We start from the raw sequence: 72,089 nt of genomic DNA, 5'->3' as shown, positions 1-72,089 counted from the left end.
CGGAGCCAAGGACTTCGACTGAGATATGACACCGCCGCCCTCAACGCACTCAACACCGGACTACCACCCGCCTGCTACCAAGCCACCCGAAGCGAACACATGGACCCTTCACCTGTCAAGCCTGCAAATTCACCTGCCTCCGAACCTGCAGACCACTCCCCGGACCTAACATAAAAAAAAACCACCTAAAGTGCATCCTCCTCAACACACGCTCCGTCCACAAGCACGCCGTCGAACTCTGGGACCTCCTCAACACAACAGCACCAGACGTCACCTTCCTCACGGAAACCTGGATGAATGCTTCCTCGGCCCCCAACATCGCCATAGCCATCCCGGACGGCTACAAGATCACCCGGAAGGACCGCATCAATCAAACCGGAGGAGGAATCGCCATCATCTACAAAAACACCATCAACATCACAACCGACGTCGAAGACACACTCCCCGCTGCCGAACACCTACACTTCCAGATTCACACTGACCCCAAGACCACCCTCAGAGGAACGCTCATCTGCAGACCCCACGCACACAATTCAGCGAAACCATCGCCGACTTTGTCACCCCGCACGCCCTAGCCTCACCAGAATACATCCTCCTAGGGGACCTGAACTTCCACCTGGAGAAAAACAACGACAACAACACGACCACCCTGCTCGACAACCTTGCCAACCTCGGACTCATCCAACTGGTGAACACCCCCACCCACCTCGCTGGCCACACGCTTGACCCCATCTTCTCCGCCAGCGACCACGTCTCCTTCAGCCACTCCACCGGACTACACTGGACCGACCACAGGTGCATCCACTTCACCTTCAAAAAGACTACATCCCACCACCGCACGCAACAAATCCCCTGCCGATGCTGGAGCAAAATACCCACAGACCAGCTCCTCACATCACTGAGCCAGAACCCGCCAACCGACACTGCTGACATCAACGACGCTGCCCACAACCTCGCACCGTGGATCACCAAATGCACCAACGACCTCGCTCCACTGAAGAACCACCCAGGCAAGACCGGCAACAGGAAAACCCAATGGTTCACAAATTCCCTCAAAGACTCAAAGAAATCCTGCCGCACCCTCGAAATAACCTGGCACCAAGAACGGACAACAGAAAACATGACAGCCCTCAAGAACACCACTCGCGAACACCACCAGCTGATCCGCACCACCAAAAGGACATCGTTCAATGAGCGGCTGGACAACAACACCCACAACAGCAAGGAACTCTTCAACATCGTCAAAGAGCTCTCCAACCCCAGCGCCAGCAACAATGACATCACACCGTCACAAGACCTCTGCAACTCCCTCGCAACGTTCTTCCACTGAAAGATCGTAGATATACATGACAGCTTCGGACCCCAGACTCCGCCTCCAGTCACCGAACCAACAACCCCCACCAACACCCTCAGCGCCTGGACCCCCACCAGCACCGAAGACACCACCAACGTCATGAACTCCATCCACTCCGGCTCCCCCTCTGACCCATGCCCCCACCATATCTTCAACAAAGCCAACACCATCATCGCACCCCATCTCCGGAAAGTCATAAACAACTCCTTCACATCAGCCACCTTCCCTGAGAGCTGGAAGCATGCAGAAATCAACGCCCTCCTAAAGAAACCAACAGCGGACCCCAAAGACCTCAAGAACTTCCGCCCCATCTCTCTTCTTCCCTTCCCGGCTAAAGTCATCGAGAAGACCGTCAACAAACAGCTGACTGCTTTCCTCGAGGCAAACAACTTGCTCGACCCATCCCAGTCCGGATTTTGAGCCAACCACAGCACCGAGACCACCCTCATCGCAGCCACAGACGACATCAGGACCCTGATGGACAACGGAGAAACAACCGCTCTCATCCTCCTAGACCTCTCTGCAGCCTTCGACACCGTTTGCCATCGCACCCTAATAACCCGCCTCTTCCACACCGGGATCCAAGGAAAGGCCCTAGACTGGATTACCTCATTCCTCTCTGACAGAACCCAGAGAATCCGCCTCCCTCGCTTCCGCTCAGAAGCCACCAAGATCATCTGCGGCGTGCCCCAAGGCTCCTTGCTCAGCCCAACCCTCTTCAATATCTACATGAGCCCCCTCGCCGCCATCGCACGCAAACACAACATCAACATCATCTCCTATGCCGACGACACCCAACTGATACTCTCCCTCACCAAAGACCCAGCCACAGCCAAAACCAACCTCCAGGAAGGCATGAAAGATGTCGCAAAATGGATGAAGCTCAGTCGCCTGAAGCTGAACTCAGACAAGACGGAGGTCCTCATCCTCGGACAATCCCCATCGGCCTGGGACGACACCTGGTGGCCCACAGCGCTGGGCACCGCACCTACACCCACGGACCACGCACGCAACCTGGGATTCATCCTGGACTCCTCCCTCACGATGAACAAGCAAGTCAACGCCATCTGATCTTCTTGCTTCAACACCCTGCGCATGCTCTGAAAAATCTTCCGGTGGATCCCCATCGAAACCAGAAAGACCGTCACCCAAGCCCTCGTCACCAGCCGACTGGACTACGGAAACGCCCTATACGCAGGAACCACAGCCAAACTTCAGAAACGACTACAGCGCATACAGAATGCCTCTGCATGACTCATGCTCGACATCCCCCGCCACAGCCACATATCTGCCCACCTGACAAACCTGCACTGGCTCCCTGTCAACAAGAGGATCACGTTCAGGCTCCTCACCCACGCACACAAAGCGCTCCACGACAAAGGCCCCGAATACCTCAACAGCCGCCTCTCGTTCTACACCCCCACCCGCCAGCTCCGCTCCGCCAACCTCGCCCTCGCCACAGTTCCACAAATCCGCAGAACCACCACCGGAGGAAGATCATTCTCCTACCTGGCAGCCAAAACATGGAACTCCCTCCCCGCACACCTACGACTGACCCAGGACCATCTCACCTTCAGGAGACACCTCCAGACCTGGCTATTCGAGCAGTAGCTACACCCCTCCTCCCCTCAGCGCCTTGAGACCCTCACGGGTGAGTAGCGCGCTCTATAAATGGTTTGATTGATTGATTTGCATATGGCTGGCTAGGCCCATATCTCTGTACTGGGGTGAATGTATGACATTGTTCTGCATTCAAACCATCAATTGTTGTTTTTGCATTTGTCAGCCCGAGTGGGACGGGTCAAGACTGATTTGCATATGGCTGGGTTCAAACTAGAATGGCATGATGAGCAAAAAAACGATGGATTTAGACCCAGATCTCTGTACTGGGATGAATGTATGACATTGTTCTGTTTTCTGTCCATCAATTGTTGTGTTTGCATTATATCACTTTACCATAAGAAATCCATCACAGGCACTCAGAATATAAATATCTAGGAGTGGTTATCAATAAAGGCGGCCACTTCACTGCGCAAAGGGACTCAATCAGGAGGAAGGGCACTGCCCTGGCAGTTTCAATAAGAAATCTCAACTCTACACTGAGTGGCCCATCACTCCTCCCATTAGCCAAATTCATGCGGGCAAAACTCTTACCAACAATAGCCTTTGGCAGCAAGGCACAAAGGGGCAGGGACTCTAAACTATTGGACAGCATGGTTGTAACAGCGTATCGAATAATCTTTGGCTTGCCCAAATACACCTCTCCTGCACAGATCAGGCTTGAGTTTGGTGTCCAAATGCAGACCCTGGCTAGACAAGGAGCAAATGTTATTTTTTGGAACAAGGTGCTACAATCTAGACCAGGAACTCTCAATTGGCACCTGTGGTTAGAGTTATGACAGCCACCATCATCACCAGAAGCAAAATATCGACAAACAAGTACAATCAGATCACCCTGGGCCTAACCAAGCTCTGGGAAACACATACCAATCACTGCCTTGTCAAAAAATTTGTATGGAAAACAGTAAAATCTTTATCATGGATCGAAGATAAAGCATCCCTATCAAAAAGGTCACACGGCTGGATGACTCTGAGCACCTATTCAACTCCCGCCACTCCAAAATATTTAGCCCTGGGGTATGCTAGATCTACCAAAACCCAATTCTTAAAGTATCGATTAGGTCTGCTACCCTGCACAAAGCACTTTCTACATTGGCTGAAGGCCCAAACTGACTCCACCTGCCGTTTATGTGGCACTGCACAGGAGGACATGTTGCACCTATAAAGAACTTAATGCTGAACGAAAACAACTTTTAAAATCCTTTTTTAACCAAAGAGGCATTTGCTCACGGAGACAAGCTGTGCTGGCCTGCTTTGCACCTGAGGACCCACATGTGATTTGCCGCTTGAGGAAGTTTTTGAGTCAGGTGGGGAAGAAAACGCTATAATTACCCATACGCCAGCACCAACATCACCCCCTGCAGAGCTACATCCCCACCCAAATAAATGGCAGCTAACGGTCATTCAGTAAACAAACCGCTTATTATGAACTGCAATGGAAGCGAACGTGTAACTGTTTTAACCAAACTCTTTTTAGTTTTTTCTTATAATATAACTTATAAAGAAACTTTTTATCGATACATTTTGTAGCAATGGTTTTAAGTACGCTAATAAAAAAAACTTGGAACATACGAGGCACTCCTTTCTCAGAACAAGTTGCCAAGATCTGGAACTTGCCACCAGCTGAGATTCAAAGCATCCAGGAACAATTTCACTTCAGAATACAGTTAAAAACATGCCTATTTCCAAGATAAGTACACCATCCCACAACCCTGGCATTAAATCATACCTTCAAGTTCAGTCTACACTTTACAGCACACAGATATGGAACAACCTAACCAGTACATTGCTTTCTATATCCAGGTGAGCTAAGAAGGGCTGACCTATCCAATACATACCTGCATTGTGTGAATGCCGAAAGTCTTAAAGTGAGGATTTTTCTCAGTTTAGGAGTAGTAAAGTTAGGACTCCTAACTTTAGGACTCCTAAATGCCTTCTGAGAAAAATCCTAACTTTAAAACATTCGGTATTCACAGAAGGCATTTAGGAGTCTTAAAGTTAGGAGTTCTAACTTTACTACTCCTAAACTGAGAAAAATCCTAACTTTAAGACTTTTGGTATTCACAGAAGGCATTTAGGAGTCCTAAAGTTAGGACTCCTAACTTCTGTGAATACCGAAATGAGTAAGTGCCTTCTGTGAATACCAAAATGAGTAAGTGTCTTTTGTGAATACCAAAATGGTAGTAAGTTTAGGATTTTGTCTTAAGTTAGTTCTGTGAATCGGGCCCATTAAGAACCAGGGGGCATATCAACAAGGGCTTTATCTCTGCTTTATTGGCTTTAAAGGCCAAAAAAGCAGAGATAAAACTAGCGCCCTATCAACAACAGGGTGCTAACACGCAAATTTGCATGTTAGCACCCTTTTACTCTACGCTTCCCCTTGCATCTCTAATGAGATGCAAAGGGGGCGTTCCAGAGTAAAATAATAGGAGAAATGTCGCTAAGCGACATTTCTCCTATTATCAAGAATGTCGCTAACACTGTTAGAGACAAAAAAAGCAGCGCTAACCGCGGTTAATGCTGCTTTTTTACGTCTGCTAATTTTCAGACTTAGCCATGATATCCTATGGAAGGAGGATATCATGGCTAAATTTGCCTGTCCCTATCAACAAGGTAACGTGTGATTATCGCTGGGTTTCCAGCGATAATCTCACGTTAGCCTGTTAGCATGTAGATTTTTATCGCTATTGAGATAAGCGTTGCTAATAGCACGCTATCTCAGCGATAAAAATTCACACTAGCCGGCGATAATTATCCTCACGCTAAGAGCGCTGAGCGATAATTATCGCCGGTTGTTGTTGATATGCCCCAAAGTTAGGAGAGATAAAATTAACTACCATACAAATACAATCATGAAATGAACAAATAAAACTAGGAAAATATTTAGCATTGGGAAAGACCTCGTAAATCTAGAATGTACAAAACAAATTGGAATACACTCGCAAAAACTGTGCGACAACCTTGCAGAGTATTTGAGCAAAATAATTGGATTAATCCTTGAGTAAATAAACATTGGCAGAGAATCTACTCACAAGTGTGGGTAATCCTAGCAGTTCCCAAGTAGGTGTGACTAGCACAAGTTTAGGAAATATAGGAACTATGGAACAGGAGGAGTTTAATGCACTGGCCCTGACTATTTTGTCATGTTCCCTACTTGGCCCAAATTCACCAAAGATGTGGAAGGAAAGGGCAAATTAACTATATTCAACCTGATCAAAGATCTGCAATCAATCCCTGTCAACGGAAGAAGTACCACATGTCTGGAAGAAAGCTCTAATCACCCCACTACTTAAGAAGCCAACAGCTGACCTAAATGACCCCAGTAACTGCTGACCAATTTTCCAACTTCCCTATCCAGTTAAAATCTTAGTGAAATTTGTGAGCAAGAAATTGCAAGTTATTTGGAGGATCATAATATCCTAGAAAATGAACAAACAGGCTTCATACCAGCCAAAGGGAGAGAATAAGTTTTGAATCTTGCCTTGGATGAGATAAGGATGATGGTTGACAGAGGTAAGACAGATTTTACTAGATATATAAGCAACGATTGACACTGTCAACCATCAAATATTGATTGGGAGACTGCAAGAAATTGAGGTGAGAGGACTATTACTGGAGTGGATTAAATCTTAGTTGTCAGACAGGACCCAGGCTATCTCTCTCCCACTTTCTGATAAAAAAGTTCATGAAATCAGAGCAAGGGGTACCTCATGGGTCAGCTCTGAGCCCAATACTCTTTAATATTTATTTACGACCATTCTTGACCATCATCAGATCTCATGAGATTTCTTTTGTCAACCATGCATATGACACACAGCTTATCATGAAATTGGATAAAAACAGTCAGATTGCTGTAGAGGAACTCCATACCTGTCTAAAAGAAATGACCTGGTGGTTGAAATCAAACTTTCTAAAGTTCAATGGTGGGAAAACGGAATTTCTGTGTTGCTCTCCTACAAAAGAGACGTTTCCACTACCAGTGGACCTCAGGAGATGGTCCAGCACAGATATCCTTAAGGTATCACCGGATGAGGAAAATCTGGGAGTATTCGCAAATGAGAAGCTCTCCATGGAACCCCACAGTAATAAATTGGCAGCCACATGATTTGGATTAATATTGAATCTTTAAAATTTGTCCCTTTGCTCCCACAGTTACCTAAAAAGCTAGTGGTCCAAAGGACTGTGTTTAGCAGAAATGACCCTACGCCATCCTCTGCCAATCTGATCTGTGTTTTGAAATTTAAGAAATGACGGTCAAGTGATAGGACTTTTCAAGTCAGAGCAGAACATATGTGGAATAAGCTTCCTGCCTCTCTTAAGGCCAGTACAAATTAACCTGTTTTAGGAAAAACTTAAAGATATGGCTTTTTCCTGAAAAGGACTAATCTAGTCTTGGGCCTAGGAAGCTGTTGCAGAAGCAGGCAGATCCTTTGTATTTTGGCTTCCTTACCGGTATAGGACAGAACAAAGATACCTGTCAGGTGAAATGTGTGCTTAATAAGTGTATATTATTATTATTATTATTTCATTTACCCTCTGTGATGGGTTGGTATGAATACCACGGTTTAATAGGAATCATTCTGCAGCCTTCTATAGACTCATCTTTTAAGACTACATCTGTCTCATTATATTTCTTATGTAAATATATGTTGGGGCTTCACCACCCTCTCTTCTTATACTAATCTGACCCCTATTTACCTCTATTCCTCACCCCAGCTCTCCTACCACTCCTCCTCTCCCCACTTTATTTATTTCTGTATTTTTCATTCCTTACTACCAACCTTTTACCATTTCTCACGCACCTCCCTCTATCTTGACTTTTCCCTACCACCTCATTTACCTTACACTCCTCAAACTTGCCTCTCATACCTGATTGTAAACCTTGGATTTATGCCTACATTCTTCAGTTCATACCTGGGGATCCCTTAAAGTTTCCTTTCCCTTTCCCATCTCCATTCTCCTGGCTACCTCTGCATCTCTTACCTTTACTTATTGCTGTGCTTTCCCTACCTTCTCACTGATCTCATACAATTTCTTCAACATTCTCCTTCTTGATTCTATCTTTCTGCACCTTCACCTTTTTTCCTCCCACCACTTGCCTCTCTTATACTGGTAGAAAATGCATAAGTGTAAGAGACAGCTTGAGAATAAATTTAGGAAGAAGGTGTTCGAGAAATGCACTATGTGCCATGATGGGATGGGAGGTGATAGGTATGGGTTGGAACTGGCAGCCCACCACTTGCACCCATTAACTTTTATGGCTGAGAAGCAGAGACAGAGCCATTGTTAGGTAGCTAGCTAAAATAGGGTTGAGGACTGGGACTAAGATTAATGAAGGAATGCAGGAGATATCACTGAAAAAGCAACTAGGCCTGGGCAAACCTTTAATGACACCAGTGTAATTCGTGCAATTTGAAGAATTTCTCATTACACAAAATTCCAGATGCCATTACATAATGTTGCCTAATTACGCATCATTGACAATACAAATTTACAACAGAATTCGTGCTGCTTTTTTTGTGGTCCTTTTGTACTTTACACTATTTTTAACACAAAATGAGGCATATTTTCAAGGAGCTATCGCAGAGTTAATGGCACTTTATCGCAGCCAAAGTTGCGATTAATGTATCGCCCCAGTCACAAGCTGGTGGTTACAGCACATAACACCAGTTTACCCGTGATAGCAGCCGCAAAAAACATCACCACAGATGACCTCAGCAACAATTGCTAATGAGATGCAGAGAAGGCGTTTCGTTGCCAAAAGCCGTGACAACACCACTCCACAACATTCTCAATGACCAGCCAGATCGAATAAATGACCACGAAACATGCGATAAGGCATGTTAGCAGAAGGAATTTAACACCTGCTTTGACCTGGTGTAAAGTCGGACGGCACCCTGTACCACAAAAGGGAGGCCAGCCCAGACCCACACCTGAAGAACAACAGATGCCATGAAGCCACTGAACATGCGGGACGGACACCCAAGAGGGCAACATCACCACCACCCCCAGGACCACCCCCACCTCCCCGGACACCCACCGCCCCCGGACCAACACTGAGGTAGCACAGACAAAGACAGCGACCCTCCAAAAATGCACCAACCTCACAGACCCAACACCAAAGAATGTCATTGCCCACTACATGCTCAAAGGGACATCCCTCCTCCACCTCCTGACCACAACGAACAACCAACATCCCACCTCAGACAAACTTGCTGGTCATGCTGCACATGTTGGCCTCTGGTACCCTCCAACCAACATCTGCCTGATACGGAGGAGTCACACAGCCAGGCCAATCCAAGTCCCTCACAACGGTCATGGATGACACCATCAGCTTGGTACCCCACTAGTTATACTTCCCACACACTGCGCTGAACAGCTGGAGACCAAGCAAGGCATGTAAACCACAGCTGGCTTCCCGCACGTGTCAGGGGACAATTGACAGCACACATGTCCACTGCATACAATAAGCGCAACAGAAAGCGCACGTATCCCACCAATGTGCAGGCAATAGTGGACCACCGGGGAATCTCCGTCAACGCTGCCGCAAACCACCCTGACAGTGTGCATGATTCCTACACCTTCTGACAGTCCATCATCAACCTGCGCCACCAGGATGGCACCTACGGAAATGCACTGCTCGTTGGCCAATACCAAATGCACACACCACACACCTCAACTCTACAATCATGCAACACACAACACAGGAAATGCACACGTCACAAGCTCACATACAACAGGCACACCCACATGACACAACAGCACAACTCACTGTGAGAACCTGGGCCAGCCATGTACATTAGCCATCAACGGCATGGCACCTCAGCCACACAATAGCAGAATGTCGGAAGAGGTGGGGACCAGGCATGTGCAAAGGAGGCAAGTGACCGATGAATGAGACTGTACACAATGCCAAGTGTGCCGTGGATGTGCTGGCCAGACTGCAGTATGTGGACCACACACATATCCATGTCGACAAACACCGCTGGTGTTTGGAGTGTAGTGGACAATGGACGCAACCATGTCACCCCGGCCAGTGCGGAAGATTGCAGAAATGTAGCTTGTTACGTCCTCCCCGTAAGCGTGAGAGGAGTGGGCTGGCCCAGCATATGCCAGGCCAGCGTAGGGGTGTGAATAAAAGGCATGTAACTCTGGGCCTGGTCCTCTTACGGAATGCCCAACGTCTCTGCCAGGGCTGTGCTTCTCACCCCGCCACAAGGCCGAAGCCAGGAGCGGTGTTGCCAACGATCCTGCGTACCTGCTGCACCCCAGGACGCTGGTCTCCGAACCAGTCCTGCCTGCCCCTGCTCGCCCAGGCCTCAATGCCCACCTGCTGACACCGGCTCGTGTCGAAGAGGACCCACCACATGCCGTCGCAATCTCCAAACCCAAGGCCTGTGACCTTGGCAGCCACCTCAGACCATCACGGCCTCCGCAACACAGGCCCACAGTACTCCTTTCTCATTGACGTACTCCACCGGCATGCACAGCGGACAAGTAGGTCACACATTTGGAACTGAGTCTTGATTAGACCATGGCAAAGCACATTAATTATGGCTGAGTGTATGTCACTATACACCCTTCAATGTGATGCCACCAGATCTTAGTAGTACAGAACAACCGCAAGATTCTGTGGGCCCACGTGGACTACTGCTCTCAGGCCTACACTGCGCTCGAGTAGGTTACAGAATTGGAACTGAACATCGATTATTCAAAGGCAGAGTACATATCATTGCACGCAAGGAGAGGCGTAAGAGGATGACGAGTTGCATTTAGGAGGAAAAAAGGATCATCGTTACGGAGGTGATCGAACACTACCGACAACTGCCCTGGTGTCACTAACTCTGTGCATCATGAGCCTACGACACGTGGCTGTGGCCCACTGCTGACCGCTGCCTCCGGCCTACACTGCGGTCCAGTAGGTCACAGAGTCTTGATTTGGCAATGCCGGAGTTCATATCAGTGTACTGGCATCATAGCAGACTGCATTCCCTCTCAGCCCCAGTACCACTAAGTCTGTTCCCCGACATTCATGGGCACTCTCTGGTCATACATTGGTGGCATATGAGTCTATGGACTAGGGGGTAGTTTTCATCCTCATGAAGCTGATACTGAATTGGTGGTGGCAACGTGGCTGTCACTTTCCAATCCTCCATTTGCTGCTTCTGGATAGCTTCTGCCCTCTGCATCATGCCCTGGAGGACACCTTCCACTGTCCCCCGCAACTCTCCGCCACATTCACCTTCGACATCGACGAGGACCCACTCAGTCTGCGTAGCCCTACCTCAGTGGACCGCAAGTTACCCTCCCATGGCGCAGTGCCTGTGCCGGCTGCTGTGCATCCGGGGCCACTAACTCTGTGCAGCTCAAGTCAGGGACCCTGTCTGCATGAATATTGGATGACCTCTGTGACGGTGGTCTTGGGTTCATTGACGCCATGTGCATGTGGCCCTGCGCTGTCCGCTGCCTCCATCCTCAACTGCGGACCACCAGGGCTCACACATCAAATCGAGTCCTGACCAGCCCGGACGTTGCATCACCGCAGGAGGCACACGCCACCATCACCAGGGCCAACTCCAACCATCATCTACAAGAGTCAAAACATTGATACTGGCAGACTAACAGAGTTGCTCAGACCTGTTGTGGATGCCATCATATGCCTGATCCCTGCTCCGCACTCCAGGTGCCACTGATTCAGTGCACCACAGCCCATGCACCATTAGTGATTGAGTTTTGTGCTGTGGAGAGGTTGCACAGCAATGTCACCTTAGGCAGTGTGGGAGACATGGGACGTTGATGAGGAAGTTGATGCAGGTCTAACACACCCCACTGCATCTGCATCAGGAATAACGCGAAGGAACACAATCCTAGACATTTTCTTCACATGAGCGCGCTCAGCTCTAGTGCCCCAACCTCAGTGCACTGCAACTCACGGACACTTCTGTTCATATGTTGGGTGACCTCTGTACTTGCTCCAGCCCCCTCCATGTTGCTCTGCAGTTGATTCTGTTATACGGGTGTTTTCTGTTTCCATTGCACTGGGGTCCACTGTTCAAGTTGTTGCCAGCACCAAGCACTCCGCGCGGGCTGCCTTATACTCACCCCACACACATCCAGCACAGGCATCACTGTACATGTGGCCCTGCCAATAAAGGGGCCGGGCGCCCATGCCCGTAGCCAGTTCAACATAATATCTGCGAGTGTCCCTGTGGTCTTGTTGTATGCATGAGGGCCCTGGGCCCTACGAAATTACAATGTGCTGTGTACAGCGGACGCAAACATGTCACCGCAGGCAGCGGGTTAGAGCTTGAACATGTAGTTTTGTCATCACTCACTCAATTTGTAAGGGGAGTGGACTGGGCTTTCGTAGGCAGAGCCAACGTGGGTGTGTGACTGATATGCGTGTGCCCCTGGGCATGGTTCTGTACTGGGAATTTGCATCTGCATTTGTCTCTATTGCAGTGTGGGTCTCCTTTGTGGCATGTGGGTGGTCCCTGAAGTGTAATGGACACCAACGTATGTGATCTAGTTCGCCTTCCATGGGTTCGGACCACACCTATGCCTGTTCGGCCACCTCCTTTTGGCGTGCTGACACATGGCAACGGGGTGCCATGTGTGGGTGGGTGAAGTGTCGTGAGCCAGCTGTGCTTGCGGGTGCTTCCTGCTGTGTGGTCTGGTGTAGGCTCTGTGTTCTCCTCTGAGTAGCTTGGCTGCCTGGGTCCTGGTGGTGGGTTGCGTGGGATGTCCATGGTCTGTTGTAGGGCGTCATTTTTGAAGGTGTGGTGGTCCTCTCCGGCATCACAGATGTGTTGTCTTCTGTGCTCTGCTGGAGGTGTTGTGTGCCCCTCTGCAGTGTGAAGGGGAGATGCATGTTGACTTTGTGTTGACATGTATGTTTGCACATTGTTCTGGTCTCCATGCAGACTGTATGACAATGTACATTGTGACTGTTTGTGAGGTGCTGAATTCTGCTGTGGGACAGTGTACATTTGGACTACATGACGATGTGAGGTCGTACGTGTACATTTCCATTTCACAGTTTCCTGCTCTGTCAGATGTAGTAGGCATGTTTCTGTGCGTGTGCAGAGCCAGTTGTGTCCTCTGTTATGCAGTGTTGGCAATGCCCATTGTACTATGTTGTTGTCAATGTGGGTGTGCTGTTCTTGCTATGTGTGTGTGCTGCAGTCTGCCAAGGGGATTAGGAACATGATCCTGGGTAATTGTGGATGTGCAGTGTGCTATGCCTCGTTGTGCATGTGTTACATTGTGGCCATCTCCTCCCGTCCCCCCAGTCCCTGTTGGTTACTCTACCTGTTGATGTTGTGTCAGGTCCTCTCGAGCTGTGTCCGCACTCCCTACTCCTTTCACCGTCTCCAAACTGATTACTGTGGCCTCGGTTTCCTCCAGGTCCTCCTGTGGCGCAGGACTCCCACCTCCTGTCGCCGTTGCTGCCTTCCTGTTGGCAGTGGGTTTGTGCCTGGTTTAGGTTCTCACGTCATGCGGCGCCTCTTGGCCTCCTGGATTGGCCTCCTCGGCACTCCAACTGCATTCCAGGTGGTTTGCTTGTGGGTCAGTTGCTGGTAGTGTTCTGTCACCTCCGTGACGCTGGTCTTGTTTTCATGCGGTCTGCACCCCGTCTTCCTCTCCTTCTTCTCCTTGGCCTTCCCCCAACCCCGGTGTTCCTTGCTGGCCGTCTGTGGGGTTGTGAGGTTCGCGTTGGTCTCTGCGCTGGATCAGGGTGCATCCATGTTGCTACGTGCTTTGGCTTTTTCTGATGTGTTGTTTCTGTGGGTTTTATGGTGCATTTTCCCACCAGACGTGTGGTATTTGCAGGCCTGTGGTTGGTGTTCGCTACTTTTTGTACCGCGATTGGCCTCATCGCATATTTTTTTGCGTTTGCGCTTCGTATTTTTGCAGCGTGGCGTTGGATTTAGTGCGGCCATTTTTGACGCCTTATCTGGTGACTATCGCATGCTACTGTCGCGTTGTAAATACTTGGTTGGCACGGTGTAATTTTCCCGTGATGGGCTGCGATGTTGAGAGTTGCTTTAGGCTACTCTTGCGGTAGTTATCACACGTTCTTGAGAATATACCCCTTGGTGTATCCAGTAGAAGAGTAGCTAAGAAACCATCAGATTATTACATGGTATTGGACGCATTTGGCCCCCTCAGTTCGACTGAGCTTTCAATCTTTTTTAAACGATACAGGCTCCAACAAAAATTAGGTCCCACTTGGATCTGAACAACAACTCTTTTCCTCAAATTTCTACATGTGTTCACAACTTACTGCTAATGGAAGGTGATGCACTTTTACACATGTGTAATTTAATATTTTTTCTGTGCCTCACTATTACTACTTAACTTCTTTTAATGAGCACTACAGTGTTTTGCGGCAACTGTATATAAGAAAAATCTTTACAGAAATGTGATAACAATTACTAAATCTTAAACAGCTCATCGACTGAAGCTGTGTTTCCTGCATCTTTAAGTTTCAGCTTTTTCTTTAAGGTCAATGAAGTATTTTCATTGCACGCTAGTTTTTATTTTGCTGTGCCTGGTAAAATTGATGTTCCACTGCCTTTGCGCCAGACATCACAACCACTCTGACATGTTGCTGCTTCACACTCCTCAAACATCCCACACAGATAGGAGTGGGGAGGCTGCCGCCTCCAGCCCGCCACCCCAGCCCCCCTCTGGCTCAAATGAAGCATTCCCATAGAAGCCCATGTTCTGGTGTGAACATGGGCTTCTATTGGAATTCTCTGCGGCATATTATCAAGCCCATTATAGCCGCTTTAGCGGCAGTTTTCTGCCGCTAAAGCGGCGATAATTTTAACGCCGTCCTTGATAATATGCCCCTTGGTTTGCAATGTTCAAGAATACTGAATAAGCTCATATTTGGAAAATAAAATGCATAAAGAATAAGCTTGTGTAAGGTTTTTCAAATGTTACACCTGTAGCCGCAGCTTGTATATATATTGTATTATTCTTATTAGATTTGAAGCATTTATTTACAGTGTATTTCTAAAATAAACGGCTCATACCGTTTTTATTTGTTAGGCATTCAGTGATTAATTAAAATTAATTAATAATGAAATGTGAGTAATTAGTGTCAAAGACATTTACATCACTTACCTGTGTTCTGCTCATTTAGATGCAACCTTATTCGCTGAGATAATGCGCCATTTGTTTAGCACATTAATTAGTAGGTATGTCAAGTCAAATTTAGTTACTGCATGACACCTTTGTGATACTTGTGAATTGCGCACAGTGTCATCAGATGTGCTTTTGCACATCCATATGCATGGATCCTGGAGCCTGAAAGGAGATTAGCTACAAAAATGTTCTGATATGGTTGCTTTCAATTGAACCAAGGGGCATATTTATGAAATGGTCACACAGTACAGCGCAGCAAGTCACTTTACTGTTCTGCACTGGATTACTAGGAAAGGGCATGAATGCACCGTATTTAAGGCTAATGGCGCATTCATGACTTTTCCTTCTGCGCTGGTGCACAACGGGTTACATAGAGCTAACATTGGTGCAAGGGTACCTGCATTTCACGCATGATTTTTTTGTGCGGCAAGGGACAACTTCCTGCACAAAACAAATCCTGAGAGTCATTTTTCTCTTTGAATGTGTTCAATGAGGAAGTAACAACGAGGAGAAATAAAGATATTTCTCCTCATTACACTTCTCCTGGTGAGGCATATCTTGAATGCGCACTCTAAGGTCTACTTGGGGTCAGATGTACGACCCTAAATTGCATGTGCAAACGGGTTTGCGACCCAATTGCACATGCAAAATGGCCCAGAGCCATGTACAATTCCTAAATAGCGAGTCGCAATTTATTTGCGACCCACTATTTAGGAATTCCGCAAACTGCGAGAGGCTCATTATTATTTTTTGTGACTCGCAATTTGCAACCCCATTGGAAATCGCAAACAGTGTTAAACACACTGTTGTAGATGGCAAATTGCACCTTGCAAATTGCGACTCTCAAATGAGTCGCAATTTGCGAGGCATAATTTTGCTGGTCGTACAATTGGCTCAAGGTATTGTAAGTTTTGGAATGCACCCAAAACCATGGGAGTTGCATGGGAACATCCACGCAACACCCATGGAAGGTCTACTATGGACAGAGTAAAGCAACAAAGTGATATGCGCTGCTCTGCATTACTCCAGATTTTTGGAGCTACTCAAAGCCAAGCATAGTGGCTATGTGTGAATTAAAAAATCTGAGTTTAGGTTTGCATTGCTCTTGCACCATATTGTGTAGTGCAAGACCGACGCAAACTAGGCACCTCTTACATCAGTACAACTGAAAATAATGGGGGGGCTGTTTATGACATTTGTGGTGCAGGGAAGCACGGTAAGTCACCATGCTGTGCTGCCCTATGTCACAAGGAAAGGGCACATGCTGTATTCATCTGATACAGTACATTTCTGTCCTTTTCCCTTGCTCTGGTGCCATGTTGGCAGCCTAGCACCACTGCAGGCACCATGTTGCAAGTGTGTCTGTGTTGCAGGCAGAATGTTTTTTGTGCAGGAAGGGGGAACTTCATGCACAAAAACAATGCAGCACACATAGAAAATCCTCTTTCTATGTGTGCTGCAGAAACCAGCACACATAGAAAGAGGAAAAAACATGTGTATCTTTTAGGAGCATTCCCAGAGGTATCTGTTCTAGTAAATCTGGGAATACGCCAAAATCCATGTATGTTGCATGAGAATACCAAAGCAAGGCCCATGGAATGCCTCCCTAGTGCAGCGTACATCAATGCAGTGATTTCAGCTGTGTCACAATACTCGAGATTTATGAAGCCATGCTGTGCTACACAAAGTGGCTGTGCATAGCATCATGATTCTCATTTTTTACACCACGTTGCACCAAGAGCGACACAAAGGTGCTCATAAATATGCCCCAGTGTTGTTGAAAGGAAAGCTTAAGCTTGAAAACTTGCTGTTGTTCTGCCAAAATTGAAAGATCTCTTGCAGTCCTTTTAATCGTTATAAAATTGCATGTAGCCCAAAACATCGGATCTATAACAATCAAGTGACTGTCTACTATCTTGTCACTTGCAATTGTATATTTCATGTAAGTATCCTATTTTTAAAGCCCACCCATTAACAAAAATAATTGCACAAGTTAAGTACACAGACAATTAAAGGAAAAATGCATTTTCTTGTAACCTATGGTGTTGGGCGCATGATAGGCACAACTGCTTGCTATTGATGAATGTTTGTGATGCAGGGTAGTACATCAAGTCACCTTGCTGTTGTCGTTTTGGATGCGTAGTGGCAACGCAGGCACCATTACACCATGGTGCAAGGGTGCCTGTGTTATCGCCAGGATTGTTTTTGTGCACAAAAACAATCCTGAGAGGCTTTTTCCTCTTTCTATATGTCCTGCAGAAGGAGTACAGAATGAGAGGAAATAAGATATTTCTCCTTATTAAGCTTCTCCTGGGGAGGAATATCTTTTTGGCACATTCTCAGGTTTGTAACCCTGGAAATGTGTCAAAGATATGGGAATGTGTCAAGAACCATGGGATTAGCATGGGAACAACCACTCAATGCCGATGAAACTGTTCATATTGATGTACGCAATGATAAGTGTATGTACAAAAACAAAATTGAATCACTGTTATCAAAATCCCTAGCTATGACCTCTCCATAAACCCGAGTCAGAAATATTAGGTAAGGCAGGCCTCATGCCCTAGGCCCGAGGCTACTTATTGACAGATCAAAGGTGGGTGGCATGTAACCAGGAGGACAAACTTGCAAACAAGTAGGCAGCAACATGACAAGAGACCGAGGAGATTGGCAATAAGGGCATGTATTCCCAAAACACTATAAAGCTAAATGCCACTCAGCCAATCAGGACACAGCACACACTACTCATGGGGTGATCAAGTGCTCACCATGTCGGACATCTGGACAGGTTACCCACATGTAATATGTCCAAGCAAGGTCAAGGCTCACCTGAATTTCTGATCAGGTGGGAATAACTTATGGCTACATGAAAACACCCACATTCCACTCCGGAAACAGGATCTATGAATTGTTTTATACTGCTCCAAGAAATGTACAAAAAAGACATTCAAATTGATGTATTTTAAGTCGGTCCTCAAACCTGTTTCTATATGCTTCACTCCCGGCCGTAGTGTTTGATTGAACTAACTGTTCCTGTTTTGCTAACATCTCTTGTCTTTATTTTCAACAGCTAAATTCATATTAAAGCTAAATTTTGGTGAAGAAATACCCTTTTTTCTCAATGTGCCCAGTTGTGGATTTTAGACCCCAACTCTGCTGGCACCTAAGGAAACCTAGCAACCCTATACATTTTTTTAAACTAGACATCCAGGGGATTTCAGGATGAGGTGACTTGTGTGGCTCTCACCTGGTTCTGTTACCCAGAAACTCTTGCAAACCTCAAACTTTGTAAAAAAGAAAACATAGTTTCCTCACATTTCTGTGATGGTAAGTTCTGGAATCTGCAGGGAGCCACAAACTTCCTGCCACATTGCATTCCCCCAAGTCTCTCGATAAAAATGGTACCTCACTTGTGTGGTTAGGTCTAGTGCCCACGACAGGAAATGTCCCAGAGCGCACTGTGGATACATCACATTTTTCCTGTGAAAACTGACCCTTACTTTGCAATGTTCCTAGCTGTGGATTTCGGACCCTACCTCAGCCGGCACCAAGGGAAACCTATCAAACATATACACTTTTAAAATCTAGACACCCAGGGGAATCTAGGATGGGGTGACTTGTGTGGCTCTCACAAGGTTCTGTTACCCAGAATCCCTTGAAAACCTCAAACTCTGTCAAAAAACAAATTTTTTCTCACATTTCTGTGATAGAAAGTTCTGGAATCTGTGGGGAGCCTCAAACCTGCACCCACCCTGCATTTCCCTAAGTCTCCCAATAAAATTTGTACCTCACTTTGTTGTGTAGTTGCTTAAAATACATAAGATCTGTGTGTTTGTTGGACAACATAAACTAAGGGATTGGTGTCAGGAATGATGCCAGACATCCCCACAGGATATTTCTGCCTATAGACCAGCTAGCTCATAGTGTCACCATAAGCCCCCTAACCTTAACATGGAGCGCATAGTTTTTGGCAACCATCGAACATGACAACCTTTGACCTTTCTCTCAGTCAATCGCGCTCACTTATTCTCAGAGAGATACACAGAATAAACATTGGGAATATTTTTCAATAAGCATTTATTTAACCGGAGCAATTCTAGTATAAAGCATATGTGCTGCAATAATCAGTAGACAGAAGCAAACTCAAGAGGTTACATGCACCAAAAGAGTGAGCAGTAGATACTTTTCCACCATGGTGCTAAAGCAAGGAATATATGCAGGATATATAAAAACAGTAATCTTTGTGTACTCCCACGAGTATACCTAAATGAACCTGGCATGTATGTGGGTGCGATGCCAATAATCCCTTAGGAAAGAGCCAACCCCATTACCTGTTGGGAGAGAATGAAGGACCCTGTTTTGGTCACGAGTTGGACACCCCATAAGGGATGTCTGACCACTGCGTGTTGAAGCTTCAGCATGCAGGGACATCCGTGTTAGTGTCAGCGTAGAAGAGTATCCTCTAGTTACCTAGTGAAGGCATGGTTCTTTTATACCAAAAAGGTAGCCTCATGGGTTCTACCCCAATTCATATGTTGTGTGTACAATTATGTAGATGAACCTAAATCAATTATTGCAATTATGCTAAATAACCCTGTCACACAAGGATGAAGATGGAGATGGCTGTTGTACAGAGTATGTTAATCCTTTATGTATGTCATGTGCAGGGGATATAAGATATGATGATAAGAATCCTCATGCAGTATAAATGAGGCTAGTTTCAAAGAAACCAATTGATATTTATTCAATTCATAACTGGGTAAAAGGTTGTTGCTGGGACCACTATGCCAAGCAAGGTAGGACAAATGTTGGTAAAAGGTTGCTTTGCTACTTAGGCCCAGGTTAGGAAACATAACACCCACTCCTCTGAAGATCAACAATGTCAATTAATGCTAATATAAGCCTGCTAAAAGACATAAAAACATTGTCATAAAACCAGTGTCTAAAAACATCTAAAAAGATGTTATATCTATAAAAAGGAAAAAAGATGCTATTAAACTTTAAAAACTCTACAAGTCCACTAAAGACTCAATATATGATTAGACTGACTGAGCACATCGAAAGCCATGGTGCCCCAGTGACAGCAGAAGAAAAATAAAACAAAACAATGTTTCTGATTCCAATTTGGCTTGTGGGAAAAGGCAGAATTGTTCCTATCACATGGAGAGCCAACTCTTTATGTTTCCTGTGTGGGAGATGAAACATCACTGTCTCTCGCATTTACATGTGACGGTCCCTGTAACACTTCTTTGTATCAGGTCAATGGAGCAAAGGTGACCTTCTCCAGTTCCCACAGCAGCCGCTGAGGAAGTATTCGACACCTGTTGTAGAGCCTTTGTCTGTCCTGCCTGGAGCTGAAGCATCCCGTGGAGGCTTCAAGAATGCTGTCATCAATCATCATTTGGATATGCTGAGGAAACCGATACACATGAGCCTTTAGGGGTCCAGTAGTACATCTATGTCCAGTAGTGCAACCGATGGAAGGGTCAGACACAAGCCCAACACGCATTTGTATCTGCAGAATAGGCAGCGAACACAGGCAAGATGCCGTCAAACTAGGCTGGTCTGAATGATAGCTTCCAATGCTCGCCTAGCTCACGAAGCCGTGGTGTGCCTAAATGGAGCACCATGCACTCACGACAATGTCGCACCAGCAGTGCTTTTTCCATCTCTTGATGGACTGGGATGTCCATTGCGTAGCTGGGAAACTAAAACCAGGATGCCCACTACAAGTAGTAGGACCAGCGGAAGCCCTCCAAAAACGCTTCCCAATGCGGGAATGAAGTGTATGAATGCTGGAATGACTACAAAGATTGTCTGAAAGGTGCTCAACAGTTCAGAACCTATATGTTAAAATAGGTGCATGATCCCCCTCATATCAGCCATGTTAAAGATACAGTGAACCATTTCTCTGATTTGGAGTGGGAAGTTTGTACGGACTAGTGTCTGTATCTCTGATGAAGACCTTGCAGCCTGGTGATCAAATGTCTCTAGGGCTGAGGTTAAGGCCAAATCTTTCTGAAAAAGCATGGCTTTCAGTCTGCTCAGAGTGTCAAATCGTATAAAGGAAACATTCAATGGAGGCCATAGAGTTGCCTCCCTAACTGTGTGGGCTGATGGAAACAATACTTGCCTACAACAATTAACCCTTGAACTTACTGTGACCAGATATGCAATGTCTGGTACCATCCCACAACAGTCTTGATCATTCAGCCTTAAATAGCACCCATTCGAGAGCAGCTCGAACACCGGATGAATCATGGCAGCTGGGGAACCCCTCATAACAGGACAAGTTTGCAACCAAAGCAATACAGGCCCCATGAAGTGCAATGTCCGTGCAAACTAAGGACCGATTTAAAGCACTTTCACAGTTTGAACTGCTGAGAAAACCTTCAGTGTCCCTATTAATGAGTTTAAACCTGTACGGTAATTCCCAGTACTTGTGTATGTACCCTTCCCCTAGTGCTTCATATCTGCCTACCTGATGGTATTTGAGACATTATTGAAATTGGAATTTCGTGACTGGCAGTGTAGTATAGCTATGGATTAACCATTCTGTGGAAGGTGACTCAGCCACGGGGAAAGGTAATTGGTCCGAGTTTTTCAATGCGCAACATGGTATATTTTGCATCTGTGTTTCCATCAAATTGTATACACAGTACAGAGTAGTGCTGTTGATGTAACACCAGGGCACATGGCAAAAACGCAATGATTGTAGCCTTCAGCTTAATAATATAATGGACTGCGATTGTGATTATCCATGTAGTAGAATAGACAAATCCTGTTCCATTATATCTATTGCAGAAGACACAATGTTGCCCAGTGAATAAATTCTGGATGACATTGTGGTCATACCATTGTTGACCACAGCCAAAGCATTTTCAGTGTTAAACCTATCTAATTCACGTAGTCACTTAGCAGCCTCCTATTGGGAGATTTTCTAAAGTTTGTAAATAGCATGAAAGAAGAACTTTTTATCTGGCTTCTGGGGACCTAACAAAAAATCTCTAAGATCCATGTCATCTGACAGAAGGAACAAGTGCTGTTTCACTTGGGACAGTGTTGAGGTCTTTAGCAACTCCAGACATAGCTTCCCAATACTGTAAGATGTCACAATCCACAAGTGTTCTGATTGTACAAAGTGCTGATCAGGCCTTTGGATACTAAAGCCTTCAGTGGTACCCTGGAATCTTGACTTACACCCATTTGTGTCACTAGGCCAAACCAACTATCCCTTCCAATTGGGGTCTGATGAATTGTAAGAACGATTGTATAGCATGGCATCTAATGTATCCTCACTGTGTACAGTATAGTTTTGCCAACCCTCAAAGTGTGTAAGTGAGGGAATCTGAGGTGTGTTCAAATCCTTGCTCTTGGCTAGCCCAACACAAGAAATCTGTTGCACAGTCCTGTTTAGGAACATCATTTGATGTGGTATAAGGCATGCTATAAATCGGGCCACAATTCCCTGAACCTGTCAATTGTTAGTCCTCCCGACAGATTTTATGTCTAGAGTGTCCCTTCAAAAGTAAAGACAGTTGGGAAATCAAGGAAAGAGAGTGCATCAGCTTAGCGTTAGTAAGCATATTCTTCTTTTCAGACTGTGTAGAAGTGTGGCTCAATGGTTGGAGCGGCAGACCCTGATGCAGAGATCTGACCTGGGACCAGGGTTCAATTCCCGCCTCTGCGGGTCTTGGGCTCAATTTCCTCGGACCTGATAATTCTCACCTCGGTGCCTACTCTAATCATGGGTCCCACTCTGCAACTCTGGGCAATAGCTTGCTTAATCTCCACATTTCCCAACAGTGCTGGGGATGCTTGGCTTCACCTTGGGGGTGCCCAGGAGTGGACATTTCACAGGGAAAGCCAGGAAGGGTTCCACAGCGGTATGAGTACAAGTGCCAGGACGCCCCGTCGCTGGGGCAGCAGTGCGCTATACAAGTACAAAATTTCATTTCATTTCATTAGGTGCAAGCCTATAGTAGTAAGATGCCGGGTCTGAAGTGTTAAACCCAAAAAAATATGCAAACGGTGTTGAACTATCTTTTGGGGGCAATGTTCCCATTTATGTTAAGTAAAAACATTATGTGGGATACTTGCTTTATGCAAAAAATGGTGACCATAGTGTTGGTAACAAAACATGTCCCCAAAACTAGATGTACCATCATACAAGTCATCATTTTAAAATGCAGCAGATTGTTCAAAATCAAACAGCATAGTAAGCACAGTTTCAATGTCCCAATCATTAACCCCTTCGACGCGCATGACGGAACGGTTCCGTCATGCACGTCGGTTGCGCTGTGCGCATGACGGAACCGTTCCGTCATGGCCCCGCCCGCGCACGGAACCTTCAGCGTGGCGCGGAAATCCGCGCCGCGCTGAAGGGGTTAAAGAGTACTAGAGGTGATGATATCACTAAGAGAAATGTTGAATAAATGAGGTATTCTTAAAAGTTCAGTGGGACCAAACACATCATAGGAAACTCTGTCCCAAACTATTCCTTCAGGAACTGGAACTGCTGTAATGTTCACTAAGGACAGGGCCCTCTGTTCACGGTGTGATGATGCATGCGGTTTCAGGACCAAGTTCACATGTTCTATTGCAGTGCGTTCTGGGAGGTAATGTCCATTCAGGAGCAAGAAAAAGACAGTCACTATACCAATCCACAGGACTAGGAACAGTAGACCAATTGCATTCCAGAGCTGTAGTCAGGGAATTACAAAGTGAGTCATTTTCAGCCAAAGGTAGAAATGATACATTTGTTGTTTGTGGGGAACAGGTGGTGGTGATAACTTGGGTTCAATTGGATCCAATGAGAAATCATCAAAATCAATGAAGTAACCAGAGAATGAAGTAATCAAATGTGTTATTTATCACGCTACCTGGTCCCAACGATGTACACCCTCAGCTGCATACAATTTCCGTTTTAGCAACGAGTGCTTTATTATACCCGGTGGGTCCCTGCTACGCAGATCTTTGATTTGTCTGTTATGTAGTCCTATTTACCCTTTTCTTTTGTGTTTATTTGCTTTCTATATCATAGGACACTATAAATTTTGGGGATGTCCAGTGCAATGATCTGCAAATTTTACTGCTGCTCTCTTTTAAGTATGTCCTGCACACGTTTGCTCACTATCGATGCATGTCACGGTTACATTGACATTACCACTTGTCTTCAGCAACCCTGATATCTCGTATTGTCATTATTGTAATGCTACCTTTGATTGCAAAACTTTTAATCTTTTTCTTTTTTCGCAGGTTGTGTTATTTAACTTCTGGTACCACACATTTTTAGGGTGCTGTACGTGTGGCCACCATTGGTACCTCTTAGAGGTTATGACCACCACCAAAAAAGTGTAGGTAGCCTTACCTTTGGTCCTGAAGAATTGCCAATTAATAAATTACCAGGCAAGAAACATGTTGACCCTTTGAGCACATTGATTCACATACCTAATGGTGATATATATGCGTTTCACTTTGGTTTTAATCAGGATGGTGACCATGCTTTATTAAAACAGGTTGAAGTGGATCACCTATCCCTGTTTTAGTTCACTCACTTCACAATTCACATGCACCACACCAGTTAGTAGAAGTAACCCCTTACACACCTCATTCATCAGCATTGGAAATAAAGATCTCCGGTAGGAAGGCCCCATTTGGGTGCCTGATCGGGCATTGCACCGCCGGCCCGATAAGGAGCAGGACCTGATGATGAAGCAAGACACCCGCTTGTTGGGTGTGTGTAGGTCTTCTTTTCCAGAAGGAGTGATCTTCTCTCCTGCGTCCATCAGCACCCTCACATTGTCACTTTGGCACCTTTGAGTTATACTACTACACCCTGCGTCACTTCTAGGAACTGCATACCTCTTTGTTTTCACTGCTTGTTGGGCACGTATGCTGGACCTATATGAATAATAATAAAGATTATTATTTATAAACCCTCTATCCCTCTTTTTGTTTGAGATTTTGTTAAGTGCCCTCTGGACCCCATGTAGGTGAATGACCCAACTGCCACCCAAGCTTAATACCCTAGCTTTTAAGGATTGTTTTAAGTCCTGGTTTCTCCTCTCGATGAGTGAATTTCCCTCAGGTTGATATGGGTAGGAGTACTGCAATGCTTATTTGTGAGCTTGTGAGCTAAACACAGAGCAACGGCCGGAATGTAATGAGAAAATTGTGTATGTCCCTAGGAAGACTCACAAATCCTTTATAACAGTTCGGGCCTCAGGCGAGGGCTGAGGCCAAACCCACAGGAATATAGAGCATGAATCCACTGCCACCAAGATGTACTTGTAAGCCCTGTCAGATTGTAAGGTCCAAATAGACACATATGAGAGGCCTCTCTAATATCTGTAGTGATGTTTGAGGTGGAACCTTTTATCTGCTGACAGATGTCACACTTGAGGACAAAACCCTTGTTCTGTTTAGCAAGACCTAGCCACCAATAATGCTGCTTTAGTTGTGAAACAGTCACAGCGATACCTGCGTGTGCTGAACACTGACACTAATGTACAGCTAGAATTATTTATAATCTTTGTTCAATGTTTGGTATTATTCTATCCCCCACTCCTGGAATTTGAGCATATGGAGTGTTTTGTGTATCTATCTTACAGGAGTACTTGAGTAGAAAACATGTTGGCAAGGCTGAGTTGTTGCACGTAGCGTTTACAGCTATCATTATTTGTCTGTCTATCCTTGTGCTGGAATGAGAGATTGCAGCAACGGCAGCAGTTCACACTGTCATAAATTCCCTTCAATTTGCACACCATCATGCTGATGACTCAATGAGTGAAAGACATGAGCCCGTAGCAAGCATTCTTTCAGCTTTGCCACCTGTAACCCAAAGCAGCTTGTGCTTAATTGTGCAACCTTTGAAATCTCTAAACCCATTCTGACCCCAATAGCTAACATATTCATTGTATGATTGGACACAAGAAAAAGAATCACACAGAATGAGTTTGTTGATCCATATTTTGTAGTGCCAGTATCAGGGCTTTTAGTACTGCCAGCTGGGTGGTGCTGTCCCCTAGTATTGCTTTTGTGTTTTATCAGGTCTAGACTTTCCATCATGCATGCACCATTTAATTATAGTTGTTTACCTACTATTCAGGCTGAGTGGATCCATCAGTATAAATGATCAATTCATGCTGATCGAGAGGCAACATTTTATTTGGGAGAGGATTTTCTTGTTTGTACTGCAGAAGTGCTTGTGTTTTCAGTGTAGGATTATATCTGTAATCTACATCTGTTGCAGTGAGAGAATTAGCCCATTGTATCCATCATGGATGCAGTGCTTTTGTATTTGGAATGCTTGCTTTGGTAACAGCCTCTAAGGTTGATACTGGAGTCACGACAACTATGCGTTTTCCCTGTGCTAGTGCTCTTTCTCTCAAAACTGCAGTTTGTACTTCTAACAGTATTTTTTCCATGGAGGCAAAATATATTTTAGCCTGTGTGTACGAATGTGATTTGCATGCTATGAGTACCGTTTCACCTTCATTGAAGGTGATGTAAGGTGTAGATTGGTAGGTTTCCCCAGATGGCAACCGAGCCCTGGACCAAAAATGCTGATGCCCCCTTTCCATCACCTCCCTTTTAGGTACCGGATTTGGCGACCATCTAGGGAAACTACCAATCCCAGACATTTCTGAATAGTAGACACTCAAGGGAGTCCAGGGAAGTGTGGTTTGCGAGGTTCCCCCAACCTTTTCTTACCTAGAATCCCCTGAAAACCTCAAATTTAGCTAAAGAATCACATTTCTCTCCCATTTCTGTCTGGGATTACAGTGCTGGCACAAAATACCTACTACACCTGGATTCCTCAGTCTCATAAGTAAAATGAGACCTCACTTGTATGGGTGGGACAAAGGCCTGCAGTTAGAAGGGCCAACAACATAGGGATTGAGAGGATAGCACAAGAAGCTCTAAGCACTATTTTCTTTCTATCCGTTGTTTTTGGCTAACTTTACATTAGACACCCACACAAGTGAGGTATCATTTTTATTGGGAGACTAAGGGGAACGCTGGGTGGTAGAACATTTGTGCTGGCACCGTGATTCCAGGCAGACATGTGAGGAAAATGTAAGTTGTTTAGTTGAATTTGAGGTTTGCAGGGGATTCTGGGTAGGAAAGCATTGGAGGATCCATGCAAACCTTCCTGAACTTCCTCGGATGTCTAGTTTTCAGAAATGTCTGGGTTTGGTTGGTTTCCTTAGATGGCAGTCAGCAAGGGACAAAAAACGCAGGTCATTGTGTGATAGATAATTTTGATGTTTTCACAATACGTTTTGGGCCCTATTCTGCCACAGGTGCTTGGCACACCCACACAAGTGAGGTACCATTGTTATCATTAGACCTGGGGGATCTCTGGTTGGTAGGAAATTTGCGTCAGCCCGGTGATCCCACAACCTTCCCACACAGAAATGTGAGAACAATTTGATTTTATTTCAGCTAAATTTGAGGTTTGCAGAGGATTCTAGGTAGGAGAACATTGGGGGATCCATGCACCTCACAACTCCCTGGACTCTCCTGGGTGTCTAGTTTTCAGAAATGTGTGAGTTTAGTAGGTTTCCCTAAATTTCTGCCGAACCCTGGACCAAAAACGCAGGTTACTCCCTTGCAAAACCAGGTCATTTTGTGATACATAATTTTGATGTCTCCCCAATACCTTTTGGGCCTTTCCTGCCGCGGGTACTTAGCCCACCCATACATGTGAGGTACATTTTTTATTGGGAGACCTGGGCAAAGGCTTATTGGTAGGAAACTTGTGTTAGCCCAGTGTGACCACAAAATTCCCACACAGAAATGTGAGAAAAAAAATGTCAGCTAAATTTGAGATTTGCTGGGGATTTTGGGTAGGCAAGCGTTGGGAGATCCACATAAGTCTCACCTACCTGGATTCCTGTGAGTGTATAGTTTTTAGAAATGTGTGGGTTTGGTAGATTTCCCTAGACGGCGGCCGAGCCCGGAACCAAAAACGCAGGTGGCCCCCTTGCAAAAAAAGGCTATTTAGTGATAGATATTTATGATGTCTCCACAATACATTTTGGGCCCGTCCTTGCTGAGGGTACTTGGCCCACCCACACAATTGAGCTACTATTTTTATCTGTGAGATCGCTGGGTGGTAGGAAATTTTTGTCAGACCGGTGATTCCACAGCTTTCCTACACAGAAATGTGAGGTTTGCAGGGAGTATGCCACTGCACCATGTATGGTCGCATTGTAATCGCAGTGTCGGGACCGTCGACCGGAGGTCGGTCTGTCCTGAGACTGCAATGATGTCGGGCAGACGTAAGTCCTCTTGACATCGTAATTAGGCCCTTAGTAGTACATGTGGAAGGACCAAGGGTAGTGGTGGAAAACTGAGACATACTTCCTGAAAAGTTGGGGTTCAGGGAGGGTGGTGAATGGACAGGCACCCACAAAAGATTAAGCCCATTGATATTTAGAAACTGTTCTTCTAAGGTTACTGCAGACAAAATGTGCCCAAAACATTAGTAAATGTTCTTCAGGACCTCATGTGTCCAATACCTAGTATTGCAACACTCTCCTACAGAAATCATTGGGGGTAGGGACTTAAAACCCAGTTGGAATCAATGTTAAATAAACTATTTTAACTACTTAAAAAAGTGAATAATTACAGTATAATGTTAAATATTGTGAATTTAAAAGTTAATGTAACGTTCATTTTTATTGAAATATCATGAAAATATTCAATTAATTATATATTAATTATATATAACGTTATTGCGGCTAATGCAGCCATAAAAGCACATTGAAAATTTACATCAATTTGGAATCCATGCTAGATAAAGTATACAAGATCATAGGATACATTAAAATGTAAACATATATGAATAATAATACCACTACGGTAATGAAAAACAGAAAATCATCATTAAGGGAATTTCATAAGTTAAAACATACAATAGGAATATAATTTAGGTTAAAAAAATTCATAGAAATCTAAAAGCCCAGGGTCGACTTCCAGCCTGCTGGTATATACTTCTGCCACTCTCTTGAGTTTACCTCCAGTGACATCCTACTAACCATAAAAATCACAGGATAAGTCAATGTGGTGGTGCAAAAAAAGGGCTAAGAATTGCTTGTGGTCTGATCCGGTTTTAACAAGTTCCTTCGTATTGACCACATAGAAAAAAGAAATTTCGAAATTACAACCACATAAACCGGGTTGGTGTCAGATTTTAGGATCCTAAAAGATTCACGATAGTTCCTAATGCCTAGGTTTCTAGAAAGTTGGATAATCCATTTCAGCCTAGCATGTTTGTATGCCACGCAGAAGAGCATATATATATATATATATATATATATACACACATACATGTATATATACATGTATATATATATATCTTCAGTGCGCATAAACTCCTGCAACCTCCAGGCGGCGAAGAAGGAGACACGGACCACTCAAGTTTTCAGGCAAGATGTTTATTCGACCATATCTTCACAGCAAATGACGCATTTCGGGCTCGAAAGCCCTTGTTCACATGCGGACTATAGTCAGACCATGTTTTTAAATGCTGTATAGTGTACACCCACTTCCACGTAATGTAAGTCACATGATCATGGACAGTGAAAACAGACTTCATAGGCATTAAAAGATCTTCACATCGAGGTTATGATGAACCATATTGGAATAATGCAAAAATGTTTAAAAATCAATTGATTTGTCATTGTAGAATTTCGACCTCATAAGAGTTCTAAAAAAAGAGAAATTGTCTTACTGTATAAATACAAAAATAAGAACCATATGTCGATTTGAGGACATATGGGAAAGGAACATGCAAAATATTGTAACTGAACACTTGTTATTTTAAATATTCAGAATCCCCACATTGCGACAGAGAGATAGCTTTCTGTAGCAGAACATATTTAAATAGATACTCTTTTATATAGTGTTTCCACAATCAATTATACCAGGATAAATCCTTGATATAGAACAAAATGACAAAAGGTTAGGCATTAACTATGAAGGAGTTTCCTATATGTTAACAATATGTGTTATTGTGGAAGACCCATTAAAGTACAAAAAGTGTATAGCAGCAATTAAATGAGTTGTGCAAAAACGTGCTAATGTGCAAAGTTTAAACAATAAAATATAATGTGCCACTCTATGATCAAAATGAATATATAAATATTGGGAACAATAAAAAATTCAATCCTGATAATTATTGCTAAAATCATATAAATATCTTCTCTATAATTTCATCATACTAAAAAAGTGCAAATACATTATAAACATATGTTTTCAATTTTGAAGCGTCAGAGGTATATAAATCATTCCACATTGATGTACTGATTTCAGTTCATTGAAAATGCGAGAAAAGAAGAAGAACCTATATGTAAACATATTGTATCTTAATTACCCTTAAGAAATTGATGGTATATTACATGATATTATGTCATCTAATCAGTTTATCCAGCGAAAACGAGCAAGAACAGAAGGCTAACTAGAGAAAATTGTGCATGTCTTCTGTATTATTCAATCCGTTTGGCCATTTGCTGTCAAACTCAAGAATCTTTCTAGTCTCCAGGTGCCTTAATAGAAGTTCTCTATTGCCACCCCGCCGTGGTTTAGGAATGGATCCTATTACAAAATATTTGAGGCAGGTGACATCATTTTTATAGGTCCTTTTGAAATGGAGCACCACTGGGTAAGCAGGGTCGCTATGCAAGATGGCACGAAGATGCAGCAAAATCCTCATGTGCACCTGCAGTTTCGTGCTACCAAGGTAGTTAAGGCTACAGGTGCACGTCAGGACACATACAGCAAATTCTGTTCTGCAAGTGAAACTCCCCATAATAGCTATTTCTTTTGTGCTGAAGGGGGTACAATAATGAGTCATATTATTGCCAAATGTACATGCCCTACAAGAGAAACATTTAAGAAAGCCGTGAGCAGGCTTTAACCACATTGCTTTTTGTCTTATTTCAGGGCTACTTTTGTCCAAAATTGTTCCCATACATTTAGCTCTCCTAAAAGTAATCATAGGAGTAGCAGGTAGCCTTGTATGAAGTACAGCATCAGTAAGTATAATAGGCCAATTATTTTTGACTATGCATCTGATTTTTCTTTCCTCACTGCTGTAAGTAGTGATCAATCTAGGACTTTCTTTGATAGCTACTTCGTCACAATTGGCTGGCTCTACCAATTGGACAAGACTTTCGGTGGCCCTGCTTTTAAACAGGCTCATTCTAGGTCGTACATTGGCCTTCGCCATAGCTTCATTAAGTAGGGTGTCAAAATAACCCTGTGCCCTCAACCTGTTTATGGTTTCCCTCACGCACATATCTAAAGTTGATTCCAGACTACACATTCTCTTAAGTCTTAGAATCTCACCATAGGGGATACTAGCGATGAGATGCTTGGGATGTGCACTGGTGGCACGAAGCGTGACATTTCCTGCGGTAGGTTTTCTAAACAGGGTTGTTTCAAAGTGATCCTTTTCAATATAGACTTTTACATCTAAAAATTCGATGCTTGATCTATTAATGTGGGAAGTAAAGTGGAGGTTCATGGAATTAGCATTAATGGCCTTTATAAAAACCAAAGCTTCCTTTTCCTCTCCTTGCCACAAAATAAAGATGTCATCTATATATCCAAGATAACAAGATATGTTTTTGTTGAGATATCCCCTGTGTGTTTGCTTCAGAACCTGGTCCTCCCACCAGCCAACGTGTAAACACGCATAGCTGGGGGAGAAACAGGCTCCCATCGCTACTCCACGGAGCTGTCTAAATAGTTCCTTCCCAAAAAGAAAGAAATTATTATTGAGGCACCATTCAATGAGATTAAGAATAACCTTATTATGTTCATGAAATTCACATGACCTTTTTTCCAGAAAATATTTGACTGCAGACAGCCCTGTCATATGGTCTATGCTCGTATCAAGAGACTCAATATCAAGAGTGATTAGCAGCATATCATTTGTCCACATTAAATCTTTAGTCTTTAACAGGAAATCACCGGTGTCCTTTACATAGCTGGGTAATGCTTTGACCATATCTTGTAAAAAATAATCAATATATTGACCCACTTGTTCTGCAATGCTTTTGATGGCCGAAATAATTTGTCTTCCTGGTACAGGGCTGGTGCCTTTGTGGATTTTAGGAATTAGATATAGTACTGGAAGGACAGGAAACTCATTATTCATAAATTTGTATTCATCAAAAGAAATCAGTCCTTCCCTTCGCCACTGTGCTAATAGCTTTTGTAAGGTCTCATTAGCCTTGATATATTCCTTATATGTGGATCTTTCATAGCAACTCAAATTGTTCAATAGTCTGTTTGCTTCATTGACATAATCAGTTTTTGGCCATATAACAAGGTTGCCCCCTTTGTCCGATTTTTTTATTATGATCTCATTGTTCTCTCCCAATTTTTTCATGAGGTTTGCATACTCCTGTTTTTTGTGCTGGACTTTTTTTCTTTTTTTGCCTTTTACTTGAAGATATAATTTTTTGATATCCTCTATGACACAATCATGAAAAACATCCACTGTATCCTTGGGCATCGATGGGATAAAACATGACTTGGCTTTAAATGGGCTAATTCCTGCTCCCTTCTGTACCAGATTGATTTTACGCAGCCTAGTTTGTGTATTCATGTCGGTATCGGAACCTGAAGGTTGCGATCCGGTGGCTTCATTGAGATCGTGCAGCGTTAATAGGGTAGGAATATCAGATGCTGTTAATGTCGTATCATCATTGACGGTGTTGTTTGTTTCGAAGTCATTTTTGTTTTTGTTTGTTTTCATGGCGAAGAATTATTTAAGCTTCAATTTTCTAATGAAGCGAAATACGTCGATGCGTGTGGAGGCATAATCAAAACTTTGACCTTGGCAGTAATTCGGTCCAAGTGTTCACAGCTGTTGCTCAGCTTTTGTTAAAACCACAAAAGACAAATTGACAATAGAATTATCGGCATCCGTCATTTCCTTTGCCATTGTGTTTTTCTCATCTTTTTTTGATCTTTGTTTGCACCCTTTTCTCCTGTCACTTCTCCGTTTGTTTTTTCTTTTTCTGTTGGCCTCCTTTGCTGCCTCGGTCTCGGGGTTTGAAGTCTTTCCTCTACTAAAAAATCAAGTTCTTCCTCCAAATTTAATTTTGGTTGCATTTGTTGTCTGTTTTCTAATTCCAAACTGGAATCACTTGTTAGTGAAACTGTCTCAACACTTGAGATTTCATAATTTGTCTCTAGGACTGTATTAGGTACAGTATTATGTGAGGTTTCTTTGTTTTTTTTGCTACACTCTTGTCGTTTTGCACTGTTGTATTTACGTGCAAAAGAAAAAATTTGGCCATTGTTGAAATTTGCCTGGTCACGTGCAAACTTGTGGGCTTTCCTGCTTTTGATTTTTTCCTCATGTTTGCGTAATCTTTCATTAATGGTTTCTTTCGTTTTTTAGAATAAATCAGTTTCTTCCAGTTTGTCAAGCTCAACATTTATTTTATTGATTTCTTCTAAAACTACTGCACGATCAATGGCTGCATATTTAATCAGGATATGAACTAAATTCATAGAGGCGGCAAGATTACTTTCATCCCATTCTTTTAGCATACAGGGATTGGGTTTGTCAAAACTGGGTGCAAGTAAGAAAATACGTAGTCCTCGGGGAAATCGCCCCACCTCGGCGTATTTCGTAAGTGACTTGTGCTCCCACCATTTAGTGATTTCAAGTCTCATGTTCTTTTCCAGATTCTTTAACAAGGTTTTTACATTAGATTCTTCATTGGTTACTCCACTAGGAGGGTATATTGAACTTGTGGATGTGGAGGGTGTGTTTCCAAATACCTCGTCAGCTACTGCCTCACATTCACAGACAGTTTCCGCAGACATGCTGAGAAGTGAAGTTAGATTTGGGTCGTGTAGCCTACAAATTTTAGGACTACCCAGTGTAGAAAGCCTGTTATCGTACCTCCCCGCCTATGTCAATGCCATTTCACTCACCGCATGAAATCGATCCCCAACGGGTCCTCCGACTCTGTTATGGGCCGTTCTCTTATCGGTGAAAGTTATTCCGGCTGCAATAGGTGGAGACCACCAAACTTCCGCTACAGATTCCTGCAGAGATCAGTTTCAGGGCGGCCGCCAACTTCCGGGGAGGGGGTCCGTCAACGGAAGCAAACCAACTTCCGTAACAACATTCAGTGCGCGTAAACTCCCGCAACCTCCAGGTGCCGAAGAAGGAGAGACGGACCACTCAAGTCTTCAGGCAAGATGTTTATTCGACCATATCTTCACAGTAAATGACGCGTTTCGGGCTCGAAAGCCCTTGTTCACATGCAGACCATAGTCAGACTGAATGTTTTTAAATGCTGTATAGTGTACACCCACTTCCACGTAATGCAAGTCACATGATCATGGACAGTGAAAACAGAGTTCATAGGCATTAAAAGATCTTCACATCGAGGTTATGATGAACCATATTGGAATAATGCAAAACTGTTTAAAAATCAATTGATTTGTCATTGTTGAATTTCGGCCTCATAAGTGTTCTAAAAAAAGAGAAATTGTCTTACTGTATAAATACAAAAATAAGAACCTTATGTTGATTTGAGGACATATGGGAAAGGAACGTGCAAAATATTGTAACTGAACATTTGTTATTTTAAATATTCAGAATCCCCACATTGCGACAGAGAGATAGCTTTCTGTAGCAGAACATATTTAAATAGATACTCTTTTATATAGTGATTCCACAATCAATTATACCCATTATTTATATATATATATATGTATATATATATATATATATACACACACACATATATATATATATTCTCCAAGTTACCCTGTGCAGGCAAGGACCCACTCGAACAACTGCTGGCAAATAACCATTTATTGGGTAAAGACGGTGGACAGGCAGGATGATTCCTTTTTCTAGCTTGATATTGATTCTTTGCCTGACACGTTTCAGCGCTCATGGTGCTTTCTTCAGAGGCATGACCATCAATTCAAATCAGCGGCTTGCTTAGACACACATCATCTTTATAGTCAATTACCCACCCCTATTTTGGACTCTCGTAGATTTCTGGGCATTGTAGTGTGTGTCTGACATTAAAGCTCCAAATGGATGCAGCAATCATGCTGTGGATCAAAATTCAAAGCCCTACAATGGGCCTCATGATGCCTGTGCAGTTCTAGATCCCCTTTGTTGTCCCACGGTCGTGGCTTAGTCGTATTCCCAAACCACATGGCCCCCAATTATCGCAGGGTGCAGCGTTAATATATATACCTTTACCCTGAACAGTACATGCCTTTTTGTGTTTCTATTTTTTCTTCCCTTCCCCACTCAACATCCAGTCGGCAATAGTGCCTTCTGGGTGCAGTAGTCAATTTCGGACTGCAGTGGGAGAGCGTCCATGTGACTTGGGGTCGGAATACTCCCTCCAATGGGGGCTATGCAGGATACTACAAAGGCGTGGGTGGAGATGCATTTTTTCCTCGGAGCAGCGGCTTCTGAGGAAGGCAACTAATGCCGAAATGCATTATGCGTTTGCTGTTTCATTAAAAGGTTTCCAAGATTCCCCGCAGTGGCCTCCTACCTTTTCTGCATGGAGGGGTTTGTCGTTTGGATTTGTGCGCACCTGCCAGTGGCGTGAAAGAGGCCCTGTTCTTCTAAGTGGTGGGAGTAGTGCCGGCACCAGCTGTTGCAGCTTGCTCTCTTCATCCAAGGCATTGGACCAACTCCTGCCCGCCTCGAGTGGAAGCAAATTAAGGGATTGCTGCCAGGTGCAGATCATGACTACATGAGGAGCCATGTCCACTGTGATTTCGACTTGCTGCCTGACTGAAACTTGCACCAGGGGTTTGAACGTTAAGGGGACCCAAGGGAGCCTGATGACATAATGTTAAACCAGGACTTCTATACTGTAAAAATAGTTACTGTGCAAAATAACCTTTAAATTGCAGGAATAACGTGAAACACAGTTCATCCAACTCTGTAGGTCCTTTGGGAGCTACTGCGATACTGAACACAACTGAGTCTAACAATTAGAAACAACCGCGTTGGTAAGGGTTAGCTAAAGCGCCGACAGACTCGGGGACAGTACCTTTCTGGTTGTGGCCCACACAATAGTTCGAGCAACCGTCGCAGTTGCAATGTGAGATGGAAGCATTGCAGTGTGCGGTGTCCTCACGGTTCGATGCAGGCAGCGGCTCATTGACGGTGCTAGATGCAGTGCTGGCTGGTCACGGTGCGGCGACTGAGCCAGTTGATGGTTGAACAATGCAGCGACGGAGTCGGTGACGTATGTGCAGCGTGTAGAAAAGCGGTGCAGAGTGCGGTACCCACAGGATGCAGTGCAAGTAGCGGCTCATCGATGGAGTCGGTGAGACCAGGGTTGCATTGCGAAGCAGGGCTGTGCTCTCTGTGGTGCCTTCAGGACGAGGAGTCTACGACGGACTCGGTGACGGAGTTGGTTTCCCTTATCTTCTCTGACGACTGGAACCAGCTGAACCAAAGTCGATGCCCAGAAGGATGGTGAGGTCTTTGCTGTTCCTGAGACCTCTTCAACAGGGGACAAGCTCCACTTCAAGCCCTTGGCGATAATTTCTCAAGCAGGATACACACACAGTTCCTCTCCTTGTCAGAAACAGTAACTGCAAGCCAACCCCAGAGAGCACACACCAAATGGACAGTACTCCTCCTTCAGCTACTCCAGCTTTTCTCCTTGGCAGAGGTTCCTCTTGAAGTTCAAAAGTGATTTAAAATTCTGGGGTCTGGGCCCCTCTTTTTCTACAGTAAAATCCTTAATTCTCTGTGGCAGAGAAGCTCTTTGTCCAGCCAAAACCAGCTCTGTCCGCTCTGGTGCAGCTTCCTGGCTGGAGGTGGAGACAGCATTGTGGAAGGCAGACCAGGCCCATTCAGGTGAAAAGAGATCTCTTCCCCCTACTCTAAAAACAGCCCAGGTCTTGTAGTGTAGTTCTTATATCCCTGATAGGCTCTGCGCATTGGAATAATATATGCTATAGTTTTGACATAGGACTGAGGTCAGTATGTCTCTATCGAGTCCATTAAACATAATTACTTGTGTGTGCCAGCTAACTCAGAGGTCACTAGAAACTTCTTGAATATACAAGAAGGGATTAATTTCTGACAACCGCATAAACATGACAACTTTCTTTCCCTTATAGTCGGAACAATCTCAGAACCGTGGAAACAATAGATAACAGTTTCACTCAGTCAATCGTGCATGCTTCGTTTCTGCAGAGTAGCACAGAAACAGAGAGATGGGCGTTTCAATAAAAAGGGGTTTATTGAACAGTCTTATTTCTCTTGCAAGAGATGTGAACTGCTACAATCGGAAGACAGGATGCGAAATACAATACGGACAGGGTTAGATAAGTAAGATAAAATAATACTGCAATAGCATGGTTTGTAGCTATGACATATTTATAAAATACATACATAAATAACACAGGCTAAAATGTGAATACTCATCTGATGCTTCAAAATAGTTCTACCCCAGTGTACCTAACCTAAGTGTAGTACGAGGTAAGAAGTAGGTGCTGTTTTCTAAAGAATAGCTACCTATAGTTATAATTTTGCCAAGAGTTGCCAAAAGTTTCTCTAAGTTCTAGTCTGCTCCATACCTTGGAATGTGTGAGGTTGGAATCTCTTTCTGGGACTCGATATCTAAACCCTGCAAGGGGAGTCAAAAACACTGGAGCTGGATTCTCTGCGAGGAGGATGACAACATCTGGTCAGTGCATCAGGCGGGAACTCGATCTCCTTCTGAACTCGCCGTGGTGAACCGCAAGTAGGCAGTCAAACTGGACCGTACCGGAACCGTGGTTTTCCAGGGCAAGTGCAGGTATATTTATACCTTGAAGGTATTTAGGAATGCCTGTATTGACGTAAAAGTCGGGCATCGGAACGTCATGAATGAACCCCTAAGGAATAGATGTTTATGCATAATAAATGAGTTCTTGAAGAAATCAATATCCAAGCAAGGGAAGTTCCTAAAGAGTTGCACAGAAACAGAGAGACGGACGTTTCAATAAAAAGGGGTTTATTGAACAGTCTTATTTCTCATTCAAGAGATATGAACTGCTACAATCATAAGACAGGATGTGACGTACAATACGTACAGGGTTAGATGTAAGATAAAATAATACTGCAATAGCATGATTTGTAGCTATGACATATATTTATAAAATACATACATAAATAACAAAGGCTAAAATGTGAATACTTATCTGATGCTTCTAAATAGTTCTACCCCAGTGTACCTAACCTAAGTGTAGTACGAGGTAAGAAGTAGGTGCTGTTTTCTAAAGTATAGCTAGCTATAATTTGAGTTTTTCCAAGAGTTGCCAAAAGTTTCTCTAAGTTCAAATCTGCTCCATACCTTAGAATGTGTGAGGTTGGAATCCCTTTCCGGGACTCGATATCTAACTCCCCGCAAGGGGAGCCAGAAACACTGGAGCTGGATTCTCTGCGAGGAGGATTAGCATGGACAATGCCTAAATAAGAGCTGGATTTTCTATGCCTAAATAAGGGCAATATGAATTGTACCTATATAAGGCATAAATCGGGATAACCTATGTACAGAATCTAAATCTACACACAACAGTCTATTCAGCCCAGCACTGACTCATCCAGACTCTCTGGAGCCACTGCACATCCACAGCCCCTGTCCCTCCAAAGCCAGACAGTCAATACACATCCAGGCAAAGGACACTGGATGGCTAAGCAAGAAAATACCTGCTTACTAAAAGTAAACTCCCCATTCTATTTAATGGGAACAGGTTGCCTTGCAATAGTGAAAAACAAAATAGGCATTATTTCACTATCAGGACATGCCACACACGCCAGGGCAAGTGTTATTTTCAAACACAGAATGTAAAAATGACCTTTGCTAAAAGATGCAACTTTAGATTCTGAGTTCAGGAATACAAAACTTTATTTTCCTATCTGGTCCCAATGGGAAGTTATATTTATTAGATTTATAAATTACCTCTCACGCTTATCTATGGGCCAGATAGCCTTTCAATAGTGAAAAACAAAATTGGCAGTATTTCACCATCAGGGCATGCCACACATATCAGGGCATGTCCTACCTTTCACATACACTGCACCCTGCCCACAGGGGTACCTTATGCTTACCTTAGGGGTGATTAACATGTAAGAAAAGGGAAGGTTAGGGCCTGGCAACTGGGTGCCCTTGCCAAGTTGACATATCAGTACCAGGCTGCACCCATGCTCTGCAATGGCAGGCCTGAGTTACATTTACAGGCTGCCCATGGGGGTGGCACAATCAGTGCTGCTGCCCACTAGCAGTGTTTGATCTACAGGCCCTTGGCACACACAGGGCCCGATTCACAGAACTATCTTAAGACAAAATCCTAAACTTCCTACTTTTGGTATTCATAGAAGGCATTAAGTAGTAGTAAAGTTAGGATTTTGTCTTAAGTCTGTCTTAAGTCTGTCTTAAGTTTGTCCTAAGTTTGTCTTAAATCTGTCTTAAGTCTGTCTTAAGTTTGTCTTAATTTTGTCTTAAGTTTGTCTTAAGTCTGTCTTAAGTCTGTCCTACTACGTTTGGTATTCACAGAAGGCATTTAGTATTAGTAAAGTTAGGATTTTGTCTTAAGTCTGACTTAAAACAGACTTAAGAAAGTCTTAAGACAGTCTTAAGACAGACTTAAGATAGACTTAAGACAAAATCCTAACTTTACTACTACTAAATGCCTTCTGTGAATACCAAAAGTAGTAAGTTTAGGATTTTGTCTTAAGTTAGTTCTGTGAATCGGGCCCACAGTGCACTGCACTAGGGACTGATTAATTAATCAAATATGCCAGTCATGGAATCACCAATCCATAACAATAATTTACAAAGTGAGCACTTATACTTTGGCACTAAACAAAAGTGACAAAGTGCACAGAGCATCTAGAACAGCGTGAAGTCCAACACACAGCAAAAACAAAGGAGGCAAAGGCAAAAATACAGGGGAAACCCATCCAAAGGATGCCAGGTCTAACAGCGATACGCACATAAACTCCTTATACGTTGTCATTACTACTGCAGTTGGCTCTATATGGTTGGGACACAATGTTCCACCCTGATTGGGGCACAATGTTCCACCCTTAGTTTCTTGTGTGCGAGGCTTCAACTCTTTTTGAATTCTAACCTCTCTTTTTATTGGCCTTTATTGTAGTGTACCTTGAAAGCCATTTTATAATGCTGATGCCTTTCGACCTTCTCTGGGCCTATTAATTAGTTTTGAAAGTCTTCATCAGGGCTTAAGGTATCTCATAATGGACACTATGCATAAGACAAAAAAAATAAAAATAAAAACTATATGTCACGCCTACAAATTAGGAGGAGACTTATCTATCCCTTTCTTATTGATAAAATCCATGAGAGCAGGCATAGAAAGTTAAACACAGCCTCCTCCACTTGTGTATTGACTTTTAGATAGTTGACATTTTCTTGTCCTACCTATTTTGTGCCTTCTGTTTGGGACTGTGTATATCTTGGTATTCCTCACAGACTATGGGACATAGGGGGACTAGGTGTTGGCAGGTTGGGTGGGGTGGAGTTGTTCCCTGCCCCACTTACATTTCAAAGGGCTGCCTCCAGCACATACACACACGCACACACAAAGAGACCTGAAACCACTCATTGTCACCCCAGACTACTTAAAGTCTTAGCAGGGGAAGGGGAGACTTTTCCAGAAACAGAAGTGAAGGGAACCAAGATGTCATCCCCATATCAAAGGCTGGCACGAGGTATAAATATTGAACCCTCTAAAGTAAACTCCTGGACTTGTTGTAGGAAGGTGGAATCTGACTGCATGGTTGCCCCCACTTTTTTCCTGGTGTTTTGATGGTTTTTGACTTAGTTTGGCTGAGAACCTGCTATTCAGGTCCCCAGCCTATCTGCTTTCTCTTGTAAAATGATTCCATGCACTTTAGGTACAGTTCAGATTGGATCTGAGGTGCCCTTATAAGCCCCTAGTATATGGTATACTATGTACCCAGGGCATAGGTATTCCAGAGGCATACCAGGGGCTGAAGCATGTATTATGTCACCCCTGGAAAGCCACCCAAAATGACACCACAGGTCTGCTACTGCAGCCTGGGTAAGGTGATGCATGCACCCCTTGCAGAGATATAGGTTCACTATATCTCACCATATATACACACATATAAACCTATAAGTCACTCCTATGGCAGGCCTTATCAATCCTGAAGGTAGAGTGCTTGGTTTTTATGTGAGAGGGTGCCCCTGCATGAGCAGAGCCCCTCTGCAGCGTTCGGAGACCCTTCTCTGATGCTGTTTGTAGTGCAGCCTGACCATATACTCTTAAGTGCATTATAACCAAACGGTAAATGCTAACTTTGGAGTGGCTGCACGGAAACATGTCGTGTTTGGTGTCAAACACCTTGGAATCATATCCACACACCAGTAACTGGTGTGGGAGTATGATCCCACCCTTCTAGAGGGAGAGACATGACAGCACTGGTATACCCGGTAGAAACTTAACAGAGCCCTGGCATCACAAAATGGATGCTGCAGCCACAGTCACAGGTCTGGCCTCCTGCTGCTGACCGAAACTCCGGCAGGGAAAGCATGGACAATAGGTTTCCTGTCACAGGGAGGTGTAACCACCTCCCAGACAGGCTTATGTGTATTGGGGCTGGGTGGGGGCACATTTGGTGTCCCTGTGCATAGTCCAGCTCAAACCGGTTCAGGGGCTTCCAGCCCCTGCTCTGGTGTGAAACTGGACAAAGGAAATGGGTTTAGCAACCCATCTTTCCAAACCCTCCCATAGGTGGGTCCCCAGAGTATGTCCAACCCCCTACCTTAGTATAAGGATGGGACCCCTGTTCTTAGGACTTTAGATTAACCTGGATGAAACTCTGAAGCTGAATCCTGGACCTTTGACACTCTGCTCAAGACCAAAGAACTGAAGAAATCTCCCTTGGGGTCAAGGTGTGACTCCCCTGCTTGGCAGGCACCAATGAAGCAATTTGCTGGTCTGCATCATTGAAGCCCCCGCCGGACTCCGAAGTATTTGCAGCTCAGGAAGAGGATTTCCAGACATCTGAGAGGCAAAGCTGAGACCCGCAGCCCTTGTGAGTAGCGTGGAACCGGAATTCCTGGTCACCGTGCATTTCTGCAAGTGCATTGACTTCTCGACGTCTCTTGAAGTCGTGCTTGGGCTGACTTATAGCTCCCACCTCAAGCACTGAATCCACTAAAGATTGTCGGCCTGGTCATTCCGAGTGACCCGTGGGCTGCCATTTTGTGTTTCGTCTCGAGGTCCCTTCACGATTCCTGGTCCGTTGACTGGTGGGTCCCTGAGGGGGTAACGTTGTATTTCCTTGGGCTTTCCTGGTTGCTCCAGACGTGCCCCGACTCCCTACCAAGTGGTGAGTGCCACAGACCTTGCTGGTCTGCGCCGAAGCATCTTTCGCGTTTCTGCTTGGGTTGCTGTTGCCAAGGCTTGTTGTGTCCAATCCGGGCACCGACGCTGCAGCACTCAACATCCTTCGTGGGACAGCTGGAATCCAGCTCCTTGTTGTCCTCGACACCTCCTGGTTCTCGTGGCTGAAGAATTAAGCTTCACCTCCTTCACCTGATTGCCTTCCTGGTCTCTGGCAAGTGACCCAGACTCTGTCCCCTCTGCTTTCAGGTTCTTCTCATCATCGATCCAGGCTTGGATCTCTTCGGACACTTTGCATCTTCATGGCAGCAGCACTTCTTCGCCAGCTCCCATTGAAATCGACGACGCAACCCGACACCAAAAGACACCTATGCACCCGGGTTCTTTGGGTGAGGTAATACAAGTACTCCGGTTCTCCCGTGGGTACTAGCCCTAGAACTTCCTAAGTCCAAAAGGGTTTGATCCTGACTCATTTCTAAGTGTCCCTAATCTTTAAAAATCTAACCGCAACTTTCCCCATAGAAGCTAACGGGAGCTCGCGGCTGTGTTTACACAATGCACACAGCCCCGGTGGGTTCCCTGTGTTACTACCTTGGGTGGTTCCTTGGGGTCCCAGTGATTCAACAGGCTCTAGGTCTTGTGTCTAGTTAAGTCGTGGTTCTTATACCACTATTTTAGTATATGGTTTGGCTAGCCCCTAGGGCCTGACGTGTATTTGTACTATTTTACTGTGATTATTGAAGTGTATGAAACAACAATGTAGCAACCTAGGGTCTGAGTGATGATGAGTACAAAAAGAAATTCGATTAAATACTCAAAAAAAGAAGAAGCAAGTGAACATCATCATATTGAATAAATCCCATCAGCCACGAAAATAGCGACCATTATCATCTGGGATTCTTTGAACCGTGCAGAACCCTTCAGCTTGTCAGGGCTGCATCATGCATGATTTTAATACTTACACTCACTATACACTTGCACTGCTTCCATTACCACCACCTAGATAGTAGATAGCGACATCAAGGATTCATGGTATGATAATAATACTTGAGTAGCACTGTATCTCTAACAAAATTAAGAAGGTATAGTTGCTAATGCATGATGCAGCCCTGACAAGCTGAAGGGTTCTGCGCGGTTCAAAGAATCCCAAATGATGATGGTCGCTATTTTCGTGGCTGATGGGATTTATTCAATATGATGATGTTCACTTGCTTTTTCTTTTTTTGAGTATTTAATCGAATTTCTTTTTGTATTCGTCATCACTCAGACCCTAGGTTGCTACATTGTTGTTTCATAGTAGGTATTAAGGGATTAGTTACCCGGGGGTCTTTAAATATTCTTCCCTTGGACCCCCCTTTTTTTTGCAAAATTTCTTAAAATTTGGTTATTTACTATTATTGAAGTGTAACCTATCTGTTTTTACCTCTAGTCTCATAAAGAGACTAGGAGGGTGTGTTTAGTAGTAAATACATATATTTTATAAATATACTTGGTGTGGATATCTGTCATTTAGTGACTCAAGAGATTATAGACTGGTAAAACAAGCTGCTTTACATTCCTTCAAGACTTAGCCTGAAGGCTGCTCTCCATAGCTACCACTAGGATAGCTTTCAATAAAGGTTGTCTTTAACCTATAACCAATAAGGGGTTGTTTGGACTGATACAAGGTGCCCACCAGAACTAGTGGACAGCATATACCAGGCCAACGTCTCAAACTTGTGGACTACAGAAAAATGGTGCCCTGTTGCTATAAGTCTGGCTTGTTCTTTAAAGGACTACCCTGCTGCTACCAGAGTACTACCCTGCTGCTAAGGCCTGCCCTGAACTCTAAGAAGGAAGGCTGAATACATGTTCCCTTTATTCTGGGCTAACCTAAGTGGATCCAATCGTCAGTTGGCTAACCTCCTGTTCTGAGCTACAGGGACACAATAGGCTCCCAAGGCCACCCTGCAAGTTCCCAGCTGACCTGCTTCAACTGGACTTGCAACTGGACCTGCCTGAGACCTGCTGCCTTTTAGCTAGAGTGAGTCCCTAATCACCAAGAAGTGCCTACAGGTCCTGGATTCTTGGCTGGAATCAGAGTGCACCTGCGAAGAAAGGAGAAATCTTGAATTTTTAGGCTCTTTGTGATTGTGAACAGGCCTGTTCATGCCAAGACAATGTCACCTGCGATGACTGCCAATGCGAAGCTCTGGTGCACCCAACTCTTTCAGCTATAGCAACCATTAACGGAGACCAGGAATGCGAGATTTGCACTTCAAGCTAGTGCACCGAAAGCCCAAAGTGACTGCCAACTCAAGCAATGACCATCTGCGATGCTCTCCCTATCGCTCACAGCCTCCTCCGCCATGAACTGGAATCTTCGTGCTGAACTTTGAGAAGGTAACTTTTTTCAGCAGGACTTACCCTGTGCTTGTCCTGGTCAACGCTCCATTACAGCCGACCTGAAATTGTGACTTTTCCCTTGTTTAGCATGACAAGGTGGCCGCAAGTGGTGCTTTGTGCTTTAAGGTGCTACACTTACATACAATTTTGAAATTAAATTTCTCTGGTTCTACTGATTGGATTTCTGTTATTCTGGCATCATTTTATTTATTAGAATTTACTCTAGTTTTCTAAATTGTTTTTTTCATGTGTTTTTGGCTGCTCATATTTTATGTATGCAGGCAGGCTGTGATTGGCTGCTGGGCTAACGACATTCTTCTGGAGCTGGGTGGGTGGAAGGGAAACACAGACACGTGTGTGCATAGAGTTTGGGAGAAAATTGGAAATATGAGGTTTGATTAGAGGTTTTGACTTGTGTATAGCATTCCCATTTGACCTGATTGTGGAAGACATTACAAGCAATTGTTAAATGTGAAACTGTAGAAGAGATGTTATAACAAATTTACTTGTGATCTTCTTGTTGCCACTTAAAGGGTCATATTAATAGGTTGATGGTGTTGTATTTTCCTTGATATATCTGCACTGTTGTATGGGTGTGTGTTTTTGTCATCACATTTACCCCTCCACTACATGCCCTTTATAGCTAACAAGTCCTACTCCCATCACATTTATAAACAGTTTAATTTTTTCATCTCCAAGGTCCCTCACTCATTGTGTAATCAAGTGTTTAGTAATATGTTGTCATAGTCCACTGTTACCTACATGTCCTAGACATATACATATGTATCTCTTGATGTCTGAGTCTAGGCATATATGTTTCGACATATTATTTCACTGTGCTTTGGTCCACCCTGAGTGAGGACATTCTGGCCCAAATGCGTAGTTTCTACCCCGAGTGCGGAGCCTCTGGCTCGAGTGCGGAACCTCTACAGGTTTAAAGATACAATTCATACGGAAAAGTAGCAAAGTTTGGTTTTGGTCGTAGTTTAATTTTGGGTTTAACTTTACCTTTGGGAATCAGACCCCTAGTGTTTGTACATACCCGTCTATACCATCACAAAAAGATGACAGACGGAATGATGAACATTTCCAAACATTAATATCCATTCACAGATCTGGTTTATCTCTATATTTGTTCTGCTCACCATGCCTCCCCAGTTTGGACCCAGCCATATGCAATCAGTCTTGACCCTGCTTCCAATGAGAACAGTGCAGCCTGAACTGCCAAGCCTTGCCCTTGCAGGACCGAAAACAAGCCTCTTCGGAACAGTTTCGGGGTATCACCCCTACTGTATTTACCAGTCTACATTCCACCTTGAATTCCAACAATGCCTTCAGTGTGGAGTATGGTAAACAATCTCTTCCCAGGGCATGAGGGATGAGGGGTCTGAAAGACCCATTACCACTTACCCTGGTCTCTTGGTGCGCCCTGGAAGTGTGGGAAAAGATTCGTCCACCCACAGAATGTTCCAGTGTGATATCCTCCTGGTGATTGTATGGTGTGGAGACAGCATTCACCCTATCTACGCTTCTGGCCAACGTTTTACTACTCTGACTCATGGTTGTTGTCTGGATCTCTACACCAAGAAAGTGGAGCTCAACTGTAATTACGTCATCAATCATCAGATATAGCTAATAGTTCTTGGAATTTTGGTTGTATTTTTTATTTGCAAATTTGTGGCCAGGCCCTCTGCTGCTTCGTGTTGTGAATGGTAAATGGTTTGTGTGGTTTGAGGAGTGTCTTTTGTAGTGGGAGCTGCAGGTGTTGTTGCTCGATTGTTATTGAGCTGATATGTGCTAATAAATGCATCTGATGGGATGGAAAAGTTCCCCACATTGTAATAGATGTGCAACCTTCACCTAAGTGCCCCACCTATACTGATGTCTGAATCCTTAATGCTGGTTTTTGTTATGATAGGCAAACACACCACCATGATATAGGATTGTCTCACACATTGCTGCCTTGTTGGACCGAGAAGGATGCCCAAATTGCTACCCTCATAGTGATGAAAGGTTACTGCCTTTACCAGGAGTTAAGCACCATGGGCAATAGAAATGAACAGACCTTTTTAACCTGTGTCATGGGACTGAAGTTGAAAGGTTCAGTCATTTAAAGACCTGCTTTGGTGTGCTCAACTGTGTGAATCGGGCCAGAGCAGTGGGGGATCGGTGACCCCATAATCCAGGAGGAGACACCATGGACAGCTTGCTGTGTGGAGTGAGACGTATGCGTGGGAGGCTGCTGTGAAGCAATCTGTTGTGTGGAGTGAGTGGGACACAGGGAACTGCCCCTGCAACACTACAGTCCCAACCTCAGAGGGACTATGTTTTTGTAGGTGAATCTTGTGTTTACCTTAAAGCAGTCAAAAAAAATATTCCTCTTTTTTCATATACGTATTTGGATGGGCAATCATATATTTCTGCTGATGCATACATTTTGAGTTGTGAGCCAGTGTTAACCCCTTGCATCTACCTCCCCTAAAATGGAGCCTTGGACTGCTTGCATGACGGTAACCCTAGGAGCCAATTGCTGAATTGGTATGTGGACCAGTTGCTTATAATCTATAGTTGGTTTGACCTCCTGGACATCAGGAGTAAAAGGCCTCAACCCCCACAGTCGAGCGCAGCACCCCTGGCTTGCCCCATGTCCCTCTGAAAGGGGTTCTGACAGCGTCCGTTAACGTTGATAGCCCAATCTACCATTTCTGTCCTCTCTCTTGAGAGCAACTCTATCCCTCTCTGATGACACTTAACTCTAAATATGGTAGATGGATATTCTCCATACCAACGTTGACAGAGTTCTCCTCGGAGATGGAGGAAAAGGTGAGCAATTACAGAATACTGATGAGCAGCAAGCAGTCCTTCCTCCATCATGACTGATGGAAGTCTGCTAGCCCGAATCCTAAATACAAAAGTCAGTTAACTACCTGCCTGATGGATGGATCACTTCCACCATTACGAAGGAATGACAGTCCATCCGCCAAACTCTACATCATGCCCTTTATCTCCAAAATCGAAATCTTCCAGTGGGACAAGGTTTAAGGATGGCTGGCAAGGGTCCCTCCAAATCAGATATGTTGTCATAGAGTTGCAGCTGAAGCCATTCGTTTTTGGAACCATAAGGACTGTTGGGGAAACCTTGATTTTGTAGCTGCAGAGGTTACTTGTTTGGATAGATTTACAACCTTAGCAAGGTCCATGGTTTTAGTTTTTTTAAATTCAAACTCCTCAACTGGGCAAGGCTGCAATCTGTAGATAAGCAGTCCAACACAAGGCTGGATACTATCACAATCAGATCCTGCTAAACCTGTTTTGAGCACAGGAATAAACAGGGTTTCTTGCACACCTTCAGCTCAATTTATGTGGGTAAGCTTCAGCATCATGTCCCAATCCTAGTGAGGAGGAAACGTTCCTCCTGGTCTTTCCTGCAGCCCCAATCTCCAAAGGGATGCCTTCAAGGTACCAGGTGTTTCTCTAGTTTGGTCTCCTGCAGAGTACAAGCCCTCAGTGGTAAATTGGGCCCTCTTCTGATCAGAATCATTACTATGGTTTGAGTCCCTGAAGCAGGAAAACAGGAGGCTAACCACGTTTACCCCTGGAGCATAGTATCAGCGCCCAGATCTCAGCAGGAATTAGTAGTCCTTGTGTAAGCCCACTTATTCCAGCAGGAGGCAGGAGTCCTCTTCCATCAGGCCCACTTCTCAAAGAGGAGTTCTCCCAGGTACAGAAATGTTTGGAGGAGGTGGTGGTGATGTTCCAGAGTTATCCTGTGCTCTAGGTAATGACTGAAGAAATGGTACCTCCCAATTCTAACACGTTTTGCAGTGCGTCCTCTTTGCCTTACAGCAAAACTACCCAGAAGGCCCTGATACAAGATGGGAAACCCCAGCTGTCACCTGTTAGATTTGTCTTCAGAACAAAGCACCTCTCTTGCAGAGATAATGTTTCTTCTCACCTAACAGGGCAAAAATGGCTGGAGATGGTGCTTGTCCAAGTCAAAAGGGGAAATGCAAAAACTGCCATTTGTTCTTTCAACTGATCCTGTGTGCTCCCAGAGCGCTAATCCCTGCTAAAATGTCAAAAGGTAACATCAATTGGCCCTTCCTGGTCTTAGAGACAGGCCACTGTCCTCTGATACAGGTCTGTTAAGCCAAGGATGTGTATTCCATCTCTTAAAATGTGATGAGTAGCAGACTCATTTTAAGCCAGTTCTGGCTTAGACAACCTAATGTACATTATCATAGAGTTACTTTTCTACATAGGTTATCATAAATCATATTTCAGAAATCAAGCAAGAAATAACTTTGAAGCATTTTCCTTGCTTTTTCCTAAGCAGAAAAATCGAATTAAGATATTAATCCCATCAAGGAAAATTAAATGGAAATTTAGGAAAATGTCCAGCATGGCCGATGCCGTTACCTACCTTTGGGCTTTTAATTCACTTAGAGGGCACAATATCCCCGAGATGTAGAATTCCCTATTTGTATATATGAGCACCCTGCCCTGTGGGCATAGAAGGCAACTTAGTTTGGGACGTACGAAGATACAATTACGTTTCTTTCTGACTTGGCAACAGCATTTTGCCCTGCCATGTGTCACTTTTATGCATTTAAACTGCAGCTCAGCCAGAGCACAGTGGTGCTTCTGGCATACAATTATTTTTTTCATGAATGTGGATAGTGTAAATACACACTGCAGCCTGCATATGACATTTAGCTTTTCATCCCATAGTTGCACTTTAGGTACCATTTACAATGGACATATAGGGAGGTTAAATAAGTGAAATAGGATGTTTCAATAAACAGCACACTGTAGAGGGGAGGCACAGCACTTCACCACTGTTTAGCACATATGAAGCCTGCAAAAATTGGGTATAGACAAAGGTAAAATGCAGAATAAACTGTTCTGCTACAGGAGGATTAGAAAGAAAGAATGCGTGTCCCATAAAGAAACTGATAAAAGGTCTAGCTCAAGTATGTTAATTATGATAATTCTGTGAATCTCTTAAAGGATAATCATTGACAGTTGACTAGCCTCATCTTATACTTAATGTCACAAGCTAAAATCAAATCAATTATTGATCAGAAAAAAACAGAAACAATAAAAGATCATGCAAAGAGCCTGATCTTTTGTAACTTAAAGGTGGTTATTTATGTTAATGTCAGTCATTGGTGCTGTTTAATATCACTAGGCTTCCCATAAAGCAGGATGAATACAACAGAATAAAAAACAACATTATTCGCACTACTGGAAAAATGTAAAGCAGTGATCGGTTTCTGTTCAGCTCAGATCCAGGTATGTATTAAAGTAATCACAGACTTAACTATTTCCATTAAACTAAAGAAATTGCTGGCCTTCAGTGGGCTGCAGTTCGACAGCTCATAGAAGGAAAAAAATGTTGGTCAGAAAGTCAGAACACCTATAAAACTGTCTCCCTCTTGATCTTTTCGAACAGTTGAATAAACAGACTACAGAGGGAAAAGTTTGGGCTTCATATTGGATAATGGCATGGCTTTGAACCACCAGTTATACGTGCGATAATCTTCACCAAAATAGGTTAACGCAATGTCACATATGGCCGTCTATCGCGGGAAAATAACTCTGTGTCAACGTCATATTCGCAACATGGCGGTAACATGCAATAGTTTCCCCATAATGTGTCAAATGTCTGCGATAACATTACAGGGACGGCAATACAAATCCAAACCCGAACACGAAAAATGTTGCGTTGGGCCCAACTGCGATAAAAAAGTCAGCGATAAGCAGCACCAGGCCTGCAAGTCCCACAAGTCAGGCTTCAAAAATCAGTACAAAAGCGGCAACAAAAAACACAAACAGAACACATACAACTGCGAAGCACCATGGAGGTAGCCGGAGCAAGTACAAAGGACAACCAGAACCCCACAAGCCCCACGGAAGACCAGCTTGGGACCTCGGGGTCTGGGAAGGGCAAGGAGAAGAAGAAGAGGAAGACGCGGTTCAGTCCGCAGGAAAACAGGATCCCAATAATGGAGGTGACACTGCCACCATCTAATTGCCATTGGTGAAATTATCAGCACTAAATGTTGCACTTACACTTGTCGGAGTGATGTGCTAATGCAGAGGAGTGACATGCACACAGGGAATGTGTCTTGGAATGAATTTATTTGCACATGCTGTGCCTGTTGTCATTTTGTCCTCTTCCATGATTGCTAAGGACAGCCCCAATGGACGTGCTCATGTGAAGAAATTGTTAATGATAGTGTCCCTTTGGGCTATTCCTGCTGCTGCTGCACTGGGGTGTGGTCCATCTGCCTCATCCTCATCATCATCGTCCGGTGCATCTGGCACATGGATCCATGGGGCATTGGTGCGTACACATATGTACACAACATGCAATGATCATCTTGCACACTATTTGTGAGCTGTACAGGAGTCTTCCACCTGTGATGTCCAGGCACCTGAAACGTGACTTCAACACACCAAATGAGCGCTCCACAATGCCTCTGGGGCATTTGAGGGCCGCATTGTACTGCCTCTGGGCCTGGGTGTTCGGGGCTCGGAGGGGTGTCATCATCCACGGGCAGAGTGCATATCCTTGATCATCTGTGACAGGGGAGAGAGATGTGTCAATTAGTGGTTCTGCATTCTGTGTTGGCAGGCTTATTAGTATATTGGTGTGTGATGTGTGAGACTTTGGAATTCATGTTTGACATGTCTTGCATGTGGCAAATGAGTGGCATCCATATGTATTACGTTGCCTCAGAGCTGCTCCTCACTACCCCGAGCCTATTTACTTGTGTGCGCAGCGCGGTTGCATCACTTGTTTTGGTATCAGGTTGGAAAAATCAGAGCGTAACATCCGCCATCTGCCCTGGGTGCTGTGCACCTAATGAATCCATCTCCCATTTCCTCTTTGTGTGCCCGGTTTATAGGGCGGCAAGGAGGAAATGGCTTAGCCCAATCTGTAGAAACCTGGGTTTTGTGGATTATAGGGTGGCGTTACGTTCTATCCTAACTGATGCCTCTTCTCTTGCCATGGTCTGCGGGGTAGCCAAATTTTTGGGGTGTGCCTAGTTGATGCGTACTAAATTGTTGAGGCCCAGCAAGAGCTAGGCTGCTTCATCAGGAACTGCTTTTTATGTTTTTTTATTTTGTACATATTCCCTTTTTAAATTCCATTTTTATAGTGTCACATCTTGTATAATGACGGACTTTTAGTGATGAACCAATTATGTTCGTACTTTTATGATATTTTATATCGAATAAAGTGTTATACTACCTACCTACTCCTAAGACACACCATTGTCATGACTATCTGCGCATGACCACAAGCCTGACAACGACACTGTGATATTGCCCATTGAAGGTGGTCGGCCACGTGTGTGTAGGCCTATGGTGAGGATATGGCAGACACAGAGACACACGCAGTAGTTGCTTTGGTGGCCATCCCGGAAGTGAACCACGCCCTGAGCCCCGGGCTATTCATTTCACCTCCTACGCTGGCCCAGCCCACTCCGCTTACGCTTACAGGGAGGGACAACATAGCTACATGTCCAAGGTCTACCCCACTGCCTGAGGTAACGTGGTTGCGTCCACTGTCTACGACACTACATACACCAGCAGTATATGTCCACATGGACATGTCTGTGCTGTGCATACTTGAGTCTGTCCAGCACATCACCGAATCACTTGGCATTGTGTTAATTCTGATTCATGGGTCACTTGCCTCCTTTGCACATACTTGGTTCCCACCTCTCACTGCATGCTGCTATTGTGTGGCAGAGGTGCCATGACGTGGATGGTTTGTCTATATGGCTGGCCCCTGTTAACACAGTTCCTTGTGTTGTCGTGTCTGGTAGGTGGGCATGTTGTTTGGCATGTTGTATGTGATGTTGTAACATGTGCATTCCCACAGTTGTGAATTGCATGATTGTGGAGTTGAGGTGTGTGGTTTGTTCATTTGGTACTTACCAACAAGCAGTGCATTTCCGTAGGTGCCATCCTCGATACGCTGGTTGATGATGGACTGTCGGAAGATGTAGGAATCATGCACACTGCCTGGGTAGTTGGTGACGACGTTGGTGAAGAGTCCCCGGTGGCCAACTATTGCCTACACATTGATGGAATGCGTGTGCTTTAGGTTGCGGTAATTGTGTTCAGTGTCGGCAGGGGGCACAAGTATGACATGTGTGCAGTCAATTGCCCCCAACATGTGCAGGAAGCCAGCTATGGCATAGAAGCCTTGCTTGGTATCCAACTGTTCCTGTGCACTGTGGGGGAAATGAAGATGCTGGGATACCAAGCTGATGATGGCATCCAAGACAGTTGTGATGAACTTTGATAGGGCTGGCTGTGAGACTCCTCCAACTCTGGCGGTTGTTGGTTGGAAGGTACCAGAGGCCAACAGGTGCAGCACAGCCAGCAGCTTTGCCTGTGGAGGGTGTTGGTTGTCCGCTGTGTTGGTACCGTCAGCCTGTGGGCAATGAGGGTCAGGATTCAGTGGATGGTTGTCCTTTTGAGACTGTAGTGGGCAATGACTTCCTCTGGCATTACGTCTGTGAGGCTGGTGTATTTTCGGAAGTACCGCTGTCTTATTCTGCGCTGTCTCAGTGGTAGTTTGGTGGGGGGTCCTGGGGGGCGGGGGGCTAGGGGCGGTGGTGGTGGGTGTTGTGGGCCTCTTAGGTCTCCGAGCTGCATTATCAGTAGCTCCATGACATGTGTTGGTCTGCCAAAGTGGCTCTGGGCTGGGCTCCCTTTTATACTGCAGGTTGTCGTCCTGCTTAACACCAGTAAAAGGCAGGTGTTCATTCCCTGCTGCTAACGCGCCTTATTGCCTGTTTTTGGATCACTTCGCTGATCTGGCTGATGGTTGAGAATGTCGCGAAGTGGTGTTTTTGTGTGTTTTTGCACGGGAACGCCTACTCTGCATATCATTCGAGTTAGTTGTCGCTTTCCTCCATGGCGATTATTTTTGCGGAAGCTATCGCTGGAAAGCTGGCAATTTTGGCAGTTTTCACCAGCTTAAGAATGGGGCAATGACTATTTTGCGACTATTGCAGTGCTAAATTGCCAATAACTCAGCGATAAATCCTTGAGAATATGCCCCTGTGTCTTCTACCTTAAGAATCTGTGTAACATGTCTCTTTTGTTCCTGCAAAATATGAAGGCATTGACCTTGGAGCAGCAATTAACGTTTTTCTTATAGTATTATAATCCCTTTATGCTGACCTGCTTCAATTTCAGACTGCAAATGTAATTTTAATCATCAATCTAAGTAAATAAGAATAGGTGCCCTAATCATGCATTGGTTTGTAGTAATTTCCAGTCCAAAAATGAGTCCGCTGCAGATTGTGTTGTCTCAGGTATATGATTTTGCTTCTGTTACAGAACTCTTGTAATCCTTCTGGTGCCTGTTGATCTCTTAGAAGTACCAAGGTAAACCTGCTGGCCATACCTCCCTTGACTTTTACCACCGGAAGAGCTAGATGTTTCTCTGTGGCAGCTCTCAAGAGAGGAGGCACCCTTCCAGGAAATATAGGATTAGAGTCTGCCTTAACACACTTTAAAATCTCACTTAAACACAACCTAGTCTGTAGTGCCTATAGACCCTTTGGATATGAAGTGCTATCTGAATACAGTAAGTAGCAGTATTAATGATAACAGTAGTACTAGTGACGTTATTATTATCAATAACATTATTACTATTATTACTCGTAGTAGTGAAGAATATAATGCAGCAGCTGAAGATGTGTTTCAAAGGTGGTTAAAATGGATGTTCATTTACGTGTTTGTTAACCTCACTATTGTTGTAGAATTGTAAAATCTATATATGCACAATTTTCAACTACATTTATCCTCTTATTCTCTAGCTGCATTTGTCCTCTGTTTTGATCATAGACACGGTACACTCTAATGACATTTTTTGTCAATAAATCTGTCTACGCCGATGATACTCAACTAGTTGTAATCCTAGATGAGGACGCGGCAATTGCTGAACGTTCCCTCAGAGATTGTCTGAAGGCCACTTTCGAGTGGATGAACACAAACCACCTGAGATGCAACACTGCAAAGACGGAAATTTTACCCTTTGGGAAAAATAATCTGTTTTCTCCCCAAACCTGCTGGCCACCTAATGCTGAAGCCCCGCCGAGTACCATAAAGAGTGCCCGAAATTTAGGAATTAAAATTGATGAGGCACTATCCTTCAAGCAACAGACCAGTGAAGTGGCTGGTTCCTGTTTCAATATCATCAAAAGCCTTCGGAAATTCTTTGACTTCCTCCCCCTACCAGCAAGGAAAACGGTAGCGGTGGCATTGATTACATCTAGGTTGGATTATTGTAACGGACTGTATGTGGGTGCCAACAAGGCCCTTCTACATAAGCTGCAGATGGTGCAAAATACTGCAGCAAGGCTGGTGCTAAAAATGCCAAGAAAATCCTCAGCATCCGCAGCACTTGACACCCTCCATTGGCTCCCTATCCAAAAGAGAATCCTATTCAAACTACTGATCATCTCTTTCAGAGCATTCCATAAAAGAGGCCCTACCTACCTGACTAACAAATTTAATCGCTACCACCCCGGACGTCATCTAAGATCTGCTACGGCCAACCTAATGACCATTCCAAAGTTTCGATTGGCCACTAGAGGGGGAAAGTCCCTGGCGGTCAAAGGCTCTAGAGCCTGGAACACACTTCCACCTCAAATTCGTGAAATCTCCTGTGAGAGCAAATTCAGGAAAGCCATTAAAACCTGGATTTATAACCTAACTGCCTCCGCCTGCAAAACCCTGGTCTAATATCTACTTTAGGGTCTATTACATCTCCCTTCTGCCTTCGAACCACACAAATTGAACCTAGCGCCAAGATGCTCCTCGGAGCGATAGAGCGCTATATAAAATCCCCCCAAACATAAACATAAACATCTGAATTAAATGAATTGGTAATATTTTTCTAAATATAGGTGCATATTTAATAGCAAATGGCGCATCAAGCAATTTTGCAGGTCTCCGCCATTTTAAAAAAGCAGAGATGTGCCGTATTTACAAGAATACAACACACACCGGTGTTTTCCCTTGTGTTAAACTAGCTGCCTAGCGCCAACACAGACACTCTTGCGCTATAGTGCAATGGTGCCTGCATAGCACCGATGATTCCCTGCAGTACGGACACCCTTGTACCATAGAGCAATGGTGCCGCTTTGCAGGGAATCATCCCTACATCACAGGCACCTTTCCACTGTGGTGCATCGGTGTCTGTGTTGCATTGAATGATTGTTTATGTGCAGAAAGGGTCACCTTCCTGCACATAAACAATATCTAAAGGCAATTTCCTCTTTCTATACATAGAAAGAGTAGAAATTAGGAGAAATAAAAGTATTTAACCCTTGTTGTGCCAAACTAGCGCCTGCTTTTGAATGGCATTCGTTTTTGGCACTGCCTCAGACTGACACATCCTTGTAAATGGAGGGTAGTGTCAGAAAGCACTGTTGCGGTGGAACACAAAGTGGTTTAACCCCTTCAGTGCCACGCCCTTTCCCCCTCCTGTGCCGGGCGTTGCATTAGTGGGTGGGGTTCATGACGAGATAGTCTCGTTATGGGCACAGCGCAACCGTGCTCCATGATGAGACTATCTCGTCATGGGCACAGAAGAGGTTAACGCACTTTGTAAATATGGAGCAGGGCATTGTGTCACTGGAACTTCGGACAAAGTGATGTTCCAGTGGCATAATCCTCTTGTAAATATACCTCATTGTCACATACTTTTCAACATGATGCATCTCGTATGATATTTCCATTTTGCAATATCAAAATTTAAAACATATAGGATTAAAGATGTGTGACTATCAAAAAAGGAGTTTTTTTTTCCCCAAGGATTTCAAATTGACTTCTCACTGACAACAAGATAGCAAAAGGAACAAATGATGGACGGAATACTGAACAATGCAAACATTCACCCCCAGTCACAAAGATCTGGATTTAACCCATTGTTCTTTTGCTCACCGCACAACCCCAGTTTGGACCCAGCCATATGCAAATCCGTCTTGACGCTGTTCCTCATGGGAACAGTCCAGCCCAAACTGTAAAGCCAAGTCAAGCACCTCTCACAACATCTTCAGAAGAATAACATCTTGGAGGAGGTACAATTTGGGTTTCGGCCAGCGCATGGCACGGAGACGGCATTGGTGACCGTATTGGACGAGCTTCGAATGCAAGCAGACAGGGGCTGGTCAGTAGCTCTTGTTCTGCTTGACTTGTCTGCTGCGTTCGATACGGTCAACCATGCGATTTTGTCGAGGAGGCTGGAAGAGATTGGGGTGACCGGGTGTGCCCTTTGCTGGCTTCAATCTTTTCTCGCTGGGTGGAGTCAAGCAGTGGCCCTGCCTCCTTGTCAATCTTCCTTCTCTAAGACTAAGTATGGTGTCCCCCAGGGCTCTGCAATTAGCCCGATCCTTTTTAATATTTATATGCTTCCTTTGATGGCCATTATTAAGGCATATAATATTATGACTGTAAATTATGCCGATGATACGCAACTAATTCTCTCCATGAAGGGTGATGACGCGACCTCACTAGAAGCGTTTCATGATTGTTTGAGGGCGATGTCTCACTGGTTGAGATTAAACTCCCTACAATTTAATGCTGGTAAAACTGAGGTTCGTTATTTCTCTGCAGGGAAGGCCCTGCAGTTGTTGCCGGAGAATTTCTGGCCTTTGGATCTCCCTAAGACTCTACGCCCAGTGGAGAAGGTGCGGAACCTGGGCGTTATATTTAACAACAAGTTAACGTTGGAAGCTCAGGTCAACCAATTGGTAGGAAGCTGTTTCGCTATGATTCGCACGCTGCGAAAAATTCTGCCGCTAATGCCTTCTCAGGCTCGAGTTCTAGTAGTTCAGGGCACTATATTAAGTAGACTGGACTACTGTAATGCGCTGCTACTGGGTTCTTCGAACTATCTATTAGACAGATTGCAGCGCATCCAGTCTACAGCAGCTAAGCTGGTGCTAGGTTGGCCGAGTTATGCATCTTCATCCCGGGCCTTGTCGGAGTTGCATTGGCTCCCTATTAGACAGAGAATCCAATTAAAATCTCTATGCCTGGTGTTCAAGGCCTTGCACGAGATCGGCCCTATCGCGTTGCAGAGGAAATTTGTTTGGTACATTCCAGGGAGATGTCTGCGTTCTGAATCTGCCAGACTGGTTACAGTACCTAGATTCAAGAAATCTAGATCTGGAGGTATAGCCTTATGTGTGATAGCTGCCAGATTGTGGAACGCGCTTCCGTTGGAGTTAAGAATGGTGAATGACATCCTTCCATTTAGGAGGAGTTTAAAGACCTGGCTTTTTCCTAGCTCCTAAAACAATGTTGTTTGCTCTGTTGTTTCTGCCCACATCTAACAGTTTTGATACTTAGCGCCAGGATGCCTGCAAGGTGATAGTGCGCTGTATAAATACGATAAATACATAAATAAATTAATAAGTCCTCCTTGGACCGAAAAAAAGCATCCGCGGACCCGTTTCAGGATATCACCCCTCATCAGCCAGGCTAGCTTGAATCCAGTGAGCACGGGACCCACGTCTGGGCATACCCTTTACACTTAGGGCAACAAAAGCAAAAGGAACAAATGATGGACGGAATGCTGACCAATGGAAACATTAACCCCCAGTCACAAAGATCTGGGTGTAGTCCATCATTCATTTGCTCACCACGTCCCCCAGTTTGGACCCAGCCATATGCAAATCAGTCTTGGCACTTTTCCTCGTGGGAACAGTCCAGCCCTAACTCCCAAGCCAGGTCTGCCCTGGCCCGGATACAAGCATCCTGGGATCGGTTTTTGGGCATCACCCCATATCAGCTAGTCTAGCTTGCATCCAGTGGTGCAGTGAGCAGGGGACAGAAACAATTAATTAACATTAAATCAAGCTACATTGAATGAATGAATGAATGAATGAATGAAGGTCATTTCTTTAATGCGAACAGCCGCATCTAAAGAAAAGGGCCCTAATAGAAAGTGTCATCTTTTACTCTTCTCTAACATAGGTGTCAACCTTTCGCTGAACAGAAAAGTTGTTCAATTGGTCTTGAAAATATGGACTAAAACAGTACTCATATCTGGTCCAGCAAAGTGTTCCACAGACTAGCAGCCTAAAGGGAAAAATATCTTCTACCCACTCTGGCCTTGTGTACCCTGGGAATGTACAGGACATTTTGGTTTGCTGAACAATATGCCCTACAGGGAACGTATTTTTGACTTCCTTCTGTATATGAGGGCCTTTTTTTTTAGTATCGTCCTATGGGTAATCATTAATGCCTTAAACTTTATTGTTTGCCTTATTGGCAGACAGGGCAATTGCTTCAGGCCTTTTCGAACAGACTACCATTTAGGAATATTAGGAAAAAGTCATGCCATTGTACTCTGCACTCGTTGCAACCTGTTTGGCAATTTCATGGGTGCACCCAAGTATAATTTATTGACATAATCCAGGCTAGAGGTTATTAAATCATGTAAAGGATGTTTCCATATGACTACTGGGGGATATTTAGACGTCTTTTTAATGATTTGAGCAGGGAAAAGCAAATGGCTGCAGTGGACTGCATATATGGGTGAAAGTATACTTCTGTATCCAATTGCAAACCCAAGTTTCTATCAACTGATGTTGGAATCAGAGGTTCCCCCAGCCGGGTTTGCTGATAATCTCCTGATATCCAATGGCGAAGAAGTTCCAAAGACCAGCATTTCTGATTTATCTGAGTTCACCTGCAAACAGCTACTGCACATTCAACTTGCTGCAGATGAAAGACATTCCTGAAAATTGCCAATCATAGTGCAGTCCTGTTGTTGAAATGCGCGCATCAACTGTGTATCATCCGCATAGGATACAACGTCGAATCCCCATGGCCGAACATCTAAAGCAGATGATGCCTTATAGACAATACACAGGGTAGGCCTAGGAGTCGAACCCTGTGGAGCACCACATCTTCTCTCTCTAAAACAGGAAGTGTAGGGTGGCGAAAATACAGCTTGTTGTTCTTTTATAAGAAAATATTTAATCTAATGTCTGGCGTAGTCCACAATTCCCTCCTTGAACTGTCTGTGCAGGAGGGTATAGAGGGATGCTTTATCAAATTCGGCAAATAAGTCAAGAAGGATCACCACAGACTTCTTTCCTTAATCCTGGTTACTTCTTATAAATACATTCCTATTCACAACCTTTACACCTGCAACAGAAAAGAATCCATTAATGGGGCCTTATTTCACCGTTCTGTGTTTCGGATTTGTTTTATCAACATGGTTGTTGCCAGAGACAAGTTACGCCATGCCTGCTGTAAATGTTATAAACACACACAGTGTTGGAACTTTATCGATATTAAGAATATTTGGAATTGATTTTCTTCACAACAGAAACACAGTGAAATTTTAGATAACACTGGAAGAAAGTGTGTGAAATGGGCATTAAAAAAATGCAAGTACACCTATAATTGTAGAGTACTTAGGGCAAAGAGATCATTCATACTGAAAATAATTTCCAAGTTGAGAGAAAATGTCTTAATAGAAGTAATGTGGTAGGCTGATGTTTTATTCACAGATGGGATTCTGTTTTTTATAGGTGTAAGTACGCATGCTATGCTTTGTAAAAAAAAAAACATAACGCTGCTAAAATAAAAGTAGAAACCACATTCAGAATATTTATTGCATTAAAATATCAGTGTGAATCAAGCCTAAAAATGATATGTGTACATATTTCAGAATAATTCAATTTGTGGCAGTAATATTCTTGTTTACCTATTTATAGTAAACATCATGTAATAGTGTCTGATATTTCAGTCATAGCAATAACATGTAATATAATTTTAACAAGGTAACTACGGGCCAGATGTAACTAAGTAATTTTCCCATCTTTTTTCTATAGGAAAATATATTTGTACATATGGACCTGCATTCCGAATATATAAAACACCTTCCCTTTTCTGTTCTTGTTGTATCAGTTATTCTAATGTTATTATTTTTGAGTGCCATAGGAGCTGAATTGTTATATGAACAGACAGCTGTGCAGTGCAGTCTGAAATGAATGTTCTTGAGACATAACTATTGTCTCTTGAGCGCCAGTACTTACACCCATCTGTTTAGGTTACATGACACGGTGTCCTCCTGCAGGTTCTTTGGACTCCTGCCAATGACTTAGTGAGGAAATAATGAATTTTGCAGGCCAGCATTAAAACCAATTCTGGGCTATTTTTCATGCTGGAGACAGCTTTAGTCTGGTACTAATCTTTTGAACCATATGTCATTTTACAATGGATCACACCTGCCAGCATTAGTGTGCCAAATGTTATCAGGAAAACTGCAGACATATTGAAATAAACTTAATATTACATTTGAGGGAACTGATATGGAATTTATCTTCACCTTACCTGCTTACAAAAGGACAACTGTCAGTAATTGATTTTGATAATTTTAAAGTGTCTGAAAGCAAGAAAAAACAGTGAGGATGTTTGGCGTTGTATTGTTTCATTTGTTAGCGCTCTATAGCCCTGACAATACACCGACGTTACTATTACCCCAAAAGGAACGTCACACAATATGTTTGGAGATTCCTCAGAGGGATAATAAGGGATTATGAATAAACACAAAACTGGGGCATGACACTACAACGCATGTTTAAAAACTACCTTTACAACGCATTCCATTACATCGCATACTACCTTTACAACGCATACCATTACAACGCAATCCAACACTTACCCTACTGTTGCACCCCCTGGAGTTAGAATAGTAATTTTTACCCTTATACTATGCGTTGTAATGGTATGCGTTGTAAAGGTAGTATGCGATGTAATGGAATGCGTTGTAAAGGTAGTTTTTAAACATGCGTTGTAGTGTCATGCTATGTAATGGAATGCGTTGTAGTGGATGTTGCGTTGTAAAAAATGCGTTGTAAGTGCATGCATTGTAAAAGTGTGCATTGTAACGACATACATCCCACAGCCCCCCTTCTTAAAAAATTAAAATAAATAAAAGACTGGCATCGCGCCGGAGGCCACGCCCGTTCCTTGCAGCACTCTGCAAACGCGCCCCCTGGCGAGTTGTTAGTTGGGGAATTAATTCCTCTTCAATACTGAGGGTCCCTGAGGGCCAACTAGCCCAACAGGCATCTCCAGTATGCGCCAGTGAGCTGCGCTGCAGACAGGTGTTCTGAGGCCAAGCCCCTTTTTACACCTCTCTGCAACGCAGCTCTGTGGCGCTTACTGGAGGTACCTAGTGGTCTAGTTTGACCCTAGGGACCCTTAGGATTCAAGGGGACTTAATCTCTCAACTTAGAACAGCCACAGGGCACATTTACACAGTGGTGAAGGGAGGGGACGGGGCCTGAGGTGACGTGTGCAAACACGCACTATGGCACGTTTTAAATTGGGGATATAATTTCCCTTCAATACTGAGGGCCCCTGGGGGCTAACTAGCCCACCAAATGCTTCCAGTAAGCGCCACTGAGCTGCATTGCAGAGAGGTGGTCCAGGCCGTGCCACTTTTTACACCTCTCTGCAACGCAGCTCTGTGGCACTTACTGGAGGTACCTAGTGAGCTAGTTGGACCCTAGGGACCCTTAGGATTCAAATGAACATAATCTCCCAACTAAAAACGGACACAGGGCGTGTTTACACAGTGGTGAAGGGAGGGGACGGGGCCTGAGTTAACGTGTGCAAAAACGCCCTTTGGCCTGTTTTAAGAGGTAGTTTTAATCCCCCTGCCCTATTATATACTAAGGGCTTACAGAGGAGGTCATGCTAATCACAGGGGGACCCCAACGCATAATGTTCCCTAGTGTATATAGGTGTTTTCACTGTATTCTAAGTGTCTTTTAACATAGCACTGGCTCTAGGACTGGTTTGTCAGACTCAGTTACCACCAGTATCCGTCTGAAAAAGTTGAGGGCACAGGATGATTTTGCAACAAGGCTTCTTTCTGCTCTTCTTTTTGTTCTTTCTGCACGTTATCCTTCTTCCTGCACTTTTCTTCGTCTTTGAGGACTTCTGTTGCTTCTTTCTGCACTTCTTTTTTTTCTTTCTGTGCATTTTTTCTTCTTTCTTCACATGTCCTATCTCTGTAGGCATAGTTAGAAATTAGCATTTAAAAAACCTTTGAAATTCACAGAAAAAAACCATAGGTTTCAGGCACGTTATAGTTAGGAATTAGCATTTAAAAAACCTCAGAAATTCACTGAAAAAACCATAGGTTTCAGGGGTTTTATAGTTAGCTGGACTTTTCACTTGTACAAAACCATTGAAATTCCCCCGTTATAGTTAGTTCAGCTAACTAGAACTCGCGCGCCCGCAATGCACTGCTGATGACGTCACATATTACATCACTCATGACATGGTCAGTGACATCACTCATGACATCACTCATGACATCTCAAATGACATCACTGATGACATCACTGATGACATCATCCTTGTGATAGAGTGGCAGACCTCCTCTCACCCTAATATAACCTTTGATACACACATTCAAAAATAGAGACTAACATTTTCAAAACAATGGACATACCAATACCAGTTACAACAACTTCTTCAGTAATTTTAAGATCCACATACACATCCACTCATTCACCAACAGTCCTATACAGTCACTCATACATGTACTCACTCATCATATGTACTCATACACCTATACATCCTGTTACACAATGCCACTCATCCATAGAGTTACTCACACACATAGTCACTCATGCTAATAAAGAATCAAACATACATTTACTTGCATATACAGTTATACACACACCACCACACTTACTTCTACAGAAACTTACACATACTTAGTCTTTTAAACAATCACTTATAGAAACACATACTTATTCATACAGGAACTCTTTCAATCTCTCACTCTCACATATACTCACTTATATACACCAATAGTCACATATACTAGTTTAAAACATATGTAGTTACTCATAAAGACACTATTGAGACAGTCATTCACTCACTAACACACCCATACATACACTCATCCACCCATACAGTCCTGCACACATGCTGTCTTCAACACATACAAACAGTGAGTCACTCATTCATGCACCTATGCACTACGTAATAGCCCCCACCGAACCATGCAGACACTCAGACTGATACTCAAAAAACCAACTAATAACCTATATAGACACCCATGTAGCTACTCACCAACCCATGCAGCCACTTATACACAAAGTGAGAGACTGATACAGATATTTACATATTTAAACATTACTCACTAAGCCATGTATTCACTATGATACACTTAATCAGTCAGTTACACAATCAATTTTTCAAAAACAAATCATCCATTTAGACACTTATATACCCATTTATTCTTCCATCGACCTTGAGATATACATATATAAAACATATTTAATTTTCAGAAAAACACACATTCACTGGATGATGTCATCAGTGATGTCATTTGAGATGTCATCAGTGAGGTCATGAGTGATGTCACTGACCATTTCATGAGTGATGTAATATGTGACGTCATCAGCAGTGAATTGCGGGCGCGCGAGTTATAGTTAGCTGAACTAAATATAACGGGGGAATTTCAATGGTTTTGTACAAGTGAAAAGTCCAGCTAACTATAACATCCCTGAAACCTATGGTTTTTTCAGTGAATTTCTGAGGTTTTTTAAATGCTAATTCCTAACTATAACGTGCCTGAAACCTATGGTTTTTTCTGTGAATATATATATATATATATATATATATATATATATATATATTTATTACCTACTTGCGGTAGATATAGTTAGGACCTATTTTCCATACGAAATCCGCAAAATTATATTTGGAATAATGTTGGCGCCAATTGACGAATCTTCGCCAAATGTTCCAAACTTTTGGCCAGCTCCGGTCCGCTCCTACCCTGAAAATTTCACGGTGATTCGTCAAGCGGGGGCCAAGAAAAAAGGGGGGTCGCAAAACACGTTTTACCCATGCATTTTCCCATAGGACCTGTTGACGCAGCTACAGCCCGAACTGCTGAACGGAATTACACCAAATTTGGCAAAGAGGTAGTCCTCAGTTCAGACTCGTGCCTTTTGCTTAAATGGTGTAAATCTGTTCAGTAGTTCCTGAGTTAAAAAGATAGATATATCTATGGCCTCGGAGGATCCGCGCACCCTCCCCGTACCCAGTGCGCACCCTGCCGTGCACGAGCTATATTCTAATTGGCTGTCAACACTCCAGATCAGGAAGTGTTGGCAGCCATCTTGTGCATCAGTAGAACCTAGGCACAAGAAACCTATAAAACAAACGTGAAAAACGCGACAAGGGGGCAGGGTAGAAACACCCTGATCCCCTAGGCCTGCTCAGGGGGTCCCACAAGGACCCCCAGGGCCAAAAAAAGCATTTTTTTTAAAAACAAATCATCGAGATTCGTGCACCCAGCGCAAATTTCAGCCGAAAAAAAGCGCGGGACTCCCGCGCTTCTTTGGTAATTGACCCCGGGGGGGCCAAATCCCGGGGGCAGTAATAAAAAAGGTGTGGGTGGTCCCAATCCCCCCCACACTGCCCCGGGACCACCACCCCCGGGGCTCAGAGGTACTATATGCGGGGGGGGCTCACGGCCCCCCCCGCAGCCCCGGGGACCACCACCCCCAGGGCTTATAGAAAATGGGTGGGGGGCTCGCAGCCTCCCCAGCCCTGGGGACTGCCACCCCCTGGGGCTTAAAATTATTTGGGATGGGGCTCTCAGGCCCCCCCAGCCCCGGGGACCGCCACCCCCCCGGGGCAACTTGTCTGTGTGGGAGGAGGGCCACGCGGCCCCCTTCCTGGAGCCTTGAATAGGCCCTGGGGCCGGCTCCTGCAGTGTCCCGGGGGGCTCACCCCCGGGACACTGTAGTTTGCAATGACAGGGCGGGAGCCTCGCGGCTCCCACCCTGTCATTGCAAACTGCTTTGCTTCATTGAAGCGAGAACAGGGAAACCTGCTCTTGCTTGAATGAAGAAAAGCTGATTGCATTTCCACATGGGGAGCAGCATGTTAGCTGCTCCCCATGTGGAAAAGCAATGCCGGCTCCCGCAGGACGCGGGGAGCCGTCTGGGACTGTGGCGGGATTGGGGACCCCCCACGGCCCCCAACAGAGGCCAGGCCCTGGGGGATGGGGTCCCCGGGGCCATAAGTGGCCTGGGAGGGGGGCCACATCCCCAATTAAAAAAAAAATAAAAAAAATAAACACTGGCCGGCCCAGGGGAATGGGGTCCCCGGGGCCTTAAAGTGGCCAGAGGAGGGGGGCTACGCAGCCCCCCTCCATAAAAAAAAACATTAAAAAAAGGGCCATGCCCTGGGGGATGGGGTCCACGGGGCAAATTATGGCCTCGGGAGGGGGGCCACGCGGCTCCCCTTCCCGATTTAATGTTTTTTTTATAATCAAATATTGGGGGCAGGTCCTCAGGGCCAAAAAAATGGAAAAAGATGTGGGGCTACACAGCCCCCCTTCTAAAAAAAATGAAAAAAAGAAAAGACCGGATGTGCTGGAGGCCACGGCCCCTCCTTACACCACTCTGCAAACGTGCCCTCTGGCGCATTTGCAGAGGGGGAACTAATTCCCCTTGAATACTGGGGGTCCCTGGGGGCCAACTAGCCCACCAGGAACCTCCAGTATGCGCCAGGGGGGTGCGTTGCAGAGAGGTGTAATGAGCTCACACCCCTTTTTATACCTCTCTGCAACGCAGCTCCGTGGCGCTTACTGGAGGTACCTGGTGGCCTAGTTGGCCGCTAGGGGACCTCAGGATTCAAGGGGACTTAATCCCCCAACTTAAAACGCGCCACGGGGCGCGTTTGCACAGTGGTAAATGTAGGGGGCGGGGCCTGAGGTGATACTGTGTAAACACGCCCTGTGGCGCGTTTTAAGTTGGGGAATTCATTCCTCTTCAATTGAGAGGTCCCCTAGGGGCCAACTAGCCCACCAGGTACCTCCAGAAAGCGCCGCGGAGCTGCATTGCAGAGTGTTGTAAAAAGGGGCGTGGCCTCTGAACACCTCTCTGCAACGCAGCTCCCTGGCGCATATTGGAGGTACCTGGTGGGCTAGTTGGCCCCCAGGGGACCGCAAGATTGAAGAGGAATTAATTCCCCAATTTAAAACGCGCCATAGGGCGTGTTTGCACATGTCACCTCAGGCCCCGCCCCCTTCCTTTACCATTGTACAAATATTCCCCTAAAATCAGCCGAACTACGAATTCCGATTTACTCACCTGTTATCAGGAGAGAACCCAGGGCTGCATCTTTTAGACCAGCACTGACCCTGAAAAGTAATTCTAAGCGTACTTACCAGTAACTTGTATTCCGTTCCATAGGAATCCATTGTGTGGTTTTCAGCAGAAAAGTTTGTGTCCATTTTTGAAATGTACAAATATTCCTCTAAAATCAGCCGAACTACGAATTCCGATTTACTCACCTGTTCTCAGGAGAGAACCCAGGGCTGCATCTTTTTTAGCCCAGCACTGACCCTGAAAAAGAATTCTAAGCGTACTTACCAGTAACTTGTATTTCCTTCCATAGGAATCCATTGTGTGGTTTTCAGCAGAAATGTTTGTGTCCATTTTTGAAACGTACAAATATTCCTCTAAAATCAGCCGTACTACGAATTCCGATTTACTCACCTGTTCTCAGGAGAGAACCCAGGGCTGCATCTTTTAGACCAGCACTGACCCTGAAAAATAATTTTAAGCGTACTTACCAGTAACTTGTATTTCCTTCCATGGGAATCCATTGTGTGCTTTTAAGTAGAAACGTTTCTAAGTGTCTATTTTCACAAACTAAAAATATTCCTGAAAAATCGTCTGTATGACTTAAACACATTTTTTTAACTGTTAACAGGAGATTCACCTGTGCTGGATCCAGGATCCACCACTGAGAAAGAAAAAGTAACGATAACACTACTTACCTGCTAAGTGAATTTTCTGCCATAGGATAACATTGGGGATTCTATGTGAAAAATGTTCTGTCAACTTTTAAAATACAATAATATTCCTTAAAAATCACTATTGTAACCAAAAGGCTTTTACTCAACTGTTTACATGAGATGTCCAAGGACTGAATCTAGCATCCAGTTCTGTGGTTAGAAAAGTAATCCATAAAGTAACTACTTGCATTTGACTAGAAATTCACATTGAGCTCAATGTTGCTTTGTGTTTGAAATTGTTGCCCATTGCAACAACTGTAACTACTGTACTTAAAAGTCTATTGCCTATTTGCAAAGTATTTAAACTAAAGTAATTCATTCTGAGAAAGTATATTTTATATTGTAATGTATAATGTAAATAAAAAATAAAATATCTAAAAATAAACAGTTTAAACAATGTAGTAAATCAGTATAAAAAAAATCAGTATAACAATTATTACATTAAAAATTGTCATTTACAAAACCTTTGAAATTCACTGAAAAAAACATAGGTTTCAGGCCTGATATAGTTAGGAATTAGCATTTAAAAAACCTTAGAAATTCACTGAAAAAACAATAGGTTTTAGGGGTGTTATAGTTAGCTGGACATTTCACTCGAAAAAAAAACCATTGAAATTCCTCCGATATAGTTAGTTGTTGTGAGAAGATGGCCTGGTATATGATGTTCACTAGTTAAAGTGACCACCTTGTACCATGCCAAGCAACCCTTATGGTGTGGTTGTAAGTCAACCTTTTCGGACTAGCTGCCCTAGTGGTAGCGTAGGCTAAGCAGTCTTTGAGGCTAAACTCGTTAAAGCGTGTTAAGCAGGCTGTTTTACCAAATGTAACCCCCCTTTATACCAATGAAAGGACACCATTCAGATATATATTCAAAATATATATGTATTTATTTCTCAAAGTATCCCCTAGACTCTTTATCAGCACAGGAGCACAAATCGTTAAACAAGACAATGTTATATGGTGGCCACTCAAACCATATACTAAAATAGTGGTATAAGTACCACGAACAGGAAAGGGAAAAGGCCATGGCCTCTAGAATCGCTGGGCCTACAAGGAGCTAACTTCAGTTAGTGACCAGGAGGTCCACGGGTCGCGTGTGCAGTGAGGAAAGTTACACGCGGGCTCCCATAGGTTTTCAATGGGTGCGTAAAAGTTAGAAAGTTACTGCAGAAAGGGTCTTCTGGGTGGACTACGATCTTAAGATTTGAAACACAGACACTAGAGATGATTCTCTACACTTGGGCACCAGAGTGCCAGCTTTACCTCACCCACAGGAAGCGGGTACATAGGTCTCGAAGTGCGTTGGGTTTCTTCTATCGATTCAATGGAGCCTGATGACAAAGATGCTGCAGGCGGTCGGTCCAGAAGAGCTGCGTTGGATCCAAGGGTGGATCGGAGTTGTAGAAGACCTGAAAGCAGAGGGGACAGTTTTCACAGTCACTAGCCAGTGACCGGCGTGGCACCAGGTAGGTACCAGGCGATGTCGGGTGCAAACAGGTGGTTAGGTGTAGCTTGTCTCCACAGCCACGTGCTTCCTGAAGGTCGACGACGTCCAGGAGTCAAGTCACGAGCTGTCCCACGCAGGCTCTCGCTGTCGGCCGTGTCGGCGACTCGAAAGAAGCAAACAAGCCTTGGCAAAGGCAGGAGTCGTGGAAGTTCAAGAAAGCTGATTGTTCTGACCAGCAAGGTCAGAGGGGCTGCTCTTTTGGAGAGCAGCTAGGGCCAGTCTGGAGCAACCAGACCAGCATCATTGATTTCAATTTAGGTCGCCAAAATGGCCACTAGCCAACGGGCCAGGGACCTGGTAGGCACGTCAAGATGCAAAGTGCAGAGGGGCCCCACGCAGATCGTGGAGATGCTGGAGGGCTCACCTTTGGTGCAGATGCTGCTCAGGTGTTGGTCTTCTCAGGACCCAAAGCACAACTTGAAGGGAGCCTCTGTCGTTGCGCTTGCAGCTTGTCGTCGGTCTTCCAAGATGGCTGGCTCCACGTGTCTCGGTGCCTCCACGGGTTCCTTCTTTGCAGGGACTGTGGATCGGGCAGTGAGAGGTCTGGAGGTCCAGGTCTTGTCGGGCTCTGGGCTCGGGCTCCGGCTGGAGGCGGCGGCAAAGCAGACGTTCAATAGCTGGTTGGTGCTTGCGTTAGCAAGATGGTCACTCCCTGACCATAGGGGAGATTTCCTTCAGTCCTCTGTGCAGCAGAGCGTCGAAGTTCCCGTCTTCTTCTTGTGGTTAAGTTGATTCCAGGATGTCTGAAGTCTTAGGACACAGCTCCTACCTTTAAGCGGATTCTAGGGGCCGGACTACCTGCTAGGTCCCTCCCTAAGGGTGGGACCAGGAAGGGGGGTGGTTACACCCCCAATCCTTTGTCCAGCTCGCCCCAGGTCCGGGGCTGGTGTGCCCCAGGACCGGATTGAACTGGCATATGCACCGAGGCTCCTTGTGAGCCTCAGGCATGTCTGGTTTCTTTCAAGCCCTACCTGACCAATACACAAAATCCTGTCTGGGGTGGTGCTCGCACCTCCCCTGGCAGGAAACCCTTTGTCCACGTCTCCCAAGCTGGAAGAACTCCCAGCAGCAGGAGGGCAGACTTGTGTCTGTGGTGGCAGCATCCATTTTGTGGAGCTGAGGCTATGTCTGATTTTACCCGGGTTCCAGGTACTGTACATGTCGTGTCCCTCTAGAAGGGTGGAATGCTAACCCTGTCGCCAGAATTGGTGAGGGGTTAGTATTCCAATTCATATGACACCTTACTCGACATGTTTTGATAAAGCCAAACCAAAGATAGCATTTAACCGCGAGGTTCATAATGCACTTAAGAGTATATGGTATGGCGATATCTGGAAACAGTAAAAGGAAGTGGTTCCGATCACTGCAGACAGGCTCAGCTCATGCCAGAGCACCATCTCACATGAAACCAAGCACTCTGCCTTCAGGATTGTTAAGGCCTGCCATAGGAGTGACTGATAGGTTAATATGTGTCCAATTTAAGGTTAGGTATAGGTATACTACACCTAAGTAAGAGGTGATTACACCAACTTACCCCAGCTGAGTGATCAGCCAGTTGTGTAAAATTGTTAGGCCAGGCCAGGGGTGGCATAATACATGCTTCAGCCCCTGGTAGGCCTTAGATACACCAATGCCCTGGGTACCTAGTGTACACTGGTACAAGGGGCTCACAGGGTGATCTAGTTCCAATTGGTCATGCACCTAAAGTGCATAGTGTGAATTTAGTAGAGAGAACAGCAGGCTGGGGGTCTGATTAGCAGGCCCACAGCCTCAATATGTCAAAAACCAGTGAAGCAAAAAGCAAAAATTTGGGGTGACCATAGGATAGCAGACCCTACTCTCCTACACAACCCCCCCCCCCAACGCAGGGACATTAAACTAGCCTTGACCAGTCTCGTCTTCATGTCCTAAGTAGAAGTACCTGGAGAGACCATCTGCATTCCCATGGTCTGTACCTGGCCGGTGCTCCACTGTAAAGTCCACCCCCTGTAGGGAAATGGACCACCTAAGCAGTTTGGGGTTTTCACCCTTCATCTGATTTAGCCACAAGAGGGGCTTATGGTCGGTCTGAATCTTGAAGTGAGTGCCAAACAAGTATGGCCTCAGCTTCTTCAGGGCCCACACCACAGCCAAGGCCTCCCTCTTAATAGCTGACCAATTCTTCTCTCTGGGGGTCAACCTTCTGCTAATAAAAGCAATGGGTTGGTCTTGACCATCTACATTAAGTTGTGACAGCACAGCTCCCACACCCAACTCAGAAGCATCTGTTTGGACAATAAACTCTTTGGAGTAGTCAGGACTTTTCAGGATAGGTGCAGAGCACATGGCCTTCTTCAGGTCATCAAATGCCTTTTGACAGCTTACTGTCCACTGAACCTTTTTGGGCATCTTCTTGGATGTCAGATCATTAAGAGGAGTCACAATGGACCCATAGTTCTTAACAAACTTCCTGTAGTACCCAGTCAAGCCCAAGAAAGCTCGAACTTGAGTCTGGGTGGTTGGAGGAGACCAGTCCTTGATGGATTGTATCTTACTCTCCAGTGGTTGAACTTGGCCTCCACCTACAAGGTGGCCCAAATACACAACCTTACTCTGCCCTATCTGGCACTTAGTAGCCTTGATAGTGAGGCCTGCCTTTTGCAGGGCCTCAAGTACCTTCTTCAGGTGGATCAGGTGATCCTCCCAGGTGGAGCTAAAGACAGCAATGTCATCAAGATATGCTGCACAAAAGTCATCCAACCCAG

The sequence above is a fragment of the Triturus cristatus genome, chromosome 2_2, assembly GCF_964204655.1.
Source record: "Triturus cristatus chromosome 2_2, aTriCri1.1, whole genome shotgun sequence".
NCBI lineage: Eukaryota > Metazoa > Chordata > Amphibia > Caudata > Salamandridae > Triturus > Triturus cristatus.
Note: the sequence above shows the minus strand (reverse complement) of the source record.